Source organism: Rhinatrema bivittatum, chromosome 2 (genome assembly GCF_901001135.1).
Source record: "Rhinatrema bivittatum chromosome 2, aRhiBiv1.1, whole genome shotgun sequence".
NCBI lineage: Eukaryota > Metazoa > Chordata > Amphibia > Gymnophiona > Rhinatrematidae > Rhinatrema > Rhinatrema bivittatum.
The window spans coordinates 18610906-18681977 of NC_042616.1; the positions used below are offsets into that span (position 1 = coordinate 18610906).

General features: G+C 46.6%; 3 protein-coding genes across 3 annotated transcripts in view; all 3 read right to left on the reverse strand.

Annotated features, from left to right (window-relative positions):
- Positions 1–10342: 10342 nt before the first annotated feature.
- On the reverse strand, positions 10343–25637 carry LOC115083623 (oocyte zinc finger protein XlCOF6-like). The gene is made up of 4 exons (XM_029587544.1): positions 25414–25637; positions 24707–24833; positions 23461–23580; positions 10343–14193 (listed from the first exon to the last, which is right to left on the reverse strand). Exons 1-4 carry the CDS (start codon positions 25435–25437, stop codon positions 12236–12238), a joined length of 2229 nt encoding a protein of 742 aa, XP_029443404.1. The 5' UTR covers positions 25438–25637; the 3' UTR covers positions 10343–12235.
- Positions 25638–44712: 19075 nt separating this feature from the next.
- Positions 44713–58264, reverse strand: LOC115083622 (oocyte zinc finger protein XlCOF6-like). The gene is made up of 4 exons (XM_029587543.1): positions 57806–58264; positions 57100–57226; positions 49237–49356; positions 44713–48809 (listed from the first exon to the last, which is right to left on the reverse strand). Exons 1-4 carry the CDS (start codon positions 58055–58057, stop codon positions 46984–46986), a joined length of 2325 nt encoding a protein of 774 aa, XP_029443403.1. The 5' UTR covers positions 58058–58264; the 3' UTR covers positions 44713–46983.
- A 9720-nt stretch (positions 58265–67984) lies between these two features.
- LOC115083625 (oocyte zinc finger protein XlCOF6-like) overlaps positions 67985–71072 on the reverse strand; it is a 65785-nt gene continuing 62697 nt past the window's right edge. The window contains exon 4 of the mRNA XM_029587545.1: positions 67985–71072. This exon is cut by the window's right edge and continues 3071 nt beyond it. The gene's annotated coding sequence lies outside the window, so the exon portion shown is untranslated.

Genomic DNA, 71072 nt, shown 5'->3' on the forward strand with positions numbered 1-71072 from the left:
TAGAAACACTCTCCAGTGAAAAGAAAGTGGAACTTTAAATAACTACTGTTCACAACTTTCCTAACAACAATCCAATCTATTGGTGTGGTGTGTATTTCAATCATATAAAAATCAAAAAAGATATAAAAAAGCATATGTAATAAATATTATCTGGAACGTCTCTGCATCAATAAAGTATTTGGAAAAGATAACGGCATCTATTCCTTTTGTGTTCACCTGACGGTATCATAGATCGCCTACCTCTTTGTTTTCTTGAATAAGGATTTTATACAACCGGACACGGTTACTCTTGAATCCCTGTGGAAACTAATTGCCTCTTATGGCCCTATGTTTCAAGGGCTAACGAGGCAGTTGAATTCGTTGACTGGGAAGTTGGACAAAGTTTCCCGAGAACATGAAAAATTACAGCAAGAAAATACCAATAAGATAAGTGAAATACAAAAGGAAGTGAAGTTGACGCAGGATATCTGTAATATGCTGGTCCAAGACAAACAAGCTGTTAAGAGAAAAGTGGAAAATTTGGAGAACAGACTGAGAAGGTTAAATATAAGGCTTCTGAATTTCCACAAAGTGATAGGGGAACAACCTCGATTAACACTGAGGAAATATTTGCTGGAAGTATTAAAGATACCAACTGAAAGTTTACCCTCAGTAAACAAGGTCTATTTTTTACCATACAATAGATCTAATGTAAGAAACCCACCACAGCTTGATACGAATAATCTTACAGAGTTCTTGGAATCGTCAATTGAAATCTATGAGAGAGCGACCTTACTAATTTCTCTGGTAACTGAATCAGATGTGAGTTTGGTGATGAAGCTTTACTTTCAACACATGGGAGAAAGTTTTATGGGACAGCGCGTTCAAATATTCCCGGACTTATCGAAAGCAACTCAGGAGAGACAGGAAGCTAATTTGTTTCTTCTCAGATACCCATGCAAATGTGTGGTTACCTATAATAAAGATGTATATATTTTTAATGCCCCAGAACAACAGAGTATTCCTAGACTCTAGGAAAAGGGTAATATCAACATCCTCCCCCATAGAGGATCCAAGTAAAGATAGATCTATTGATTAAACGAGCTGGTAAATATAAGCTTGCTATGCATACGTTTGATGAAGGATTTATATTTCCTCTGTGACACCCTATTATATAATGTTCCCCCCCCCACAAGAAAAGATTGTGGTCTAAAAAATAAAAAAAAAAGATTTTTGTTATTTGTATGGATGAAAAATTTCTTGCAATATAATGTTTCTGTTTTCTGAACAGAGATTACTATGTTAATTATGTAAAACTGCATAAATAAATAAATAATAATAAAAAAGTAAATGTAACACCCAATGTGACCTGAATAGGGCCATAATCCATATTAAGGCGTGATCTATCAAAATTACGGATGTAAATCCGATACAGTGCTGTGCAGTGAAAACTATTACTGAGAGAATCTTGCCATGAAGGACACAAGGCCAGAAGAACAGGAGAAAGAAGACAACTCCTCCTTGGAAAAAACGTGTAGAAGGGAAACTTAAATTAATAAATGCAGAGATATTACTGGTGGATGCATATCTCAAAGGATCGAGGATGATGAAAGTATTGAGGAACATCCAAATCATAAAGCTAAGATATGCTCTGCATTAGCAGAGGAAAATCTTAAATTTATATTATTTAATAATAAACTGAAAATAACAGCGGAAGCACAGAAGCTGTGATGATATGAAAAATATACAGAAAGGAGAATCACCAAATTAAAATCTTTAAAGAGAACCCGGGAATTGGGGGAGAACATTACTGCAGTTAAAACGGCACCAACAAAGGAAGAAACAGAGCAGTTTTGGAGAGATTTGTGAGAAGATCCTGTAGAGCAGAGGAAGTGACGTCATCAGTGGAAACAGAGGTCTGATCGAGGAGCTCCTGTAACTACCTAGTGAATCTATCTGCATCAGAGCCTTTAGAACGTTTTCTCCTTCTTATTTTGGTGAGTCCTCTGCTATCACCTGAGTAATGGCTGCTAAGCAAAAATCAGTTGATTTTCGCCAGTTCTATCAAAAAGGCACTGCTGCCAAAGACGGAGAAGGCCGCAATGGCGCCCTTCCGGAAGACCCTGAGATTTCTCCTGATTCCGCTGATGCCTCGCTTACCCCATCAGTGGAATTACCTTCTCACAACGAGTTCCAGGAATGGGTCTGTAGCCTACGAAAAGATTTGAGAGATTCTACAAAGGAATTGATGAATATGATGGAGGAAATCTCTACTTTGGGGCACCATGTTGACATACTCTAATCCCGCATGGAGTTCCAGGCAGAATCCACTAAACACCTTCAAGAGGTCTGTTCTGATTTACAAGATGACAATACAGTCATAAATGAAAAACTGGCTGACCTCGAGATTCGGGCTCGGTGCAGAAACCTGTGATTTAGGGGCTTTCGTGAGTCCCCAGAAAACGCGGACTGCATGGCCCTAATTGAGCGATTTTGTAAACATCTTCTCTCCTGCTCCAAGGATGGTGCGAATAACACTCCCCTTATAAAATTGGATTGGGCTCATCATGCTTCTGGTATTTCTAATAACAATCGTTCCCGTGACATTATTGTTTTCATGATTTTACTATAAAAGAAAAGGTTGCTGCTGATTGGCCCTCCCAGGACCAATCCTCTTGGTCCTGGGAGGGCCAAGACATATCAATTTATGCTGATCTTTCCCAAGCCACTTTGAAAAATAGGCAGGAGCTGCGAGATGTCACTACTTTTCTACATAAAGAGAACATTAAATACAGATTGTTGCCCCATTTAGCTTATCCTTTTCTATTGACAGAGTAACCTTCAAGATTCGTTCTGTCTGTGAGGCTGTACCTATCCTGCAGAATCGGGGATTTATTGCATCACAGCAGGCGCCGAAGACGCCTAAAGGACCTGGAGTGAGGACTCCATTTCCAACATGGCAGCGTGTTGGCAAGCATAACAGCAGGCTATGGAGATGTTCCGGTGGTTCTTTACCTGCAAAGGATGTTACTTGACTCTTTTCTACTGCTGACATAATAGTTTTCTCCAAGTTTTTACAGTTTTCTCCAAGTTTTGTCTTGTTCCTTTCATAGTCTCGGGGCACTATTCTTGATGATGATAGAGTTCTGAGCTCCTTGCGATGTTTTTTTTCCCTTTTTTATATCACAGTCAATATGTGTATTATTTTTTATTAATTCTAGGTGGTGGGAGAGTTTACTTCCGCTGATGACCAAACATCTTCCACTGGAGCAAGTGGATTTGATCTGCATCGAGGTTTTTGCAGATCTCTTTAGTTTTGTGGGGGGAGAGGGTTTCTTTCTGCTGTTTTGATTTTATATTACTCCCTCTGGGGCAGATTTTCAAAGGGATACGCGCATACCCCCCGAAAACCTGCCCCAAGCTCCCCCTGTGCGCACCGAGCCTATGATGCATAGGCTGCCGGCGCGCGCAAAGCCCCAGGACGCGCGTAAGTCCTGGGGCTTTCCTGGGGGGGGGCGTGTCGGGGGCATGTCCCGGTGGTGCGTCATCAGGGGCGTGGCCGCTGCCTCTGGACCAGCCCCCAGACCGGACCATGGCGCGCTGGCAGCCGGCCTGGTGCACACAAGTTACGCCTGCTTCAGGCAGGCGTAACTTTCGCGATAAAGGTAGGGGGGGAATTAGGGCCGGGGGCGGGTTAGTTAGGGGAAAGAAGGGGAAGGTGCGGGGGGGGGGGGGCTGGAAGGAAAGTTCCCTCCGAGGCTGCTCTGATTTCGGAGCGGCCTCGGAGGGAGCGGAGGCAGGCTGTGCGGCTCGATGCATGCAGGCTGATTTTGCGCAGCCTTGTGTGCGCCGACCCCGGATTTTAAAAGATACGCGTGGAGGTAGACTTACCATGTTTCACGTCTGAGCAACAACTATCTTTAGAGGCCACCATTACTGCTAGTGAAATTGTATCTGTAATTCAATCCCTCAAATTGGGCAAATCCCCGGGTCTTGATGGCCTATCGGGTGCCTATTACAAAAAGTGTGCTCAAACAGTGGCAGAACCCTTAGCTCAATTTTTTAATAGCCTCCAAGAAGATGGAAATATTGGCCGTCAAGCCAATGTGGCGGGCATTATTGTACTTGCCAAGCCGGGGAGGGACCCTACACAATGTAGGTCCTACAGGCCTATCTCCCTTATCAACGTCGATCTTAAAATTTTAGCCAGGCTTTTAGCCTTTAGGCTCAATAAAATACTTCCATGTCTGGTGCACACTGACCACGTTGGTTTTGTACCACAGCGCATGGCTGCAGATAATATTCGTAAGGTTATGGATTTGATGTGGTGGGTGCGAGGAACAGGAGCCGGCAGTGCTTTTATCCATCGATGCTGAAAAAGCGCTTGATCTGGTTCACTGCCGTTCCTCACATTGCAGAGGCTGGCATTTGGCCCTCTTTTTCTTCGCTGGATCCAAAAACTTTATAACCACCCTCAAGCTAGGGTCAAGGTCAACAATGGATACGGGCTGGCTTTTGATATAGGTCGGGGGTACCAGGCAGGGATGCCTTTTATCCCCCTTGCTTTTTGCCCTTTATTTGGAGCCTTTTACCACTAAGATCCGAGCCTCCTTGGATATTAAAGGCGTAACTCTGGGGGATGACCATTACAAACTCTCCTTATTTGCCGACGATGTTTTGTTAATAACCCATGCTATAATTACACGATGTTGGGTTCCATATTAGGTGCTACAACCCAAGAAAGAGATCTAGGTGTCATAGTGGATAACACATTGAAATCGTCGGTTCAGTGTGCTGCGGCAGTCAAAAAAGCAAACAGAATGTTGGGAATTATTAGAAAAGGAATGATGAATAAAACGGAAAATGTCATAATGCCTCTGTATCGCTCCATGGTGAGACCGCACCTTGAATACTGTGTACAATTCTGGTCGCCGCATCTCAAAAAAGATATAATTGCGATGGAGAAGGTACAGACAAGGGCTACCAAAATGATAAGGGGAATGGAACAACTCCCCTATGAGGAAAGACTAAAGAGGTTAGGACTTTTCAGCTTGGAGAAGAGACGACTGAGGGGGGATATGATAGAGGTGTTTAAAATCATGAGAGATCTAGAACGGGTAGATGTGAATCGGTTATTTACTCTTTCGGATAGTAGAAAGACTAGGGGACACTCCATGAAGTTAGCATGGGGCACATTTAAAACTAATCGGAGAAAGTTCTTTTTTACTCAACGCACAATTAAACTCTGGAATTTGTTGCCAGAGAATGTGGTTCGTGCAGTTAGTATAGCTGTGTTTAAAAAAGGATTGGATAAGTTCTTGGAGGAGAAGTCCATTACCTGCTATTAAGTTCACTTAGAGAATAGCCACTGCATTAGCAATGGTTACATGGAATAGACTTAGTTTTTGGGTACTTGCCAGGTTCTTATAGCCTGGATTGGCCACTGTTGGAAACAGGATGCTGGACTTGATGGACCCTTGGTCTGACCCAGTATGGCATTTTCTTATGTTCTTATGGACCCTGTTTCACTCCTTGAAGGGAGTGATGAGGGAATTAACTGCATTCAGTATGGTAGCGGGACTCAAGGTGAACCTTGAAAAGTCAGAATTGCTCAATATCAATCTGAGCCCAGCAGAAGTACAGGCCATTGGGGGACAATATCCTTTTAAGTGGGCTAAATCTCACATTAGATATCTAGGTATTTTGCTCTCTGCTACATTTGACTGACTTATACTCTCTTAATTATGTGCCTCTGGTTGACAAACTCACCACTGATTTGAGCAGATGGAATAAGGGCGCTTATTCCTGGTTAGGCAGGATTGCAATTACAAAAATGACATTTTTATATTTGTTTTCATCTTTGTCGGTATATATCCCACCATCCATATTGCACAATTGGCAGAAAAAAAATCTTTGATTTTATATGGCGGAGGTGCCCCCCCCCCCCCAGAATTGCCAAACAGGTGCTATATATGCCAAAATCTTTGGGGGGCATGGGATTGCCCAATATCACCTGGTACTACACAGCGTCTCAATTAAGGGCCCTGCTGGATTTCGGACGTCGTAAAGCTCCGAAGCAATGGGTCCATATAGAACAATCTATTGTAGGCCCCATGGAGCTGGCTGCTCTTCCGTGGCAACCCCGCAATACCTGGCGACCTGTCCGACGAGCGCCGTGGTCTTTGGAGGTTACCTTGCGCATTCAGGTGCACAACCGGTGAAGACTGGTTGGAGACCACCAATATTTTTACCAAACCTCCCTGATGAATAATGTGCACCTACCCGTAGGTTATCAAACTCAACGTTTGAGGACCTGGCGGGAAAGGGGACTTACGATAGGCAACCTACTTATTTATGGGGACCCACTCTCCAGGGAAAGGTTGTTTGAGTGCTTTCACTTGGACCAGCAGGACTTCCTGGCATATGCGCAAGTCTCTCATTTTGTACGATCTATTCAACGATCCAATTCTTTAAGACCGGGTCGGTCCCTGTTGGAGACCCCTATGTTATTAATAGTGATGGGCTTAAGGGTTCCATATTTACAATTTATCAATTATTCTCTATGGGCCAGGTGGAACCTTGCAAGTATATTGCTCAATGGGAAACCGATCTGGGTAAACAATTGGGAACGAAATCTTGGGGTGAAGTAATAAATGCGGCTAGAAAATGCTCTATATCCGCCCGCTTACAAGAAAACTGCTTTGAAATGCTGTACAGGTGGTACCTTACCCCTGGTCAGGCTTCACAGGTTTTATCCTCATATTTCAGACAGGTGCTGGCGTGACTGTGGGATGCGTGGTTCTTATCTACATATCTGGTGGGAATGTCCCCAACTCACACCCTTTTGGGGGCGAGATTTTTACATGGCTAAGTGAGATACTAGGTGTTAACGTAACTCCCTCCGCTGGAACTGCATTGTTGCATGTATTTTCTGATTCGATAAGCAAGAGTCAACAACGGTTGTGTATTCAAATGTTTATAGCCACTGGGAGTCTGTTGGCTCTAAGATGGAAATCAAATCAGCTGCCTAAACTTCGGGAAAGCTATTGAAAAAATGCACTCCTACTCTACTCTAGCCTCCCTTACAGCTACTAAAAATCGCAGAATAGCTGCTTTTCAGAAAATATGGCAACCTTTTTCAGACTACATCACACGTTTGTGACCTACACTCCATGCTGTTTATTTCTCATAGGTAAAGGGTTCTCTGTGATTTGAATATTTAAGCTCTCTTAGATATGGAGATGCATCACTGTTCTATATGATACTTCCGACCATTGGCATTCATCAGTTTTCATGAATCTGCTATGTTTTCATTCTAGACACTGCTGTGTTGGGGGAGGCGCGGGGAATAGGGGGGGTTTATTGCACAGTCTACCATGTGTACCACTTTGTATTCTATTGGATGTGCTACTTTATGTAATTTAAAAAAAAAACAACTCAATTAAAAACTTAAATTAAAAAAAAAAATCCTGTAGAGCAGCGATTCTCAACCAGTGTGTCGCCAAGCAGTGGCAGGTGTGTCGCGTGCTACCGGTCTCCCTCTACTCTTCCCTCCTCTTCCTTCACCAAGCGAGAGACAGAATCTTCCACTGCTACTGTTGCCGCCCGGGCTATCAGCACGTTCAAGCCCGGATAGGAACAGCAGCAGTGTTAGTGGAGGCTGGCAACTGCGGCTGGGCCTTTTCTTCTTCCCGCCCCTGCCCCCGTGGCCCGGAACAGGAAGTGATGTGCAGTGGGGTGCGCGGGAAGAAGAAAGAGCCACGCTGCATGGAAAAGTAGCGGTGGCAGCATGGGCCCCGAGCAGTAGCGTGGGCCTGGAGCAAAATCCAAAGCAGCCGGCAATCGGCAAAGGAGACAGCAGAATTAGCCCCCCGCGGCCGAGGGGATTCTTCTTTCTTGGCCTGCGGGGGCTAGAGGAGGAGGCTGTTGCAGCTACCATTTGTGCTCTGGGGGGGGGGGGGGGAGAGGAGGAAGTGAGAGAGACAGCCAGCCAGCTGTGAGAGAATGTATGTGTGATTGAGAGTGTGCATGTGTAACTGTGACTGAGAGCCTGTGTGTAAGTGAGAGCATTTGATTGAGATCATCTATGTAAAGTGTGTGATTGAGAGCATGTGTGTAACTGAGAGCATGTGTGTAAGTGTGTGAGAGAGCATGTGTGTGATTGAGAGAAACTGGTCAGAGAGGTGATGTGTGTGTATATAGGAGAGACAATGGAGATGACTGGAGTGTGTGTGTGTGTGTGTGAGAGAGAGAGATAGAAAGTGATTGTGGGAATGAGAAGCCTGTGCATGTGGAGAGAGCTAGCATTGGAGTGAGAAACCTGGGTGTGTGGGAGACACAGCATGGGAGTGAGAAGCCTGTATATTTAAGATAGAACATGGGAGTGGGAAGCCTGTGTGTGTATGTGTGCATGAGAGAGAGAGACTGTTTGGGAAGATGACTGGAATGTGTGTGTGAGAGAGAAGAAGTGATTATGGGAATGAGAAGCCTGTGCATGTGGAGAGAGCTAGCATGGGAGTGAGAAACCTAGGTGTGTGTGAGACACAGCATGGGAGTGAGAAGCCTTTATGTATAAGATAAAACATGGGAGTGAGAAGCCTGTGTGTGTGCATGAGAGAGAGAGACTGTTTGGGAAGGTGACTGGTGTGTATGTAAGAGAAAGACTGGTTGGGAGATGATTGGTGTGTGAGAGACAGAAACTGGTCATGGGGGTGTAACTGGTATGTGTGTGTGTGTGTGTGTGAGAGACCGAGAGACTGGTCATGGGCCCTAAGGAAGAGGACCATGAGTACAGAGCTTCAGCCACTACTGTTTCTGGTGTGTGCTACGGCCTGCAAGGTAGGGGAGTAGGAGAGCTGCTGGAGGGGGTAAGTAAAGCTGGCTTTTTAAGTTTATTTTTCTTGATTGACTGCCATTTTAATTATTTAATATTATGTGATGTGTCTGCTTTTTTGAAATATTTTATTGGTGTTTGGAGAATGTTTAATAGTTTTTATGAGTTTTTAATTGTTGAATGTTATTCTGTTCATAGCTGTTGTGAAACATTTATTCTGCTTATTATTATAGTTTTACAATTATTTCTGTGTGGGGATCTATAGCTGCTTGCTAGTTCTGTTTTCCTAATAGGAGGTGTATTGGTGTTTAGGGCCTGATTTAATATTTGTAGTGTTGCCTTTTCATAGATAGGGTTGCTCCTGTTTGAGTGTATTCCATAATACAGGTGTAACTGTGTGCGGATTAGTTTATATGTATTACTGCAGATCCTGGTAGTATGTTAGGTCGGTTCTGTGTATGTGACCAAGGTGAGGTATTTTACTGTTATCAGTCTTATTTGTTGTATTTTCTCAAGAGGACATACATTAGTGATAAACTGCTGTCTTTTCATAAGTATGGCTATTGAGCCTGGTAGTAGGAGTTTGTGTTGCTGTTACTGAGATGACACTAGAACCAGAATATATATTTTGTAAGGTGAGTTGACGGGGAATGTCATAATTCAGCTTTACATCCATAATTGTGGGTCAGGGGGGTTCCTGTGGATGCAAACTGTGAGAACCATCTGTCAGGTGTGTCCCGACAGAAAAAAAGGTTGAGAACCACTATTGTAGAGCATAAAAGAAAAACAGAATGGTTGCCCAGCATCAAGGGGAATAAGGAAGAGGCAAACATCATCACTGTGGAAAGGCCTGAAGTTACGATTGAGCTGGCAACCAGGATAAAATGAGCCCCAAATTGGAAGTGCCCAACTTCTGGCTCAAATGTTTCACATCTTTCCATCAAGATTTAGCCAAATGCAAAAACCAATTGATCAGAAAGTTGGAATTAACTGCACAATGGCAAACAACAGGAAGAACATTTCTCCTGCCAAAGACAGAAATAAATAATGCCCCCCAAAACTATCCACCAATAACCTGCTTTCCTAAACATATACGCTGTTCACTGTGATCGATGCACTGATTCCAATAACATCTTGGCAACAGAACAGAAAAGTAACAAGAGAGGAGCCTATGGAAGCAGAGACCAGCTGATGCTGAATAAAGCCATTGTGACCAGCTGTATGCATAACTGAAACCTCAGAATAGCATCTGCTGCTAGTGGTGCACAACCCACTGGTTCTGGATTCATCTGTCTGGATGCTAAGGAAGGGTTTATTCAACAAAAGAAAACTATGTGACAGACCACACTGCACTTGAATTATAAGGATGGACAACCTGTCATCTCCAATATTAAGATCCAGCGGGGAATATTCCAGGGAGATTCCCTGTTACTGCTTTTGTGTTGTCTGGCATTAAACCCACTGAGTGCTCTCATTAACTCCTTGGGTTATGGAATTTGCTTTAATCCTAGAGCAACCAATCCCCTCAGAAGGTTTCCTATTTACTATTTGTCAATGATTTAAACTCTACAGTTCTTGTGATGAGCATTTAGCACAACTTGAAGGCTTCTTACAATGCTTATCCCCTTATTTACAGATAAACAGACGCGGTACTCAGTCAGGTTAGAAGCATTTATTAGTCTGCAAAATAAGACAGAGTATCGGGAAGGAGGGACAAATGATCTGACAGTCACTGCTGGAGCTCCTTCAGTTTTCTGCTTGTTTATATAGAAAATTTCTCTCGTCACTTATCAGTTTCCTCTTATCTCAGCATCATGACAGTTGGTTCTGTTTCTTTTCAACTTGGCCCACATTTGCCCCAATATTAGTGGCTTTTCTGCTCCCAAAGGCTCTCTCTCCTCTGTCTGAGTTTCAGTCTTACCATGGGGCCAATGGTTTCAATGAGTCTCTTTGGTCTGGTTGTTAGCTCTCCCCGCTGGCAATGTTTCTTTTTCTGATATGGATCATGAGCACCACAGCTTCAGCTCTGTACGCGCACATTATGTCTGCTAAAGCTCTCTCTTGTTCTGCAGATATACAGACTCCGTGTGCTGAAGAGTTTCTCAGGAAAATCAAGCAAACTGAAAACATCTCCCTGATTGAAGATTGCAATATAAAGGGACAGGAGCAGGAGAGTGCATATAAATATAGACGAAAGTGGAAAAATCCGCATAAAGTATTGAGAGAAAAGATCAGTAAGAATACTATAGGAGGGTGAAGCTGATTTCGACGAGTGCCTGAACAGCACGAAATAAGATACAACCTATTAAGCAGCTTTCAATCCCTGCATTATTATACAATTCTGGAACAGAAGACTGGCCTCATGAATATCTTAAAGAATTAGATGAAAAAACCAGAAAACTCCTCCATGCCCATCAGATAATTTATAAGAACCAGTGCGTGCTGAGATTGCACATCCCTAGAGCTGAAGGTGGTTCTTACTATTTATAAGAACCAGTGCGTGCTGAGATTGCACATCCCTAGAGCTGAAGGCGGTTCTTACTATTTATAAGAACCAGTGCGTGCTGAGATTGCACATCCCTAGAACTGAAGGTGGTTCTTACTATTTATAAGAACCAGTGCGTGCTGAGACTGCACATCCCTAGAGCTGAAGGCGGTTCTTACTATTTATAAGAACCAGTGCGTGCTGAGACTGCACATCCCTAGAGCTGAAGGCGGTTCTTACTATTTATAAGAACCAGTGCGTGCTGAGATTGCACATCCCTAGAGCTGAAGGCGGTTCTTACTATTTATAAGAACCAGTGCGTGCTGAGATTGCACATCCCTAGAGCTGAAGGCGGTTCTTACTATTTATAAGAACCAGTGCGTGCTGAGATTGCACATCCCTAGAGCTGAAGGCGGTTCTTACTATTTATAAGAACCAGTGCGTGCTGAGACTGCACATCCCTAGAGCTGAAGGTGGTTCTTACTATTTATAAGAACCAGTGCATGCTGAGATTGCACATCCCTAGAGCCGAAGGTGGTTCTTACTGAAATTAATTACTCCTGTAGAGCTATAGAATAGGTCCTTCAGTACTTTTTGCTGCATTTTTCCACCTTCCTGCTCCAGTTCCTTTATATTGCAATCTTCAGTCAGTGAGATGTCAGTTTTGCTAAGTGAGCATCACAAGAATTGTAGAGTTTCATATCATAGACAAATAGTAAGTGAGATACCTCTGGAAGCTGACTGATTGCTCTAGGATCAAAGCAAATTCCATAACCCAGGTAATTAATGAGAGCACTGAGCAGTTTAATGCAGACAAAAAAAAGCAGTTACAGGGAATCACCCTGGAATAATCCTCGCTAGACCTTAATACTGGAGATGACATGTTGTCCATCCTCATATTTCTGGATTCTCTCCAGTGTGGATCCCTTCATGCCTTTTCAGAATTGATTTCCAACAGAAGCTTTTATCACAGTGCATGTAAATGGATTCTCTCCTGTGTGGGCTCTTTCATGGCTTTTCAGATGTGATTTACTCCTGAAGCGTTTATCACACTCATATGTAAATGGATTCTCTCCAGTGTGTATTCTTTCATGCCTTTTCAGAATTGATTTCCAACTGAAGCTTTTATCACACTCCCTGCAGGTAAACGGTTTCTCTCCTGTGTGGATCCTTTCATGGCTTTTCAAATGTGCTTTCATGGTGAAGCTTTTATCACACTCTGTGCACGTAAATAATTTTTCTTCTGTGTGGATCCTTTCATGGATTTTCAGCTGTGATTTACACCTAAAGCTTTTAACACATTCAAGGCAAATAAATGGTTTCTCTCCTGTGTGGATCCTTTCATGACTATTCAGCTCTGATTTACTCCTGAACCTTTTATCACATTCAGTGCATGTAAATGGTTTTTCTCCTGTGTGGATCTTTTCATGCCTTTTCAGTCTTGATTTAAACCTGAATCTTTTTTCACACTCATTACATGTAAATGGTTTCTCTCCTACATGGATCTTTTCATGGCTTTTCAGTTCTGATTTACACCTGAAGCATTTATCACAGTCCATGCATGTAAATGGTCTCTCCCCTGTGTGGATCCTTTCATGCATGGTCAGTTTTGATTTTCTACTAAAACTTTTGTCACACTCCGTGCATGTAAATGGTTTCTCTCCTGTGTGGATTCTTACATGCATTTTCATTTCAGGTTTTGAACGGAAGCTTTTATCACACTGAGTGCACAAAAATGGTTTCTCACCTGTATGGATCCTTTCATGTATTTTCAAATAAGATTTGCTAATGAAGCTTTTATCGCACTCAGAGCATGTAAATGGTTTCTCGCCTGTGTGGACTCTTTCATGGCTTTTCACCTCTCCTTTACTCCTGAAGCTTTTATCACACTCACTGCATGTAAATGGTTTCTCTCCTGTGTGGATCCTTTCATGGCTTTTCAACTCTGATTTATACCTGAAGCTTTTTTCACAATCATTGCATGTAAATGGTTTCTCTTCAATGTGGTTTCTTTCATGGATTTTCAGCTCTGATTTACACTTGCAGCTTGGATCATGCTCATTGCATGTAAATGGATTCTTTCCGGTGTGCATCCTTTTATGAATTTTCAGTTTACATTTCCTGCTGAAACTGTTAACACACACAGTGCATTTAAATGGTTTCTCTACCATATGGATCTTTTCATGCATTTTCAGTTTTGATTTTCTACTGAAGCTTTGATCACACTTGGGGCATGTAAATGATCTCTGTCCTGTATGGGTAGTTTCATGTGTTTTCAGTTCATGTTTTGAACGGAAGCTTTCATCATACTCAGTGCATGTAAATGGTTCCTCTCCTGCATGGATCCTTCCATGTATTTTCAAGTATGATTCGCTAATGAAGCATTTATCACACTCAGTGCATGTAAATTGTTTCTCTCCTGTGTGCATCCTTTGATGCTTTTTCATTTTTGATTTCCAACTGAAGATTTTATCATAGTCCATACCTGTAAATTGCTTTTCTCCTGCATGGATCTTCTGGTGCATTTTCAGTTGTGATGAATAAATGAAGCTTTTATTACATTCTCTACTTGGAAATAATTTCTCTCTTGTATGAATCTTCTGGTGAACTTTTATTACTTTACTTGCACATTGACTGCCTGAATAGAGTCTCATCCCAGCCTGTTCTCTCAGGTGTTGTGTACTTTGCTCACAGGGAGCCACATTCTCAGTGGAGTCTCCTGCCAGGGGTCTCAGCCTTTCCTCTGGCTTGCACTGATTCCAGCAGTTTTCCTCCCAGTCACAACAGGGGCAGGTATCCGCTCCATCTTTCTCCAACACAATCTTAGTCACTGCCAGATGTTTAGTGGGTTCCTCAGGATGCGTCTCCTCGTGTCTGCTCTTGGTCTCATCAAGCTCTGGATAAGAAAATAAAGGATCGACATTATTTGATCTGAGGAAAACTTGATCAGATAACAGTCAGGGTTTTCTCAACATTAACATTGCTCAGAGGGATCAGGGGTGTAACCTCTTTTCTGTAGCATTCTGGGATGAATCAGAGCACATCAGTGGTTCTCAGAGGAGGATAAAGCTGAGGACTGAACATCTCAACACAGTCAGGTGTATAAAGTCTCTCAGCATGTTGTTTTATATAACTCACACATAACAAAAACCACTTTGCAAACCCAAACTATTTTTAAATAGCCATGTGATGTCCAGCACTCAGTTCAAATTATTAATCAGGTCTTCATGCACAGCCAACTGTTAACCTTGAAAATCAATCGGTGCTTCACTATGATCATTGACCTGACCTGAATGTGCTTTCAATAATGGACAACAGTGAGCACTTCTTAATTTTAAATTACTTTCTTTTGGAATGTCATAGCTGGGACATCTTACCATCTCCTTCAATGAAACATTGCCCAAGTGCTATTCAGTAATCCACTATCATAACCTGACGCGCACCCCTGAAGCAGAGCATTTTCCAAACACAGATCCGCATCAGTTTCTGATAGCGGAAAGGTGAATATCACTTGGGGAATGCTTCACTGAAGGGGACAGCAAGAATCGTAGCTATGAAAAGAACCCAACGAGAGCAGGAGAGGAGAAGGATTTGACTGATGGTCCCCTGAACCCCCTAAAAGAGAGAGACTACAAAACAGCAGAGAGCAGCAGGTGAAAGGGAAAGGCTTAAAGGGACTCTGTAAGCCCAAATCACACAGGGAAAAGACAAAGAGGATCTGAGGACCCCGACCCTTCATACTGCACAGAACAGGAGAGATCAATTCGCTGTGGTTTGTAAAACAATGAGGGAGACTTATTCCAGGAGATTCTGTCACCTATCCTGCTATCGGAGTAAAAGTTATCAAGGCGAGGATGAGGACTGTGAATGTGGTCCGTCCCAAGCCTGGATCTGAACTCAGCTCCCAAGAGCCTTGGCACTCACTGGAATAACCCGACCTTGAGACCTGAGACTACAGTACAGGAGGTGGAGAAACAGCACAGGAGTGAGGGACAGGAAAATGTGAATAAATCTCTGATCTTAGCTGCTGGTACTCATAAGCAGGAAGTTACAGGGCACCTGGGAGTGGAGTCAGACCCTCAAGGTTTTGGGGCTATCGACCTGCTGGAGGCTCCGGTCACCAAGATCAGAAGGCTCTGGTGCTGACGGCTGCCTGGGTTACACTTTGTCCCGTTTGTGTCTTTTCAGGAGAGTGAGAAACGGGACGGGGGAAAGGTTTGGGAGCTGGAATATTTATTCCTTTTGGTAAGTGCTCTGTTTTTGTTATGGAGAAATTACTACTTACCTGATAATTTGGTTTTCCTTGGTAGACAGATGGACTCAGGACCAGTGGGTTATGCTCCCCTGCCAGCAGATGGGGACGAAGCAAGTTAACGTCACAGTATATATAACCCTGCAGTGATCCTAGCCTGTCAGTATTCTCTACAAAAGCAACTGTGGACAGACTGGCAGAAAACTTGATTAAACACAGAACCATAACTGTTCTCAACCAACAATAAACACTGATCTCACATAAGATCCTAGGTACCCCAAGCTAGGGACTGGATGAACACTGACCAGTACTCCCTTGGGACCCAGAGCCCCACAGGAGGACTACGGACACACTCATGTGGCAGCCGAGGGCAGGAAGCTGAGTCCATCTCTCTACACTAAGGAAAACAAAATTATCAAGTAAGTAGTCATTTCTCCTTTCCTCGCGTGTAGACAGATGGATTCAGAACCACTGGGATGTACCAAAGCTACTCCCGAACAGGGTGGGAGGCTGCCCGCGGTCCAGTCAACACTGGAGGTGCAAAGGCTGCTTCCTCCCGGGTCTGCACATCCAGAAGATAAAACCTGGAAAAGGTGTGTAAGGAGGACCACGTCGCAGCTCGGCAAATGTCATCAGGAGACAACAGTCTAACCTCCGCCCATGACACTGCCCGAGTCCTAGTGGAATGAGCCTTAATCTGAGTAGGCAATGGCTTTCCAACATCTACATATGCGGCCGTGACTATCTCTTTAATCCAGCGAGCTACAGTAGCCTGCAAAGCTGGTTCGCCCTGCTTCCTTCCACCATGAAGGACAAGCAGGCGATCCGTCTTTCGGAAAGGTTCAGAAACCTCCAGATACCGCACAATACCAGGGGCCTGGTATTCGTGGTGGCACCGGATTGTGGTCCAGGTGACCGAGGTATGCAGATCTACAAAGACTCCTGGTGGAGAACCCGCTTTGTCTTCCACTGCACAATGATCTGTTGCAGCAGGGGCCGCTTCTTCATGAGGACCCGTTTGGCCCTTGCGAGGGCTCGCCTGTTGAAGTGTGGGTATTCTGCCGCGATGCACCTTGCTCGGCGCTCGAAAGTCTCCATTTCCTTGGCCTATGCGCAGGTCGGGAGAGAGTGTTGGAGTCACGGTGTGAGGATTGCAGGGTTCTTCCTTGTTCAGTTAAGATCCCGCTCATTCTGGAATTTTTGCAGGATGGGTGGAATAAAGGATTGGCCCATAATTCCTTAAAGGTACAGGTTGCGGCTCTTGCCTGTTCCAGAGGCCCGGTGAATGGTGATTCCTTATCATTTCATCCTGATGTGGCCCGTTTTTTGAAGGGAGTGAAGCATATTCGGCCTCCCTGGAGGTCTCCGGTTTCATTGTGGAGTCTTAATTTGGTGCTGGCCTGACGTGTCCTACATTTCCACCACTGTATAGCCTTTCCTTGCGGTTATAGATCTTGAAGACAGTGCTCCTGGTGGCTATATGTTCTGCGTGTTGCATTTCCGAGCTGCAGGCCTTGTCTTGCCGGGAGCCATTCCTTCACATGACTCCAGGAGCATTACAGCTGCGTACAGTTCCATCCTTCTTGCCTAAGGTGGTCTAGGAATTTCATTTGAATCAGTCCATTTCCTTGCCGTCCCTGGAGCAAGATGGCAAACACAGCTGCTGAATATCCCCGCTTCATCAGGCGAGCCCTCTCAAGGGCCAGACCGTAAGACAAAACAGAGTTGGGTCCTCATGAAGGATCGGACCTTGTTGGAGAAGGTCCCTGTGCAGGGGGAGGCATAGGGAGGTTTCCACCAGAAGCCTCCACATGTCTGCATACCACGGGCGTCTGGGCCAATCCAGGGCCACTAGAAGGACTGATCCTCTGTGGCGTTCAATCTTGTGAATGACCATGCCCAGCAGAGGCCACAGAAGGAAGGCGTATAATAAGTTCTCCTCTGGCCAGATCTGGACAAGGGCGTCAATCCCTTGGGAGCACTGATCTCTTCTGCGACTAAAGAATCGAGGGACCTTCGCATTGTGAGATGTGGCCAGTAGGTCGATGGATGGGAGGCCCCAGCGATCTACTAGATGCTGTGAGGCTCTGGCCAACAACACCCATTCCCCTGGATCCAGACTCTCCCTGCTGAGAAAGTCTGCTCTGACATTGTCTTTTCCCATGATGTGGGAGGCTGAGATCCCTTGTAGATTTAACTTCACCCATTCCTATAAGGGGGTCTATCTCCAGAGATACTTGGTAGCTTTTGGTTCCTCTCTGGCAGTTGATGTAGGCTATCATTGTTGCGTTGTCAGACATCACGTGGGCTGCTTGTCCCTGGAGCCTGTGGCTGAATTGCAGACACGCTAATCTGACAGCTCAGGCTTCCAGGTGGTTTATGTTCCAGTGCGCCTCTTCCTTGGTCCTTCGCCCCAGGTTGTCAATTCCTGACAGTGAGCTCCCCATCCCAAGAGGCTCTCGTCCGTCATGAGGACTAGCCAGTTTGGTGGGGACAGGTTTACAGTCTTGTTTAGATGCATTTCCTGTAGCCACCACTAGAGCCGAGAACACACTTCCATTGGTAGGTGGAGGCGATTGAGTAGTCTTGAGACAGTGGGTTCCAACGTGACAGCAGGGAGCGCTAGAGCTGCCGCATGTGTGCCCTCGCTCATTGTACTACCTCCAGGGTTGATGCCATCAGGCTGAGGACCTGGAGATAGCTCCACACCCTGGGGCGCATTGTGTTCATCAAGCAACACACTTGGCACATAAGTTTCCTTATCCTCAAGGGAGGGAGGAAGACCTTGTCCTGCTTGGTGTCGAACTGGACTCCCAGGTACTCTAAGGACTGGGAGGGCTTGAGTTGCTCTTGTCCATGTTCACGACCCAACGGAGTTCCTGAAGCTGGGACCTGACCCTGCTGGTCACCTGGAGGCTCTCTTCCAATGACTTCGCCCGGATCAGCCACTCATCTAAGTAAGGATGCACCAGGATCCCTTGTTTCCTCAGTGCCGCCGCCACGACCACCATAATTTTGAAGAACGTTCTGAGGGCAGTTGCGATTGACGCTCTTGAGTTCCAGGATGGGGTGCAAAATGAACCCCTCTTTCTTAGGTACGATGAAATAGATGGAATAACGTCCCATATTTTCCTGGGGTCTAGGTACCGGGGTTATAGCCCTCAAACTGAGGAGCCTTATCAACGTGGATTCCACTGCCAGTTTCTTGTGCTGGGAGTGTGCAAGGTGAAATCATGAACCTGTCCTGAGGGATGCTGCAAACTTCCAGAGCGTATCCTTCTCGTATGATGTCCAGTACCCATTTGTCAGACGTGATCTTGACCCACCTCTGATAGAAGAGAGATAGTTGGCCCCCTATCTCCTCATCCCATGGATGGGTGGCCAAACTTCATTGGGAAGTTCGAGTCGAGCCTGACCCCGAACCAGTTCCTCTTTTTGATTGTCGACTCCGATAGGACTGAGACCTTCCCGAGGGCCGAGGTGTCTGAAATGACGAGTTTCTGTAGAGCCAGAAGCGCTGGGAGCTCCTGGCTCGACCCCTCATAGGTGAGGGGCGCTGTGACCTCTTTTTCTTATCTTCCAGTAGCCGAGGCACTGGAGATTCACCCCACTTATTGGCTAGCTTTTCCAATTCGTTTCTGAACAGAAGGGATCCTTTAAAAGGCATCTTTGTGAGGTTTATCTTAGAGGTTGCATCCGCTGACCAATTTTGCAGCCATAGCTGTCTTCTGGCCGCCACCACTGAGGCTACTCCTCTGGCTGAGGTACGTACCAGATCAGAGCTTGCATCCGCTAGGAAGGCCGCGGCAGGCTCCATCGCCTCTCTGGGATGTGCCCCTGAGCTATCTGCCTCTCTCTCTCTCTCGAGAAGCAGACACGAACGAGCCACCAGGGCACAACAGGAAGCGATCTGTAGTGTCATTGCTGTCATGTCAAAGGCTTGCTTAAGGATGGACTCCAACTGCCTACCTTGTGCATCCTTCAAGGCTGCTCCTCCTTCTACTGGGTTAGTTGTTCGCTTCGAGACAGCGCAGAGCAGGGCGTCCACTTTCGGGAAACGCAAGTGTTCTTTGGCCACCGGGTTCTGAGGGTAAAAAGCCTCCAAGGCCCAACCTCCTTTAAAACTGGCTTCCGGGGTGTCCCACTCCAGGTCAATCACCTCCTGGATGGCTTCCAGAATCAGGAAATAGCAAGAGGCTTTCCGTAGAGACACCAGGATGGGACTCCTCTTTGGTTCCGACACAGGGTCTGGGAGGCCAGGGCTGGCAATTCATCTCTGTGGAAAGATCATAGCATGGGCCGGTACGGCTCCAGGCCTGGAAGGATTTCCCTGTCCTCCACTGAGACTGCATCCCCATCGTCATCCGTGGGGTCTGGATCCCTGTCAGGGATACCCTTGGTAAGCCTGCGGATAGGGCTGGGAGGAAGAGGCCTTCCCAGACCGGGCAGGGGCAGCAGCCGACTGCACCTGAACAAAGGTTTGAAGGCCCTGAAAGAATTCCATCCAGGAAAAGGTTGCTGGGTCCATGCCTAGCCCAGGAGGAACTGGGGTAAGCACCCCTGACCTGCCCTCTCCCAAGGAGGACGCAGCCCCGGGACTGCTCAGATCCGGGCGCTAACAGATAAGGTCCTGGCTGACCCATCCTGCGACTGGGAGAAGTTCTGAGAGTCCAGCCCTCCCTGGGCTTCCTCACAGAGCTGACACAGGAAGGATCCAGGTCAGGCTGCGCAGCCCTAATATGGCAGGCGGCAGAGAGGGGCGCTTGGGCTTCTTTGTTGCCGGAGCCGTAGTTCACTGTAGCTTGTGTGTTCAGCCAGTTAGCGCCTGAGCTCGAGCGCGTAGAAATCCGCCCTGATGCGCTTAAGTATAAGCATCCGGTTGTGCGCGAATGTACGCACGCAGGTACGAGCACAACAGGGCCGGCCCGCTTCGCATGTACCAACGGTCAATGAGGGGGAAATGGCACCGTATCAAATCGCGAGCAAGATGGCGCTGCCACGTTCTGCCACGTGGAGTGCCCACCGATTCTGAAGCGGGGCCTGGCCGATCGGGGGGCAACTCAACCCGCTCGGAAACCCCCTTCCCTTGCCCCAATGGGATCGGGAACGTCATCGGTACAGCGCACTGAGCAAGAGACCAAAGGAAAGACTTACTGGAGCCCTTCCACGTCTCTGAATCGGAGGAGTTCTTCTCTACTTACCCGGGCTCAGCGCTTACTGGCTGAGCACAGAGATTTATTTATTTATTTATTTAGCATTTGTTTATATACCGAGGTACAGCTGATATAGCCTTCACTCCGGTTTACATTATAACAAACCAGTTACATTTAACTTCATAACAGTGTGACAGAGAATGAATCAGAACATTAACTTAAAGTCAATAAATACATTGAACCATTCATAGAACAAAAGTTATGAGTGTAAGCAACACTTGAAGTAGACGGTTGAAACCGTTAGAGAGAAGAGAGGTTTCTGCAAGACAGGACGAAAGACAGAAGGAGGGGATTACTGGCATAAAAAAGGAATGTGAAGGTGGATGTGAAAAAGATTATGTTCAGTTGTCATTGGGTGAGCAGCCATTGTACGATTGTGAGAGTAGCCAATCTTTAAGATCTTTTTTAAAAGATTTAAATGGAGATGGTCTCCAGCTGAGGGGTGAGAGGGCTTAGGCGTTCTCCGCCACGCTCGGCTTCCTGCACCCACTGCCTTTCAGCTGCTTCAGCAGCAAAGTCCATGCTGGGAACCGCTACCGGACCAAGGCAACCTCTGAGGGATCTCGGAAATCACCTCAGGAATTCTCACCTGGGAGAGGGACCTTTAGGTATCACCACAGGAGAGCGGGGCTCGATCTTTCTCCAATGTAAAGTTTCCTCTTCTAAAGAGTACTGTGTTCCCAATAGGGAAGGCACAATCCACATCTGCTGGGAGACGGAGAGATACTGGATGGCTGAGGTCACTGCAGGGGGTATCTAGGGTGAGGTCAGCTTTGAAACCTGACTGTCTCCATCTGCTAGCAGGGGAGCACAAAACTCATTGGTCCCGAGTCTATTTGGCTACACGCTAAGAAATGGCCTTAAATACCAACAATGGCTGATATCATCACTGGGCGCCTGGGACAGGATTCCCACCATGGCTCATTTAAGAGTAGGTGTGCAGGTCTTGAGAGGGCAGGAAGGAGGATGACGGCGGGGCCTGGGCATCATGCCAGCGCGTGAGCCATGGCCTTGGCAGCAGGGAGTGGTCTCCTGCTCCATGTGGGGTGCATTGGGGTAAGTGAGGAAAGCCCATCGAGCCGTGTTTCATCACATGATTCTCCTGGAGCAGTTTTCAGATAGTTTGCACCCCCCTCTGTGTGGCAGTGAATATGCCGGCATTCGAAGCTTACCCTTGAAACCACCCTAGAAGCTGCCGACAACTTCTACCAAGCACAGTCAATGCCGGAGAACACCAGGGTGCGAGAGAGACGGTCACAGTCAGGGAGCAAAGCGTCCACCACAAACTCAAGACAAGGCCCGGCCATGGGAATTAGGCGCACCGCATGTTTCAAATAGGGAGAAAGGGGGGGCACTTCAACCAAGAACGTTCCGGGACTTGGGAAGAAGATAGAGATGGCAACTTCATGACACTCCCCGTTTGTACCCTGGTGGATACCTTCACCCTCAACTTGCTACTTTTGTGGACCTAACTGAGTTGCATGGGGTCCCCGTGCAGGCCCGGGTAGATTCTGGAAGTGAAAAATCCCTCATTCAGAGGGGGCTGGTAAAGTGAGATCAGACTGCCTCTGAACTTCCGGTGACTCCAGCTTGCATACAGGGAGACCAAAGGCAGTGCCTACACTGAAGAGATCCGCAGGCAAGCAATCCTTGAAGTGGCTCTCATACCCTGTCATCCAGGGACCCCATGTCCCAGACTTTGAGACTTTTTGGGTCCAGTTTAACCTTATACCAACCAACTCGGTATCTGAGGAAGAGTCCTTTCCAGAGATCTCTCCTTGGAGAAGCCCAGAATTATACATGGGGGATGAGACAACACCCAAAACCCGATGGCAACACTGCCGAGGGAAGGCACCCAGAGGTCCTTACTAAAAGGAGTGAGGGCCGGTGAGCACCCAATGTACCCTTAACTGCTTCCCCAGGATGTGTGGGGGAGGGAAAACAGAAAAAGTTAAGCGAGCCCCAGTGGATGAAGGCTCCAGTAAGTTTGGCCGGGGGCAAGTACAGGTGTTAGAGGGGAATCACTCCCTGATTTAGGGATTTGCATCCCGGCGCTATCCTCTGTTAGAAGAAGAAATGGAGAGCCAGAGTTCAGGGCAGGAAAAAAAATAGGAACGGAGATGGGAGGGGGCCCCTGGTAGGAGGAGGGCAAGTGAAGGGGTTATAGGAGAACCCCTCAGAATACCTTAAAGGACGAGCTTCAGCGATCTAACCCGATCCTCCTTAAGGGACACCCAGGAGGGGAAGCCAAGGCACAGAGCATTTCCCTGGGGAGAAGAATAAAGGATCAGGCCCAGGGAGGAGCAGAGAGGCCCTGGGAAGAGGAACAGGCAGCTCCTAGGTGAAGGCTGTCTATTTGTGATTGCTGCACCTTTTGATCTAAAGCTAAGCTAAGCAGATCTTTTCCTGCCTGTTTTCCCTTGTACTGTAAATAATACAATTATCCTGTACAGAAAAGGTCAGGCGTCCAGACTGCTCTGACCTCGGCCCCCTTAGTAAGTCAAGGACGCTGGTACAGCATCACAGGATGTGACTGTGAGAAAATAACACAGACACAAGCAATGCCTGCCACAGAAACCCTGTGAGAGAGTAAAGAGATCTGCAGAGGAGCTTGTGAGGGGTCTCCTCACTTCCCAGCTGCTCCTTCCACTCCTCAGCTCAGCAGTTTTACCCCGCTCCCTCTTATTCCTGCACTCACCTGAGCAGCTGCTTTTCCCAGCTCCTCCTTCCTCTGACCCCGGCTCCTCCCTGATGTACGGCTCTTCCCCTCGTTCAATGCGGGAGATAATCTCAGGGGTGATGGTCGGGGAGCCTGTTCCTGGGGTAAGAGCACTGCATTAGGTTTCTCACAGTCACTCAGTGATAATTTCAGGAGAAGGATTGTACGGAAGGGAAAGATGCATTGATAGAGACATTCAAATACCTGGAGGGCTGCACCGGTGCACCAGAATGGGGCAGTTTCTATAGAAAAAGGCTCCCAGCACAGAGGAGGAAGGAGGGAGGCTCAGAGGAAACAGCAGGAAATATTTCTTTACTGAGAGGGCAGTGAAGGCCTGGGAGAGGAACATTAACCAGGGAATAGAGCAGATTCTCCGTATCCTCCTCAGAAACTGTACAATTACACAGCAGGGCTCCCACAGGAACTAAGCAGCTCCTGAATGCAGATCTCGGCCTTTCAGCCTCACAGCAATTCTACAGGGGTCAGGGTCTCCAGAGACTCCGTGCACCCCCTGAAGAAAGGACCTCTGGGGTCTGAAAAGCTCACGCACCAAATTCATCTGTCAGGAGTAGGTCTGTCTGTCCTTCACCATCCGCATCACAAACTCATCTCTTCATTTCCTCCTCCTCACTAGAACTACTAAGAAATACTCCCCTCTGTCATTTATCCCCATCCCCTCCTCTCCCTCACTATAATTACTAATACTTTCCCTTTCTATCCTGTTACACTCCTCTCCCTCACTTATCCTCATCCCCCTCTTCACTACAATTACTAAGAAATTGTTGACCACTCTTTCTTTTTATGACCTGAGTCTTTTCCCCTGATCCTTTGTACTTCCAATTCTGTCAGAAACAGGGTTGGGCCTGGTGCTGTGAGCCTTCAATCCCGACTACCAGGGAATTTTTCCCCCCCCATTTTAAATCTCCCCAAAAACATGAAGTCTGCTTATTGCAGCAATAGTCCTGGGCTGTGGGGGAGCATCACCAAAGCACGTTCTGTAATTCTGCAATCACGGGCCCTGTATTCAGCCACTAGGTGTCACCCCTGAGTAATGACCCTGACTCCCTGTCCTCCCTGGGGGCAATAAATGCTGCCCCTGCATAATTACCCACCCCAGCTTCAGCAGAGTCAGGAAGCAGAAGACCCGGCATTCACTCAAGAATGTATTAATATTCTGTTCTCTCCTCCCAAAAATATGAATTTCTTAAAAAATGTCCCTCCTTACCCAGTGAGCTGAGGGTCTGATAATTCTCCTTCATCACATCCTTGTAAAGCTCCTTCTGCCATTCTTCTAAATACTCCCACTCCTCCTGGGAGAGACAGACAGCGATGTCCTGAAAGGTTAATGAGACCTGAAACACAAATCAAAGACACTCAGCACCTTCTGCATCAGGAGACCTCCCAGTGCTGGGACTCAGCGGGGCAGGGGGAGAGGTTTCTGGGTGTAAATAAATCACAGTCACAAAGCTCACAGACCCTGAGCAGGACAATAGTAACTGGAAACCAGTTACCCACAGAACCTGGCACACCATGTTTTACTTTGTGTCACTCCTGATCTGTCTCCTTAAACTCAGGACACTCCCTATGTGCCTTTTCTGTGCCTCAGGTCTGCTTGGGCTCTCCTTAAAGTCAGTGCTGACTCTGCACTGCCCCAGGATAGAAACCGCAACAATGTTTGCATAGAGAGGGCAGGATTGAAGTGTTAGTCAAAACTATCTGGGTAATTGAGGGAAACAGCCTCAGGATAGCTGCATAAAGCAGTACCTCCAAATGAACATTTTAAAGCTTTTAAGTGTTTTTAACTTACTGCATCAGGAGTTTTAAAAATTAATCTTGTCACTAAAATGTGCACTAAAACCCAGCGCCCAGATTTCTGCATCATCCTGTTAGTGTTTATATAGAAAGGACAGGAAGGTGGGGGCAATGTCCTACCTGAGCAGCAGCTCCTGCAGGCATTTTCCTCTCTTCTGTTGCTGCTTTCAGGATTAGGAATGAATTGGGGGCTCTTTCTCGGGCTGGGGAAGTGCTGAGTGTTTCCCTCCTGCTGTTACAGGGGAAGGGGAAAGCTGAGAAGCAGAGCTCGGGGAGAGAGCACGTGCTCCTTCCTCCGGGATGTGACTTCCATGGAACTGGGCAGAGCAGCAGCTCCGCCTCCTGCCGGGCGCAGACTGATGACATCATTCAGAGGGAGGCTCACACTGAGGGCGTTCCATGATGACATCATCAGGGGGGAGTTTCACACTGAGGGCGCAGGCTGATGACATCATTCAGAGGGAGGCTCACACAGATGAAATCTCTCAATGGAGCTTCAGACGGAGGGCGCAGACTGATGACATCACTCAGGGAAGCTTTAGACGGAGGGCGAAGGCTGATGACATCACTCAGGGGAGCTTCACACGGAGGGCGCAAGCCGATGACATTGGAGTTGGCAGCACTGCTGAAGAAATGCAGAAGGGTTTCTAAGTCACAGTTTCTCAGATGAGAATCTCATATTCTTAAGGAGAATAAAAGTTTAAGAATATAAGAATGGCTAAGCTGGGCCCCACCACGAGATGTTCACCTCCTAGCTTCCCCCCCTTCTGCCCTATTACCTTGGGGAGTGCTGGAGAAAAGCAGTTCCTGTTCATACCCCACATCAGTCAGACAAGTGGGTTTAGCAATCCTACCAGAAGATGAAGGCAGAGAATAAAAACACTTTTCATGCAGGGCTACATAACCGAGAGTGCCACCTGCAGTCCCTCAGTATTTCTCTGTCTCCAGCAGATGGTGGAGATGCAAACCTGCAGTGTGAATGTAGTTAATTAAAAAAAAAAAAAAAAAGAGTAGCTAGTTAGGAAAAGAGAAGAAAGAAGCAGCAAAGACTGCTGCTCTCAGAGGTGTTAGGTTCCTTCCTGGGCCATCCTTCTGGTTGAGCTTCGCAAGATGGGGGGGGGGTAGCAATCCCTAGCCCGGCTCTACCCTTAACTTCCAGGGGAAAGGGAAATCCAGGGGTCCTGGTTCCCTCACTCACACTGAGACCTTCTCATATGCCTTGTCAACTGGACTAGCCAGGAGCACCCAGAAGCAGGAAAGTATATCTTCTCTTTGTTTTTTCTATCTCGGTTACTCGGTGGCAAGTGCAGGCTCAGTCTGCGGTCGGCTAAGCATCGGTGGGTGAGAAGGGAAGCATGCGCTGCTTGATTTCAGGACCCAAGGCTGGAACAGCGCCAGCAGCAGCGTCGGAGTTTTTTTTCCTCCCGTTCGGGACTATTTTTGGCCACAGGCTGCGACACACTTCATGGAGTCTCCCACGGTGTGCGGGATAGTTTGTTGGTCCTGTGGACTGAGGCGATCGTGTCTCAGTGTAGCTCTGCTATGCGCCGGCTGTGCCTCTGCAGGTGAAGGGGGCCTCGACAGAGGGCTCAGCAGGTGGACTCAGCACACGGTCTGCAGGCCCCATCCAGGAGACCCCAGGGGGCTTGAAGGAGACAGCGGCCATTTTGCCTCCATGTAGCAGGAGGCCTGGAATGAATAGGCAGTTCAGAGACTCCCCTTCTCCCGCTTTCTCCAGTGCAACAAGGTCTGGAGAAGATAGTGAAGTGGCAGGGGAGCCAGGAGAGGACCTGGCGGATAAGGAAGACAGTGAGCCTGATGGGTTTTGCACAGAACTTTTGTTAGTGCTGCATGAGGCCTATCTCACTAAGAAGGAAGCAGCGGATAAGCGGTCAGCCACTATAGAAGTCCCAAAGCTCGGCTAAGAAGCCCTGAGCTGAGGCACCTCCCAGGTCGGGAGGGGCATTCTTCGCCTGCTGGGTCTGGGACCGTCGGGAGTGGAGGAGAATTCATCAGAAGATTTGGAGGGAGAAGCTCCTCAGGAGAATTTGCGAAATGACCAGGGTACCGTTCCGAGCTCGGATCCTGCTACTGGCCCGATGGGCAGTGACCCAGAAGCAGTTGACCTTAGGGTGGTGAGATTGTTCCATAAGGAGGAGTTGCGGCCTCTCATCCCTCAGGTTCAGGAAGAATTGGGGATCAAGGTCACGCAAGAAGATTCAAACAAAGAGGGTGTGAACCCAGTATTGGATGGGCTGCGTGGACCGCCAAAGGCTTTCCCATTACTGAAGAAAGTGAAGAAGCTAATTGGGAGTGGATTTTCCTGAGGCAGGTCTAAAAGTGGCCAGGGCTATGGCAGGTTGTATCCCTTGCCGGAGGACACTTTCGAGGTTTGGAAGCTTCTGAAGGTGGATGCGGTGGTGTCAGCTGTGACCAAGAAGACAACTGTTCCCATGGCAGAGTCAGCGGCTCTAAAAGAAGTCCAGGACCAGAAGCTAGAGATCTTGCTAAAGAGGCTGTTTGAGGTCTTAGAGCTGCGGTCTCTGTTCTAGCCTAATGCAGAGAGCTTATTTGAGCTGGGTGCAGAAGGCACAGGAGAAGACATTGGGGACCTCTGCTGATTCCAGCCTGGAGGCTCGGTTGGAGTCGGGAGTGGCCTTTGTATCAGATGCCCTGTATGATATGGTTTGGATGTCAGCCAGGTGTCCGCGGTAGCCGCTCGAAGACTCCTGTGGTTGCATAATTGGTCAGTAGATGTGTGGTCAAAAGCACAGCTTTGCAATCTCCCCTTCAGAGGAAAGTTGTTGTTTGAGGAGAAGCTGATTAAGCATTTGGTGGAATCTAAAGGGAACAAATTGCCCAACAATAAGAAAGCGAGCATGAAGACCTTTCCACCAAGTGCTTGCTTTTGGGAGTTGAGGAGATTTTACTCCAGCAAGAGTTCTTCCGGACCCACTCAGAAGGAGGGTTCAGGAAGTCAGCAGTTCTTTCGAGGGACACGTAGACCGGTCAGAGACAATGCCAGATAGGGTGCCAGAGGTGCTAAATCCAGCCAATGAGACCGGTTGGTCCATTCCTCCCTGGAAGGTGTTGGAAGGTTGTCCCCTTTTTACGAGGCATGGATCAGAATCACTTCCAATCAGTGGGTTCTGGAAGTGATAAGGGACGGCTATGCCTTAGAATTTTCACACCCTATCAAGGAAGCCTTTGTGGTGTCCCACTGCACGTCACCTGTCAAGCGGGCAGCAGTGCGGGACACGTGCTAAGGCTGCAGCACGGGATGAACAGGGTCGAGGAAGATATTCGGTTTCCCTGTACGTACCCGGATCAGTCCAGACTCCTGGGTTTTGCCTTCCCACCAGCAGATGAAGACAGAGAAGTTTTGACTGACTCTGCCCTATACCCTGAGGTGCCAACTACAGTCCTTCAGTATTTCTCTGTCTCCAGCAGATGGTGGAGGTGCTCAACCCTACAGTCTGTAGTTAGTTTAAAAAATGAAAATAATAATAATAAGCAAGGAAAAAGCAGGGATAGCTTAGGGTTCCTTTAAAAAAAAAAGAGAGAAGAGGATATGATTCAATCCTTGGGAGAGAACAAGGTGCATCATCTTCCAGAGTATAAGCCTAAGCCGAGAAGTTTTCCTTCGTCTTGTTCTCGGGGAAATCGGAGATTTTGATCCTCCCGCTTGGCGGGCTCTTCATCTCGACAGAATGTAGGCAGACAACAGTCCTGGTCCCAGTCCTTTCGTGGGCATCGGTTTGGCAGATCTGGGACCTCCCAAGCCACAGGAGGAATTAAGTCAGCGCAACGAGGCAAGGCCGGTCCATTCCTTCGTGTGGGAGGCAGGTTGTCTCTGTTTTACGAGGAGTGGGCCAAACTGACATCGGACCAGTGGGTCCTCAACGTGATAATACATGGTTACGCTTTAGATTTTGCTTGGTGCCCTCGAGACTGCTTTCTCATTTCCCTGTGTTCGTACAAGGGGAAACGTCAGGTGGTAGGGGACACTTTGTGCCATCTATTCGATCTCAAAGCCATTGTTCCAGTTATGCCAGCGGAGCAGCAAAGGGGCCGCTATTCCATCTACTTCATGGTGCCCAAGAAGGAAGGCATGTTCCGCCCATCCTAGATTTGAAGAGGGTCAACAGATGTCTTCGAGTACCCCTCTTTCGCATGGAGACTCTGTGGTCCATCATTGCGAAAGTACGCAAGGGAGAGTATCTAGCATCGCTGGATCTCACAGAAGCGTATTTGCACATCGGAATCCGGACTGCTCACCAGAAATTCCTCAGGTTTTCCATAGTGGGTCACCATTTTCAGTTCTGCGCTTTTCCTTTCGGGCTAGCCACGACACCAAGGACCTTTACCAAAGTCATGGTGGTGGTGGCAGCGGAGCTTCAGAAGGAAAGCTTGTTGGTCCATCGCTATGTGGATGATTGCCCGAATGAGCCAAAGTTGGAGTCTCTTTGTCGCGCGGCAGTGGACCGGATTCTTCAACTGCTGAAGTCGCTGGGTTGGGAGGTCAATTTGGCCAAGAGCCAATTGATTCCCTCCCAGTCCTTGGAGTTCCTAGGAGCCCTGTTCGACACTCATCTCAGCAGGGTTTTTCTCACCGAGGAGCGCATTGTCAAGCTGCAAGGACAGGTTCGGGAACTGCTAGCTCAGAGTCTTCCCAGAGTTTTCCACTACTTGCGGGTCCCTTGGCTCAATGGCCTCTACCTTGGAGCTGGTTCCCTGGGCCTTTGCTCATATGAGACCTCTTCAGTCAGCATTGCTTTCCCGTTGGAGCCCAGTGTCCGAGCAATTTCATCTTCCCCTACTCTTACAGACTCTGCATGTTCCAGTCTAGATTGGTGGCTCCTCTCGGACAATTTACGCCGGGGTGTCAGCTTGGAGGTTCCCGCTTGGATGGTGGCCATCACAGAAGCCAGATTCTCCGGCTGGGGAGCGGTGTGCCAGGGGAAGCCAGTGTAGGGCCAATGGTCTGTGGAGGAATCCCAATGGTCGATCAATCGCCTGGAGACCAGGGCAGTGCGGTTTGCGCTTCAAGCCTTTCTCCCACTTCTGCAGGGCAAGTCCATCAGGGTTCTATCGGACAATGCGACAGCAGTGGCCTATATCAATCGCCAAGGAGGCACCAAAAGTCGGCCAGTGGCGATCAAGGCTCAACAGTTGATAAGCTGGGTGGCGCAGCATCTAAGCAGAATCGCCGCCTCTCACATCGCAGGAGTGGACAACATCCAAGCCGATTTTCTCAGTCGTCACCGTCTCGATCCCGAGGAGTGGGAGCTCTCCGAGGAAGCATTCCATCTCATTTGCAGCAAGTGGTCCAGACCAAGTGTCGATTTGATGGAGACCTTACGGAATGCCAAGTCTCCTCATTTCTTCAGTTGGCGCCGGGAGCCAATGGCGGAAGGAGTCATTGCACGTCCTCCTGTATGTGTTCCCGCCTTGGCCTCTGATCAGCAAGGTGCTGAGGTGCATCGAAGCTCACCCATCCGAAGTAATCCTGTTAGCTCCAGAATGACCGAGGCGTCCATGGTATGTGGATCTCAACAACCTGCCATGCCACCTTCAGCTCTTGGGATATACAATCTCAGCACTCACTCATTCTTAAAGATTACACAATGCACATGAGGAAGTTTTATTGTTCTTATATCCAACTCTTTCAGGTCTTTACCAGTCTAGTCTACCACTCCAAAACTATAGGGGAGTTGCAGGAATTGGAAGCTGACTGATAGTTTGTATCTTATTTCATGGTGTTAAAGAACTCTTCAAAATCAATTACAATCTCCTATAGGATTCTTGAATTGTCTTCTATCTCAGTAACTTATGCTGAATTTATCCTCCTTCATCCTCTCCTTGACAGCTGTAGCCACCTTCCTGCTCTGGTTCTTTTAATCTACAGTCCTTAGTCAGAGAGAGCTTTCCACAGACAGTGAGTGCGATGTCTGCGGATCCTTAACATCTCTGAAATTAAGGCAAAATCCATAGTCCAAAGAGTTAAGAAGAGGACTCAATGGATTCAGTGCATGTCAAACAAGAGTGGTGAAAGGGAACCTCCCTGAAATATTCCATGCTGGATCTTGGTTTTAGAAATAAATTATTGTCCATCCTCATAATTCAGATGGAGTGTGGTCTGTCACATTTTCATGGTAAACCTGATGCACTCAGTCTATCTAGGATTTACTCTGTACACTTCAAGGCAATTTATTATCCTTGCTGTGCCTTTCTCTGTACAGGTGAATGCAGTGCTCAAGGTTCCACTGTTTTGCATGGAAATTCTAATGTCTGTTATTGCAGCAATGTGTGCCGGCGAATTTTTGGCTTCGATAGATCTGACAGAGGAGTATCTGCATATTCCCTTTCGGAGGGACCATCAATGGTTTCTGCGGTTTAAGGTCCTTGGTCGGCATTTTCAGTTTCAGGCTCTTCCCTTCGGGTTGGCCATTTGATAAAATGAGAAAAATAGAAAAAAACTGAAAGGAGCAGCTACAAAGGTAAAAAGTGTGCAACAGGCATCGACATTGTTAAAAAATACCATCCTAGAAGCACAGACCAGATGTATGCCATGCATTAAAAAAGGTGAAAGGAAGGCAAAACGATTACCAGCATGGTTAAAAGGTGATGTGAAAGGGGCTATTTTAGCCAAAAGATCTTTATGCAAAAATTGGAAGAAGGATCCATCAGAAGAAAATAAGATAAAGCATAAGTATTAGCAAGTTAAATGTAAGACATTAATAAGACAGGCTAAGAAAGAATTTGAAAAGAAGTTGAACACAGAGGCAAAAACTCACAATAAAAACTTTTTTAAATATATCCAAAGCAGATAGCCTGCAAGGGAGTTGGTTGGACCATTGGATGATCAAGGGGTTAAAAGGAAGACAAGGCCATTGTGGAAAGATTAAACAATTTCTTTGCTTCAGTGTTTACTGAAGAGGATGTTGGAGAGATACCCATTCTGGAGAAGGTTTTCGTGGGTGATGATTCAGATCAACTGAATCAAATCATGATGAACCTGGAAAATGTGGGAGGCCAGACTGACAAACTGAGGAGTAGCAAATCACCTGGACTGGATGGTAAACACCCCAGGGTTCTGAAAGACCTAAAACATGAAATTTCAGACCTATTTCAATTAATTTGTAACCTATCATTAAAATCATCCGATGTACCTGAAGATTGAAGATGGCCAATATAACCCCCTATATTTAAAAAGGGAGCCAGGGGTGATCCAGGAAACTACAGAGTGGTGAGCCTGACTTCATTGCCTGGAAAAATCGTGGAAACTGTTATAAAGAATAAAGAATAGAATCACAAAACATTTAGATAGACATGGCTTGATGGGACACAGCCAACATGGATTTACCCAAGGGAAGTCTTGCCTCACAAATCTATATTTTTTTGAAAGGGTGAATAAACATGTGGAAAAAGGTGAATCAGTAGATGTGGTGTATTTGGATTTTCAGAAGGTGTTTCACAAAGTCCCGCATCAAAGGCTTCTAAGAAAACTAAAAAGTCATGGGATAGGAGGAGATGTCCTTTTGTGGATTTCAAGTTGGTTAAAAGTCAGGAAATAGAGAGTAGGATTAAATGGTCAGATTTCACACTGGAAAAAGGTAAACAGTGGAGTGCCTCAGGGATCTGTACGTGGACCAGTGCTTTTTAACATATTTATAAATGATCTGGAAATAGGTACGATGAGGGAGGTGATCATATTTGCAGATGACACCAAGTTATGCAGAGTAGTTAAATCTCAAGTGGATTGTGATGAATTGCAGGAGGATCTTGCTCGACTGGAAGATTTGGCTTCCAAACGGCAGATGAAATTTAACGTGGCCAAGTGCAAGGTGTTGTACATAGGGAAAAATAACCCTTGCTGTAGTTACACAATGTTAGGTTCTATCTTATGAGTTACCACCCAGAAAAGAGATGTAGGCATCATAGTGGATAATACATTGAATTTGTTGGCTCAGTGTGCTGTGGAGATCAAAAAAGCAAAAAGAATGTTAGGAATTATTAGGAAGAGAATGGCAAATAAAATGGAGGATTTCATAATGCCTCTGTGTTGCTCCATGGTGAGACTGAACCTTGAATACTGTGTGCAATTCTGGTTACCGCATCTCAAAAAGGATATAGCTGCACTGGAGAAAGGGCAGAGAAGGGCGACCAAAATGATAAGGGACATGGAACAGCTGCCCTATGAGGAAAGCCTAAAGAAGTTAGGGCTGTTCAGCTTGGAGAAGAGATGACTGAGGGAGGGGTATGATAGAAGTCTACAAAATCATGAAAGGACTTGAACAAGTTCATGAAAATCGGTTATTTACTCTCTCAGATAATAGAAGGATCAGGGGGCACTCCATGAAGTTAGCAAGTAGCTCATTTAAAACAAATCAAAGAAAATTCTTTTTTACTCAGTGCACAGTTAAGCTCTGGAATTCATTGCCAAAGGATGTGGTTACAGCATTAGTGTAACTGGGTTTAAAAAATGTTTGGATTAGGAGTCATGTGATGTGGTCAATTTGGCTGGACATAAGCCGACCGAGCTCCAGCAATCTCACATCCTGATTTCGGTCAAAATTACCTGATTGCCCACACATCTAGACAACCTGTTTATCGTACCAAAGGGAACCATGGTGACTAAATTACAAAGAAAGGAGAAGGAAAAGGCTAAACTGCCTGAACCCAAGATGGTGCCAATGTCCCCAGAAAATCCAGATCTCCCGGGTGAAGATTCTCTGGAAGACAAAATCTCCCAAGCGTTCATTATTGCGCTAGACGCCCGATTGCACCAGATATCGGAGCAGATCGCTGAAGTACGTTCCTCTCTTATAGAAATTGAAAATCGAGTGGAGCATGTGGAGGGCCGTACTACCTTAGTGGAAGATGATGTCGGGGCACTGGAATGATGAATGATAGAACTGGAAAAAACCGCGAAAGCTCAAGGCGACAAACTCGATGAATTAGAAAATTGAGCTAGAAGGAACAACCTACGCTTTGTCGGTTTTCCCGAAGCCATTGCTGAAACAGATCTTCCCCACACCTTGGAAACCTGGTTGGTGATGCAGATCTCAGATCTACAGGTCTCATCTAAAGGCCTGTTAGAACGTGCTCACCGTCTGGGACAGAGACCGCAGGAAGGTATGCCCCAAAGATCGCGGGCAGTCATTGCAAGACTCCTGAACTATGCCCACAAATCGTTCATATTACAAAACTATCGCAGAGAACGGGAGATCAAATATGACAAGAAAATATTAATTTTTCAAGACTTCTCTGCCCCGATCTCCAGGCTACGCAAAGCATTTACCCCTATCTGTTCGGATTTAGTCACTAAAAAGATTCAGTTTTCATTGTTGTACCAGCGAAATTAAAAATCTGGTACCAAGGATCGCAGAAAACTTTTGAAGAAGTTTCACCAGCACAAGAGTATGTGGCCTCGCTCCCACAGGGGGTAGAAGTGCATGATGGATGAAAATACCATCGGGCTTAATTTTGAGGGCTGAGCCTGAAACCAGTTGCTGGTATTCTTTCTCCATTTTTATACTTGAGGTTCAATTAAATTACCATGTCAACCTGACTTCGGAGATGGGCTACGAGCGTGATGTAGATGAGATACGCCTGATACTCGCGGAGTGATATTCTATATGGTACATGGGAATATAGTTTTTTGTGTTTTGTTTTTTTTTTTATGTTAGTGCTCTTTTTCCACATCCTTCTCTTTATTCATGTTGAATGGTTCAAGCTTTATTAGATGTTCTTAACAGTTGTTTTTACTTAGTGAGACGACTGAACACGTCACTCGTAGATGACTCCTGGTCCCAAGAACGGGATATTTAACCTAATTGGGGGGAGATATATGAGGGTATCAAAGGTATTATCCTCTGGTAGGAGAGGAGGGGGGGAGGATGGGGGGTAGGGTTGAGCTCTGGAGGTTGCGATGTCAGGTCTACATGTGTATATATGTTAATTCACTGCTCCATATTGAATTATACATGGTGGACACTAGGGCTGCCTGAAAAGGTAGAGTTGCGACAAAGCATACCCTGGAGTCAGGGGGGGTCAATCTTGCAGTGGAAAGGTGGTGTCAACTTTTGATGTTAGATTTATGGCAGGGAATGTAATCACTTGGAATGTCTCAGGCCTGGGGAATCTCATAAAGAGAGAGAAAATACTGTCCAGATTGTGTAAACTCAATGTGAAATTAATTTTCTTACAGGAGACACATCTTACTCAACCAGAAGCGGCTAAACTTAAAAAAAGGGGATTGGGCAAGTATTCTCGGCAGCAGGGACATCCAAGAGCTGCGGGGTAGCTATACTTCTGCATAAGACCCTAGATTTTAAATTATAAAAGCAGATAGCAGATCCTGGAGGAAGGTATTTAATTCTATCAGGCAATCTTATGGGGAGAGAGTTGACATTAGTTTCAGTATATGCACCAAACAAATATGAACATTCCTTTTTTGTTGAACTGGTAACGAAGCTATCTCAATTTGCAGATCACTCAATAATTATGGGAGGCGACTTGAATTGCACTGTGGACCCAACGTTAGACAGGAAACCGTTTAGGAGGGGTCACCCAATGAGTGACAATAAACGCCCACCGCTTTTATGCAAACAGCTAAAATTATTAGATTTGTGGAGGACCTTACATCCAGGGATACGGGAATACACCCATTTGGCCCGCACACATGCCTCGTGGTCGAGGATTGATTATCTTCTGCTATCAGAGAACTTGCTCTCCTGTTTCTCAAATGCCTCTATAGAGGATTTAGTTGTATCTGACCATTGTCCAGTTACAGCCCAGCTGGAAATAACCCACTCTCCCAGGGGCGCGCAATGGCGAATACCTATTCATCTTCACTCTGACCCTGCATTTCTGGACTATTTAAAGAGCAAGTGGGCAGAGTATGTAAGTCATAATGGGCAACATGTCAGTCAATCAATTCTGTTTTGGGAAACTGCGAAAGCAGTTTTGAGGGGTTCTATTATAAGCCATGTGAGCCATAAGAGGAAAAGAATGAATAGGGAGCTGATAGAGCTTCAGAAATCGTTAAGGGCTTTGAAGGAACAGCTCACAGGCTTCCATCCTGACCCATTATTAGAGCAATTTAAAGCTACTCAAATGGCTATTAACAACCTGCTACCTGAACGGGCGACACAGTCTCTACAACAGTACAAATATCGTATCTTTCACCAAGCTAACAAATCTGGCCGGATGCTGGCTCGCTTTCTCAGAAGCCAGGATCCTCATAAATCTATATCTACCATAAAAACCCCACAGGGAGAAATTAAAACAGGGTCGTCTGATATTGCACATACATTTTCGCAATATTATAAGGAACTTTACTCTTCGGAGGAGGTGACCCCGGGAAGCATAACAAATTTTTAGACCAGGTCCTGTGCCCCGTTCTAAGTGATGAACAGCTGATCAGGGATATAATGGCAGAGGAGGTGACAGAGGCTATAAACGCCCTACCTGCCCAAAAAGCACCAGGATCCGATGGCTTTGACTCTTTGTTTTATAAAATACTTGGTTAGGATGTCCCGGAGACCTTAAGTACGGTTTATGAAGCCATGTGTAAGGCGGAAATTATGCCAGATCTATGAAAACAGCAACTATAGTAGTTCTCCCTAAACCGGGGTGAGACCCTCTTCTCACGGCGTCCTATAGACCGATATCTATTTTGAACCTTGATATCAAACTTTCCGCTAAGATTCTTGCAAACCGGCTGAAAAGCATTATGCCCCACATCATAGTGGGTGACCAAGTAAGGTTCATAAAGGGGCATAGACCCACTGTAAATCTACATAAAGTGCTTTGCACATTAGAAACTTGTCAGCAGTGCCTGTGACGCGGAAAAGGCATTTGACAGGGTTGTGTTGTGTGGAATTTCTTGGAGTAGGTACTCAACAGATTTGGGTTTCAGGGCAAAATTTTTGAATACATTTATACCAACCCAACTGCAAGAATCTTAGTGAATGCACCCTCTCTGAAGCCTTTCCGTTGTGTAGGGGGACTAGACAGGGATGCCCTCTCTCCCCGCTTCTTTTCATACAATCCATAGAACCCCTGGCTATTGCTTTGAGGTCTCACCCCGGGATAGAAGGCATTCCTGAGGGTATTCATCATTATAAAACTCTTCTATTTGCAGATGATTTATTATTATTGTTGTCTAAAGCGCGTACAGCACTATCCCTAGCATTACAAGTCTTTTCTGAATATCAGGTGGTATCCGGATTTAAGCTAAACCTGGACAAGACTGAGGCTCTGGATGTCACGGGGAAGTTGAAAAAAAGTTGGCCTTCCTTTCCTGTTAAATGGGTGGGCGAAATGATTAAGTACCTTGGCGTATTAATTCATAAAGACATTCACAAATGGTACTCCATAAATGTCTACCCTTTGTTAGATAAGATAATGGCTAAATTACAGGCCTGGAAGAACTTTCCTCTTTCGTTACACGGTCGAGGAGCTGTAATCAAAATGGTTATAGCCCCAAAAATCCTGTACTTAATAAGTATGCTCCCCATGATCCTACTCAGCAACGATTTAAAGCGTTTACAACGTGGCATTATGACCTTTCTATGGAAAGGGAAAAAGGCGAGGCTAGCGTAGGCCACGCTGATGGCCCCAAAGGAAAGAGGAGGGTTAAACCTACCAGAATGTAAAAAATGTACATGGGCGGCAAATCTTCGCTTTTTAGGGGATTGGATAAATGGCACCTCTGACTATACTGAATACACTTTAATTACAGATAGCGGTAGCCCGGTAGATCCTAAGCTAGTTTTCCATTTATCTAAGCAAGAACTCTCATATCTGGGTATTAAAGGTCAACTAGTTCTCACCATGCGGCGTACATGGGTAGAGATTTGGAATGTCTTGTAGCTATCTACGCAGGTGTCAACTCACTACCCGTTAAAAGGAAACCCAAAAGTAAAATCGTATGACCTTGTTTCTCGGGGCTTTTCCCCTCCTTTGGCCCCATGGAATCTGGGGACTCTCCTGACGCCCGAGTTGGGATGCCTTAGGTCTTTCGGGGACATGCGAGAGCATAATAGGAATGCAGGCTTCAAATTTTCTGGGGTATGCACAACTGCGAGCCTTTGTTTCTCAACTGCTGGAAGAAACCAAGTCTCCTTTGGTAAACCCTTCTTACTTACTTACAGGCTGATTCAGTAAAGTCCGCGGGAGAGCGGACGAACACCCGCTCTCCCGGTGCGCGCGATTCAGTATTCAAATTAGGTGGTGCGGTAGAAACAGGCCAAAGGATGCGCTAGGGACACTAGCGCATCCCTAGCGCCTCCTTTTGACCCGGAGCGACGACAGCCGATGCTCAATTTTGCCGGCGTTGGTTCTCGAGCCCACTGACAGCCTTGGGCTTGGAAACCGGACGCCGGCAAAATTGAGCGTCCTGTTTTCAGCCCACCAGCCACTGGCCCATTTTAAATTTTTTTTTTTTTACTTTTTTTACTCTTCGGGAACTCCGATTTAATATCGCCATGATATTAAGTTGGAGGGTGCACAGAAAAGCAGTTTTTACTGCTTTTCTGTGCATTTTCCCGGTGCCGGCAGAAACTAGCGCCTACCTTTTGTTACAGTTTTGGCTGCAGTGCAACCGCCTCACCACCAGGGGTCCCTCTAGTGCTGGCTTTCCTGACAGGCCCAGTCCATCTCCTCTGTCCACTCTATGTTCTGGGTGTGCCCTTATAACCCTCCCTGACAGTTGCCTCGGTGCTTCGGCATCGAGCTCTCCTGGGCTCCCTGCTCTAGCCTCGCGCGGCCTTCGGGCCTTTCCTTGCCTTGCGCGGCCTTCGGACCTTCTTCCTTGCTTTTCTTACCTGGCCTACGGGCCTTCTGTGTGTGTGTGTGTGTGGCCTACGGGCCTTCTGACCTGCCTTGCCCCGCTTACGGTGTGTGGCCTACGGGCCTTCTGTGTATGTGTGGCCTACGGGCCTTCTGACCTGCCTTGCTCTGCTTACGGTGTGTGGCCTACGGGCCTTCTGTGTATGTGTGGCCTACGGGCCTTCTGACCTGCCTTGCTCTGCTTACGGTGTGTGGCCTACGGGCCTTCTGTGTATGTGTGGCCTACGGGCCTTCTGACCTGCCTTGCTCGGCTTACGGTGTGTGGCCTACGGGCCTTCTGTGTATGTGTGGCCTACGGGCCTTCTGACCTGCCTTGCTCTGCTTACGGTGTGTGGCCTACGGGCCTTCTGACCTGCCTTGCCCCACTTACGGTGTGTAGCCTACGGGCCGTCTGTGTATGTGTGGCCTACGGGCCTTCTGACCTGCCTTGTCCTGCTTACTGTGCCCTGACCCAGCCTGAACCTAGACACTGCTATCTGCCGCCTGCCCTGACCCAGCCTGGACCCAGACACTGCTATCTGCCGCCTGCCCTCACCCAGCCTGGACCCAGACCCTGTACTAGCCATTCTTGTCTCTCTCAACCTGGAGCCACCCTTCAGGGTGGTGTTCACGACTCCTGACCGGAGCCCAGTCGTAACACCTTTGGGTCGGCGCTAATTTCTGAAAGTAAAATGTGCGGCTTGGCTGCACATTTTACTTTCTGTATCCCGCGCGCATTTGCATGTTGAGGGTGCTGTTAGGTGCCGCGGGTTGGACGCGTGCTTTCCGCCCCTTACTGAATAAGGGGTAAGGGAAAACGCGCATCCAAGAGCGTTGGAGCGCACTGTACTGTATCAGCCTGTTACTTCTCAAACTATTTCAAGGGAAACAGGGCTCCTTGTCTTTACTGTATAAATTCTGCCAAAATGTTACAAGGTATAACATTTTTGACCGCTTGGCACAAAAATGGCAAGTTGATCCTGGGGAGGACCTCGACTCACAAATGCTCAAAGAATGTTATCTGTCTATCCCTAAAATTACTAACAATGTGTGTTTGAGGGAAATGCAGGACAGAATTTTTCATAGAGTGGTGTGTTCCCCACACAAGGCACATCAGATGAGGATTGTTACTTCAAATTTATGTGGGAAATGTAACCAACATCCTGCTACACTGATTCATGCATTCCGGGAATGCACAGTGATACAAGACTTTTAGGGAAAAGTTCATTCCTTAGTGTTGGTCATGTTCTCCAAACAAGTCACTTGGTCTTGTTCATTTTGCCTACTAAATAACGATGTAGGAGACAGTTCTGTAAACAATAATAACATTTTATTTTTTGCAAAGATGTGCCTTATAGCTAAGAAATACATTCTGTTACGTTAAATGGACTGTTCGCCACCAACCAAAATGATAAAGGGGATGGAACAGCTCCCCTATGAGGAAAGGCTGAAGATGTTAGGGCTGTTCAGCTTGGAGAAGAGACGGCTGAGGGGGGATATGATAGAGGTGTTTAAATCATGAGAGGTCTAGAACGGGTAGATGTGAATCGGTTATTTACTCTTTCGGATAATAGAAAGACTAGGGGGCACTCCATGAAGTTAGCATGGGCACATTTAAAACTAATCGGAGAAAGTTCTTTTTTACTCAACGCACAATTAAATTCTGGAATTTGTTGCCAGAGGATGTGGTTAGTGCAGTTAGTGTAGCTGGGTTCAAAAAAGGATTGGATAAGTTCTTGGAGGAGAAGTCCATTAACTGCTATTAATCAAGTTTACTTAGGGAATAGCCACTGCTATTAATTGCATCAGTAGCATGGGATCTTCGTGTTTGGGTACTTGCCAGGTTCTCGTGGCCTGGTTTGGCCTCTGTTGGAAACAGGATCCTGGGCTTGATGGACCCTTGGTCTGACCCAGCATGGCAATTTCTTATGTTCTTATGTATGGATGGCACAAATGACTGAACTCTATCAGTTGGAGTATGGTTCGCTGTTCTCCTCCTTTACAATTAAGAAGAAGAAAGTCTTTTGGGACGTATGGTACAAATTTTACTGCTCACTTCTACATACCTCTCAGTTGTTTCCCTTTCGGGAGCAGTCCCTTGAAAGGAATTGGTTCCGCCGGACGGCGTGGTCATTGACTATACTGTTTAAATAATAGACACACACCTAAGGAGTTTGATTAAGTCTGACGTGGCAGGGGGCTGAGGGAGGATGAAAATGTCAAAATAATGTAAGGATGCCAGTATATGTTGTGTAGTACCTTTTGTTCTTCAAGACTTGTACAAATGTCTGTTTTCCTTAATAAAAATTGTTTGGGGAAAAAAAAAAGGTTTGGATAAGTTCCTAGAGGATAAATCCATAAACTGAAATTAATTAATAAGCAATAGTAGCTTGTGATCTATCTAATGTTTGGGTGCTTGCCAGGTACTTGTGATTTGGGATTGGCCACTCTGGAAACAGGATGCTGGGCTTGATGGACCCTTGGACTTACCCAGTATGGCATATCTTATGTTCTTAAAGTTGTAGCTGCTGCAGGGCATCGGGAAGGTGTTTTAGAACATCGTTATCTGGACTGGCTGAAAGGGGGCAAAGTCCGAGGATATTTATTTATTAGCATTTATATACCATTTTTTTAAAATAGATTTTTGTCAAAACGGTTTACAAGGATAAAATAAAACATTAAAATAATCAAAATAAAATTAATTTTAAAATATATATAAAATGATCAATGGCTAGTCAATGGCCATTGACTTTATCGTCAGACAGGGTGGAAGGTGGGCCCCTTGTTCGAAGCACTCAGTTGGGTAGTAAACCTGGCAAAGAGTCACTTGGTTCCTGCTCAGTCCCTGGAGCATTTAGGTGCCCGATTCTCAGAAACTTCAGAGGCAGGTTCGGCACTTGCTGGCCTTGCCAGTTCCCAAGGTGGGAGATTATTTGCAGGTGCTGGGCTCAATGGCTTCAATCCTGGAACTAGTCCCGTGGGCTGTTGCTCATATGAGGCCTTTTGCAGGGGGCTCTCCCAGCTCGGTGGAACCCGTTCTCGGAAGAGTTTTTTCTTCCCCTCCCCCTCTCGACAGTGTGGCACGGGACAGTCTGTCTTGTTGGCTACTGGATTCCAATTTGCTGCGTGGATTGGGTAGTAGTTACTACAGATGCCAGTCTCTCTGGTTGGGGAGCTGTTTGTCAGCACCAATCGGCTCAAGGTTTCTGGTCTATCAATCGGTTGGAGACCAGGGCGGTGCGTTTGGCACCGAGAGCCTTTCTGCCATTGGTCTGTGGTCGGTTCATGAGGGTGCTTTCAGCCAATGCGACTACGGTAGCCTATCTCAATCGACAGGGCAGGACCAAGAGTCGAGCAGAGGACTATTTGGAGCACATAGCAGCATCGCACCTAGCAGGGGTGGAGAACGTTCAAGCGGATTTTCTGAGTCGCAGAATGTTGGATCCTGGAGAATGGGAGCTGTCAGAAGCAGCAATGCAGTTCGTCCGGGAGAGATGGGGGGGATCCTCACGTGGACCTAATGGCGAGTCACCAGAATGCCAAGGCTTTTCAGTTTTTCAGCTGGAGAAGAGAACACGGGGCCGAGGGCGTAGATGCTCTGGGGGTGCCCTGGCCTCGGTGAGTGCTGCTTTACGTGTTTCCTCCATGGCCACTAATGGCAATGGGGTTGCGGCGAATAGAGAAACATCAAAGCGAGCTGGTCTTGGTGGCTCCGGAGGGGCCACCTGAGCCGTGGCTTGCAGATCTGGTCAATCTAGCTGTGGTCAGGCCAATACGCTTCGATCACCAAGGTCCCATATTTTCAGACCAGGCGGCTCAATTTTGTCTAGCTGCATGGCTTTTGAGACGTAAGGGCTATTCCAAAGCTGTGGTGACTATGCTTTTGCAGGCTAGAAGAAAGTCTACCTCGCTTCCTTATGTCAAGTTCTGGAAGGTGTTTGAGGTCAGGGGTACTGCACGTGGTGTGCGACCTCTGGAAGCTGCGGTGGTGGATACCTTGTCCTTTTTTGCAGGAAGGTTTGGTCAAGGGTCTAGCGCTAAGCTCCCTTAAAGTTCAGGTGGTGGCTTTAGGTTCTCTTAGAGGCAAACCTGAAGGTGCTACCTTGTCATCCCATCCGGATGTGATTCGTTTTCCGCAGGGGTGTAAAGAATTTGCACCCTCCTGAGAGGAGAGTTTGTCCACCTTGGAGTCTTAATCTGGTTCTCAAGGGTTTGTGTAAGGCTCCTTTGGAACTGCTCAGAAGGGCGACTCTTAAAGATTTGACGCTTAAAAGTAGTTTTTCTGGTAGTGATCTGCTTGGCTAGGCGAGTTTCCAAGCTGCACGCCTTGTCGTGCCGTGTTCTGTATCTTAAGATTTCGGACTCGAGCGTGTCCCTGCGTACAGAACTTTATTTTTTTACTGAAGGTAGTTTTGATGTTTCATATGAATCAGACAGTAGAGCTCCCAATTTTTTCAGAGGTGGATGCTTTTTCTCCACATACGAGGATACTTAAGTTGTTGGGTGTTCGCAGGTCGTTATTAAGATATCTGAAGGATACTAATGATTTTTGAAGATAGGATCATCTTTTTGCCCTATGGAGTGATCCAAAAAGAGGTCTTCAGGCATCTAAGGTGGCTTAAGAAGGCTATTGGGTTGGCCTACATTTCCAGGGGTCATCCACTTCCTGAGGGGTGCTCATTTGACGCGCTCTCAGGCTGCTTTGTGGGCAGAGGCTCAGTTAGCTTCTCCACAGGAGATATGCAGGGAGGCGACTTGGAAGTTGTGCTCTACTTTTGCAAGGCACTATCGTCTGGATGTGGGGGATATAGGTTCTCAAGCCTTTGGGAGAGTGTTTTGCAAGCGGGACTCTCCAGGTCCCATCTAGTGTAGGGAGCTTTGGTACATCCCAGGAGTCTGGACTCATCTGGGTACGTATAGGGAAAGGAAAATTGGTTCTAATCTGCTAATTTTCGTTCCTGTAGTACCACAGATCAGACCAGAACCTGCCCGATCTTTGAAGGAGGAGGAGTCATCTGCTCAGACTGTTTTCTAGTTTTATAAATGCAGACCATTTAAAAAAAAAGAAAAATGATTATTTTGGAAGTTCTTTGAAGAGTTCTTTCTTAAGCTTTGGTACAGTTCAATACTGAGGAGCTGCAGGTGTAACTATCACCATATTGATTCTAATAACATCTTGGCAACAGAACAGAAAAGTAACAAGAGAGGGACCTATGGAAGCAAAGACCAGCTGATGCTGAATAAAGCCATAATTGAAACCTCAGAATAGCATGGACTGACTATAAGGTGGCCTTTGATAGCATCCCACACTCTTGGATAATAAATTGCCTTGAAATATACAAAGTGAATCTGGAACTGACTGAGTACATCAAGTTCACCATGACAATGTGGCAGACTACACTCCACCTGAATGACGAGGATGGCCAACCTGTCATCTCCAATATCAAGATCCAGCGAGGAATATTCCAGGCAGATTCCCTGTCACTGCTTTTGTATTGTCTGGCATTAAACCCACTGAGTGCCCTCATTAACTCCTTGGGTTATGGAATTTGCTTTAATCCTAAAGCAACCAAACCCCACCAAAGGTATCACATTTACTATTTGTCAATGATTTAAACTCTACAGTTCTTGTGATGAGCATTTAGCACAACAACGTGAAGGCTTCTTACAGTGCTTATCCCCTTTTTTACAGATAATCAGACTCGGACCTCATTCAGGTTAGAAGCATTTATTAGTATGCAAAATAAGACAGAGTATCGGGAAGGAGGGACAAATGACCTGACAGTCACTGTTGGAGCTCCTTCAGTTTTCTGCTTGCACAAAAGCTGCTTATATAGAAAATTTCTCTCGTTGTTTATCAGTTTCCTCTTATCTCAGCATCATGACAGTTGGTTCTGTTTCTTTTAATCTTGGCCCACATTTGCCCCAATATTAGTATTTTTTCTGCTCCCAAAGGCTTTCTCTCCTCTGTCTGAGTTTCAGTATTACTATGGGACCAATGGTTTCAATGAGTCTCTTTGGTCTGGTTGTTAGATCTCCCCGCTGGCAATGTTTCTTTTTCTGATATGGATCATGAGCACCACAGCTGCAGATCTGTGCGCACACATTATGTCTGGTAGAGCTCTCTCTCGCTCTGCAGATATACAGACTCCATGTGCTGAAGAGTTTCTCAGGAAAATTATGCAAAACTGAAAACATCTCCCTGACTGATGATTGCAATATAGGGGAGCTGGAGGAGCGCACATACAAATATCTATAAATAGAGGAAGGTGGAAAAATCCGGCATTAAGTATTGAGAGAAAAATCAGTAAAGAATAGTATAGTAAAGTGAGGCTGATACTGACGAGTGCCTGAACAGCACGAAATAAGATACAAGCTATTAAGCAGCTTTCAATCCCTGCATTATCATACAGCTCTGGAACAGAAGACTGGCCTCATGAATATTTTGAAGAATTGGATAAAAAAACAAGAAAGTTCCTCCATGCCCATCAGATAATTTTTAAGAAACAGTGTGTGCTGAGATTGCACATACCTAGAGCTGAAGGTGGTTTATACTATTTATAGGAACCAGTGCGTGCTGAGATTGCACATCCCTAGAGCTGAAGGTGGTTTATACTATTTATAAGAACCAGTGCGTGCTGAGATTGCACATCCCTAGAGCTGAAGGTGGTTTATACTATTTATAGGAACCAGTGCGTGCTGAGATTGCACATCCCTAGAGCTGAAGGTGGTTTATACTATTTATAGGAACCAGTGCGTGCTGAGATTGCACATCCCTAGAGCTGAAGGTGGTTTATACTATTTATAAGAACCAGTGCGTGCTGAGATTGCACATCCCTAGAGCTGAAGGCGGTTCTTACTATTTATAAGAACCAGTGCGTGCTGAGATTGCACATCCCAAGAGCTGAAGGTGGTTCTTACTATAAGAACCAGTGCGTGCTGAGATTGCACATCCCTAGAATTGAAGGCGGTTCTTACTATTTATAAGAACCAGTGCGTGCTGGGATTGCACATCCCTAAAGCTGAAGGTGGTTCTTACTATTTATAAGAACCAGTGCGTGCTGAGATTGCACATCCCTAGAGCTGAAGGTGGTTCTTACTATTTATAAGAACCAGTGCGTGCTGAGATTGCACATCCCTAGAACTGAAGGCGGTTCTTACTATTTATAAGAACCAGTGCGTGCTGAGATTGCACATCCCTAGAGCTGAAGGCGGTTCTTACTATTTATAAGAACCAGTGCGTGCTGAGATTGCACATCCCTAGAGCTGAAGGTGGTTTATACTATTTATAGGAACCAGTGCGTGCTGAGATTGCACATCCCTAGAGCTGAAGGTGGTTCTTACTATTTATAAGAACCAGTGCGTGCTGAGATTGCACATCCCTAGAGCTGAAGGTAGTTCTTACTATTTATAAGACCCATGCATACTGAGATTGTATATCCCTAGAACTGAAGATGGTTCTTACTGAAATTAATTACTCCTATAGAGCTACAGAATAGGCCTTCAGTACTTTAGGCTGAATTTTTCCTCCTTCTTACTTCAGTTCCTTTATATTGTAACCGTCTGTCAGGATGACGTCAGTTTTGCTAATTAAGCATCACGAGAACTGTAGAGTTTCATATCAAGAACAAATAGTACATGAGATACCTCGAAGGGAATTGGTTGCTCTAGGATTAAAGCAAGTTTCATAACCCAGGGAGTTAATGAGAGCACTCAGTGGGCAAACAAAAAAAACAGTTACAGGGAGTCACCTTGGAATTGTTCTTGTGTCCCTGGCCATAAGCATAGAGTAAGCTTTAACAGAATATTCCTTGCTGGACCTTAATATTGGAGATGACATGTTATCCATCCTCATATTTCTGGTTTCCCTCCAGTGTGGATTCTTTCATGTCTTTTCAGTTGGGATTTCCTACTGAAGCTTTTATTACACTCACTGCATGAAAACGGTTTCTCTCCTCTGTGTATCCTTTCATGGCTTTTCAACTCTGATTTATTCCAGAAGCTTTTAGCACACTGAATGCAAATAAATGGTCTCTCTACTGTGTGAATCCTTTCATGGCTTTTCAGCTCTGATTTCCTCCTGAAGCTTTTATCGCACTCAGCGCATGAAAATGGTTTCACTGCTGTGTGACTCACTTCATGCCTTTTCAGTTCAGATTTCCAAATAAAGTTTTTGTCACACTCACTGCATGTAAATGTATTCTCTCCTGTGTGGATCATTGCATGCCTTCTCAATTTTAATTTACACCTGAAGCTTTTTTCACACTCATTGCATTTAAATGGTTTCTCTCCTGCATGGATCTTTTCATGCCTTTTCAAGTCTGATTTATCCCTGAAGCATTTTTCACAGCCATTGCATGTAAATGGTTTCTCTCCTGTGTGGATCCTTTCATGGCTTTTCAGCTCTGCTTTATACCTGAAGCTTTTATCACACTCAGTGCATGTAAATGGTCTCTCTCCTGTGTGGAACATTTCATGCATTTTCAGTTTTGATTTTCTACTGAAGCTTTTATCACACTTCATGCATCTAAATGGTTTCTCTCCTGTATGGATAAGTTTGTGTATTTTCAGTTCACCTTTTGAACGGAAACATTTATTGCATTCAATGCATGAAAATGGTTTCTCGCCTGTGTGGATCCTTTCATGCATTTTCAAGTAGGATTTACTAATAAAACATTTATCACACTCACTGCATGTAAATGGTTTCTCTCCTGTGTGGATCCTTTTATGTATTCTCAAGTATGATTTGCTAATATAGCATTTATCACACTCAGTGCAAGGAAATTGTTTCTCTCCTGTGTGCATGATTTCGTGCATTTTCATTTTAGGTTTCGACTGGAAGCTTTTATCACACTCAGTGCATGAAAATGGTTTTTCTCCTGTGTGGGTCCTTTCATGTATTTTCACATATGATTTGTTAACAAAATGTTTATCACACTTACTGCATGTAAATGGTCTCTCTCCTGTGTGGCTCCTTTCATGTATTCTCAAGTATGATTTTCTACTGAAGCATTTATCACACTCAGAGCATGGAAACTGTTTCTCTCCTGAGTGTATGATTTCATGCATTTTCATTTCAGGTTTCGAACGGAAGCTTTTTTCACACTCAGTACATTTAAATGGTTTCTCTCCTGTGTGGTTCCTTTGATGTATTCTCAAGTATGATTTGCTAATAAAGCATTTATCACACTCAGAGCATGTAAATCGTTTCTCACCTGAGTGGAACCTTTCATGCATTTTCATTTCAGGCTTTAAACAGAAGCTGTTATCACGCTCAGTGCATGTAAACGCTTTCTCTCCTGTGTGCATCCCTTGATGTTTTTTCATTTTTGATTTCCAACTGAAGCTTTTATCATAGTCCATACCTGTAAATTGCTTTTCTCCTGCATGGATCTTCTGGTGCATTTTCAGTTGTGATGAATAAATGAAGCTTTTATTACATTCTCTACTTGGAAATGATTTCTCTCTTGTATTAATCTTCTGCTGAACTTTTATTACTTTATTTGCACATTGACTGCCTGAATAGAATTTCAGCCCAGCATGTTCTCTCAGGGGTTGTGCACTTTGCTCACAGGGAGTCACATTCTCAGTGGAGTCTCCTGCCGGGTGTCTCAGCCTTTCCTCTGGCTTGCACTGATTCCAGCAGTTTTCCTCCCAGTCACAACATGGGCAGGTATCTGGGGAGAAGAATAAAGGATCAGGCCCAGGGAGGAGCAGAGAGGCCCTGGGAAGAGGAACAGGCAGCTCCTACGTGGAGACTATTTGTGATTGCTGCACCTTTTGATTTAAAGCTAAGCTAAGCAGATCTTTCCCTGCCTGTTTTCCCTTGTACTGTAAATAATACAATTATCCTGTACAGAAAAGGTCAGGAGTCCAGACTGCTCTGACCTCGGCCCCCTTAGTAAGTCAAGGACGCTGGTACAGCATCACAGGATGTGACTGTGAGAAAATAACACAGACACAAGCAATGCCTGCCACAGAAACCCTGTGAGAGAGTAAAGAGATCTGCAGAGGAGCTTGTGAGGGGTCTCTGCACTTCCCAGCTGCTCCTTCCACTCCTCAGCTCAGCAGTTTTACCCCGCTCCCTCTTATTCCTGCACTCACCTGAGCAGCTGCTTTTCCCAGCTCCTCCTTCCTCTGACCCCGGCTCCTCCCTGATGTACGGCTCTTCCCCTCGTTCAATGCGGGAGATAATCTCAGGGGTGATGGTCGGGGAGCCTGTTCCTGGGGTAAGAGCACTGCATTAGGTTTCTCACAGTCATTCAGTGATAATTTCTGGAGAAGGATTGTACGGAAGGGAAAGATGCATTGATAGAGACATTCAAATACCTGGAGGGCTGCACCAATGCACCAGAATGGGGCAGTTTCAATAGAAAAAGGCTCCCGGCACAGAGGAGGAAGGAGGGAGCCTCAGGGGATACAGGAGGAAATATTTCTTTACTGAGAGGGCAGTGAAGGCCTGGGACAGGAACATAAACCAGGGAATAGAGCAGATTCTCCGTATCCTCCTCAGAAACTGTACAATTACACAGCAGGGCTCACACAGGAACTAAGTAGGTCCTGAATGCAGATCTCGGCCTTTCAGCCCCACAGCAATCCTACAGGGGTCAGGGTCTCCCGAGACTCCGTGCACCCCCTGAAGAAAGGACCTCTGGGGTCTGAAAAGCTCACGCACCAAATTCATCTGTCAGGAGTGGGTCTGTCTGTCCTTCACCATCCGCATCACAAACTCATCTCTTCATTTCCTCCTCCTCACTAGAATTACTAAGAAATACTCCCCTCCCTCATTTATCCCATCCCCTCCTCTCCCTCACTGCAATCACTAAGAAATACTCCCCTCCCTCATTTATCCCCATCCCCTCCTCTCCCTCACTGCAATTACTAAGAAATACTCCCCTCCCTCATTTATCCCCATCCCCTCCTCTCCCTCACTGCAATTACTAAGAAATACTCCCCTCCCTCATTTATCCCCATCCCCTCCTCTCCCTCACTGCAATCACTAAGAAATACTCCCCTCCCTCATTTATCCCCCATCCCCTCTTCTTCCTACCTACAATTACTAAGAAATACTCTCCTCCCTCATTTATCCCCATCCCCTCCTCTTCCTCACTGCAATCACTAAGAAATACTCCCCTCCCTCATTTATCCCCATCCCCTCCTCTTCCTCACTGCAATTACTAAGAATTGGAGAAATTACTTACCTGATAATTTCCTTTTCCTTAGTGTAGACAGATGGACTCAGGACCAATGGGTATAGTGTACTCCTGATAGCAGCTGGAGACGGATCAGATTTCAATCTGACGTCAGCCCCTAGTACATATATCCCTGCAGGAAACTCTGCTCTTTAGTATTCTCCTCGAAAAGCAATTGTGGATACATGTGTGTCTGGATAATTTGATTAACTTTGTTTAACTTGAATAACTTGATAAAAATGATTAACTTGAACTGGTTGATGTGGTTACAGCTGGAGACCGCCAGTGGCCTCAACCGAGAAACACCAACACCCGGTAACTATGGGTGTCTTAGCTGAAGGGGAACGTGGCTTACCCGTGCTTGTCTTGCTCTCAGGAACTGTCCCCGAGGTTTTCGTGTATTGAGGCAGCCGTGGGCGGCGTATTGAGTCCATCTGTCTACACTAAGGAAAACAAAATTATCAGGTAAGTAATTTCTCCATTTCCTAGCGTGTATCAGATGGACTCAGGACCAATGGGATGTACAAAAGCTACTCCCGAACCGGGTGGGAGGCTGCTCGTGGCCCACTTAGTACTGCCCTTGTGAATGCTGTGTCCTACCGAGCTTGAACATCCAGACGGTAGAACCTGGAGAAGGTGTGAATGGAGGACCATGTCGCCGCCCTGCAAATCTCGGCGGGTGACAGCATCTTGGTTTCCACCCAGGACACTGCCTGGGCTCTAGTGGAATAGGCCTTGACTCATAGAGGTGGAGGTTTTCCTGCCTCTACGTAGGCTGCCTTGATGACTTCTTTGATCCAGCAGGCTATGGTTGCCCTCGAGGCCATTTCCCCTTGTTTCTTGCTGCTGTGCAGGACGAATAGGTGGTCCGTCTTTCGTATGGATTCCGACCTTTCCAGGTATCGGACTAGGAGTCTGCCAACGTTAAGGTGGCGAAGACGGTGAGATTTTTCTGAGCTCTTATGCTCGTCTGGAGATGGCAGCGAGATGGTTTGGTTTAGATGGAAGTGAGAAACTGCCTTTGGAAGGAAGGAGGGGACAGTGTGTAGCTGTATGGATCACGGTGTGAATCTCAGAAAAGTTCCCGACAGGATAGTGCTTGAAGTTCGGAGATGCGACAGGCCGTACATATTGCCTTCAAGGTTAGGAGTCGTAGGGACAGACACGGATAGGTCTGAAGGAGGCTCCCGCTAGGAAGTCTAGGACTAGATTGAGGTTCCATAGGGCTACCGGCCACCTTAAGGGTGGTCGGATCTGCTTGACCCTCTCAGGAAGCGGGAGACATCCGGATGAGATGCTAAGCTAATGCCTTCTCCTTTGGTTCCGAAGCAGGCCAACGCGGCCATCTGAACCTTGATGGAGTTGAGTGATAACCCCTTCTATAAGCCATCCTGCAGGAATTCCAGGATTGTGGGAATTTTGGCTGTCCGCGGAAGGACGTCGTGGCCTTCGCACCAGGCTTCGAATATTCTCCATATTCGTATGTAGGTTAGTGATGTGGAGAACTTGCGTGCTCGGAGCAAGTTGTCAATCACCGCCCTCGAGTATCCGCTCTTCTTCAGGAGTGTCCTCTCAATAGCCAGACCATAAGAGAGAATCAAGTTGGGTCTTCGTGGAGGATCGGGCCTTACTGGAGTAGATCCCTGTGTGGAGGTAGAGGGAGAGGGTTCCCCATCAAGAGTCTTCACATGTCTGCGTACCACGGCCTTCTTGGCCAGTCCGGGGCCACTAAAAGTACTAGCCCCCTGTGGTGTTCTATCTTGCGGATGATCCCGCCCAGTAGTGGCCATGGGGGGAAGGCGATAGCAGGTCTTCCTGTGGCCAGGTCTGGATGAGGTCATCGATCCCTTGGGATTGTGGTTCTTGTCTGCGACTGAAGAAGCTGGGAACTCGGGCGTTGGACCGGGTTGCCAGGAGATCCATGGCTGGGTTCCCCAGTGGTTTTCTATCAACTGGAAGGCTGTGTCGACAGCATCAATTCCCCTGGGTCTAGACTTTCTCTGCTGAGGTAGTCCGCAGTGACGTCATTTCCCACGATATGGGCGGCTGAGAACCCTTGTAGGTTTGCTTCCGCCCACACCATTAGGGGATCTATTTCTGGGGACACCTGTTGGCTTCTCGTTCCTCCCTGGCGGTTGATATAGGCAACTGTTGTGGCGTTGTCCGAAATGACTCTGAAAGATTTCGTCCCAGAGTCTGTGACTGAACCATAGGCAGGCTAGTCTGACCGCCCGGGCTTCCAGTCTGTTGATGTTCCATCCAGACTCTTCCTTGTCCCATTGCCCCTGGGCCATCAGTTCCTGGCAGTGGGCTCCCCACCCTCGTAGGCTCGCATCCGTGGTGAGCAAAATCCAGGTCGGTGGGGATAGCCTTACTACCTTGCTTAGATGGTCTTCTTGAAGCCACCATTGGAGCTGGTTCCGCACTTCTTCTGAGAGTTGGAGGCGAACGGAATAGTCCTGGGACATCGCATTCCAGCGTGACAGTAGGGAGCGCGGTAGTGGTTGCATGTGAGGTCTTGCCCATGGGACCACTTCCAGGGTTGATGTCATGAGGCCGATGACTTGGAGATAGTCCTATACTTTGGGGTGGAGACTTCCTAGCAGGTTTTGCAATTGGTTCATCAGTTTCCTTCTCCTTGAATGAGGAAAGACGACCTTGTCCTGTTTGATGTTGAACTGGACTCCCAGGTATTCTGGAGATTGGGAGGGTTACAGACAGCTCCTGTTTGTGTTGACGACCCACCCGAGGTTCTCCAGTAGAATTTTGACTCTGGTGGTCACCTGATGACTTTCCTCTGGAGATTTTGCCCTGATCAGCCAATCGTCCAGATATGGATATACGAGGATTCCTTCTTTCCTCAGCGTCGCCGCCACTACAACCATGATTTTGGTGAATGTCCGGGGCAGCTGTGGCTAGCCCGAAGTGTAGCGCCCGGAACTGGTAGTGGTGGTCCAGGATCATGAAGCATAGGAAGCGCTGATGCTCGTGATAGACAGGGATGTGCAGGTAGGCTTCTGACAGGTCCAGGGATGTAAGGAATTTTCCTGGCTGTATTGCCCTTATGACCTAGCACAGGGTTTCCATGTGGAAGTGTGGTACCCTCAGGTAGCAGTTGACCGACTTGAAGTCCAGTATGGGCCGGAATGTTCCCTCTTTCTTGGGGACGATAAAATAGATGGAATAGTGCCCAGTATTTTGTTGTTGCATGGGCACCAGTGTTATGGCCTTTAGGGTGAGCAATTTGGCCAATGTGGTTTCACTGCCGCCCTCTTGGAGGGTGCGTGGCAAGGAGATTTCACGAACTTGTCTGGAGGATTGTTGTGGAAGTCCAGATAGTATCCCTCTCGAATAATGGTTAGGACCCACTTGTCCATTGTTATCTCAACCCATCTTTGGTAGAATAGGGCAAGTCTGCCCCCTATGGCTTCTTCCTGTGGATGGGTCTGCTGATTCTCATTGTGGGGTGCGGCTGGGGCCTGGACCTGAGCCGGCTCCCCTCTTGTTGTGTTTGTGCCGAAAGGACTGGCCCCTGCCTGCGGGGCGAGGTGTTTGATATTTACTCTTGTAAGGTGTAAAACGCTGTGATCCTCTGCCCTTAGGTAATCGGGGAGAGGGGCGTTGCCTTCTTTTGTGCTTGTCCTCCGATAGCTGAGGTACTGGAGATAAGAAGATAAGAAATTGCCATGCTGGGTCAGACCAAGGGTCCATCAGGCCCAGCATCCTGTTTCCAACAAAGGCCAAAACCAGGCCACAAGAACCTGGCAATTACCCAAACACTAAGAAGATCCCATGCTACTGATGCAATTAATAGCAGTGGCTATTCCCTAAGTAAACTTGATTAATAGCCATTAATGGACTTCTCCTCCAAGAACTTATCCAAACCTTTTTTTGAACCCAGCTACACTAACTGCACTAACCACATCCTCTGGCAACAAATTCCAGAGCTTTATTGTGCGTTGAGTGAAAAAGAATTTTCTCAGATTAGTCTTAAATGTGCTACTTGCTAACTTCATGGAATGCCCCCTAGTCCTTCTATTATTCAAAAGTGTAAATAACTGAGTCACATCTACTCGTTCAAGACCTCTCATGATCTTAAACACCTCTATCATGTCCCCCTCAGTCGTCTCTTCTCCAAGCTGAACAGCCCTAACCTCTTTAGTCTTTCCTCATAGGGGATTTGTTCCATTCCCCTTATCATTTTGGTTGCCCTTCTCTGTACCTTCTCCATCGCAACTATATCTTTTTTGAGATGCGTCGACCTGAACTGTACACAGTATTCAAGGTGTGGTCTCACCATGGAGTGATACAGAGGCATTATGACATTTTCCGTTTTATTAACCATTCCCTTCCTAATGATTCCTAACATTCTATTTGCTTTTTTGACTGCCGCAGCACACTGAACTGACGATTTCAATGTGTTATCCACTATGATACCTGGATCTCTTTCTTGGGTGGTAGCTCCTAATATGGAACCTAACATTGTGTAACTACAGCAAAGGGTTTTTTTCCCTATATGCATCACCTTGCACTTATCCACATTAAATTTCATCTGCCATTTGGATGCCCAATCTTCCAGTCTTGCAAAGTCCTCCTGTAATGTATCACAATCTGCTTGTGATTTAACTACTCTGAATAATTTTGTATCATCCGCAAATTTGATAACCTCACTCGTCGTATTCCTTTCCAGATCATTTATATATATATTGAAAAGCACCGGTCCAAGTACAGATCCCTGAGAAAATTAACCATTTAATCCTACTCTGTTTCCTGTCTTTTAACCAGTTTGTAATCCACGAAAGGACATCGCCTCCTATCCCATGACTTTTTAGTTTTCGTAGAAGCCTCTCATGAGGGACTTTGTCAAACGCCTTCTGAAAATCCAAATACACTACATCTACCGGTTCACCTTTATCCACATGTTTATTAACCCCTTCAAAAAAATGGAGCAGATTTGTTAGGCAAGACTTCCCTTGGGTAAATCCATGTTGACTGTGTCCCATTAAATCATATCTTTCTATATGCTCTACGATTTTGATCTTGAGAATAGTTTCCACTATTTTTCCCGGCACTGAAGTCAGGCTCACTGGTCTATAGTTACCCTGATCACCCCTGGAGCCCTTTTTACATATTGGTGTTACATTGGCCACCCTCCAGTCTTCAGGTACAATGGATGATTTTAATGATAGGTCAATCTGGCCTACTACATCTTCCAGGTTCACAGTGATTTAATTCAGTTCGTCTGACTCATCCCCCCTGAAAACCATCTCCGGAACTGGTATCTCCCCAACATCCTCATTAGTAAACACGGAGGCAAAGAATTAATTTAGTCTTTCTGCAATGGACTTATCTTCCCTAAGAGACCCTTTAATCCCTCTGTCATCTAATGGTCCAACTGACTCTCTCACAGGTTTCTTGCTTTGGATATATTTTAAAAAGTTTTTATTATGAGTTTTTGTCTCTATGGCCAACTTCATTTCAAATTCTCTCTTCGCCCCATTTGTCGGTTAACTTCTCCAGCTCGCTTCCGAACAGGAGGGCTTCTTTAAAGGGCATTCTCATGAGTTTCGTCTTGGACATCACGTCGGCTGACCTGCTTCGGAGCCAGAGTTGCCATCTGGCTGCCACTATGGACGAGATGCCCCTGGCTGAGGTGTAAACCAGGTTGGCTGTCGCATCTGTGAGGAAGGATATTGCTGGTTCTAGTGCTCCGACGGGTGTGGTAGCGTTCCTGGTCATCGAGAAGCAGGCGCGTGGCACCACGGCACAGCAGGCCGCAATCTGCAGCGACATGGCTGATAAGTCGAATGACTGTTTAAGGATGGACTCCTGACATCTGTCCTGGGCATCCTTGAGTGCCGCTCCTCCCTCAACTGGGATGGTAGTGCGCTTTCTGACCACGCAGACCATGGCGTCCACTTTGGGGAACACCAGGAAATCTTTGGCTGAAGGTTCCAGTGGATATAGAGCTTCCAGGGCCCGCCCCCCCCTTTGAAACTGGCCTCCGGAGCCTCCCATTCCAAGTCGACCAGCTTTTGTACGGCTTGCAGCAAAAGGAAATGGTGGGAGGCCTGACGGAGTCCCTCTAGGAAGGGGTTCCTCTTCGGTTCCCCTGTGGCACTCGTGACTGGGATAGCGAGCTCTTTCAAGCTGTGAGCCACGAGGTCTGATATTTCGTCTTTGGAGAAAAACCGCCTCATGGTTCGGTAAGGTTCCTCATTTATCCCCCACCCCCCTCTTCCTCACTACAATTACTAAGAAATACTTTCCCTAGCTATCCTGTTACACTCCTCTCCCTCACTTATCGTCATCTCCCTCTTCACCACAATTACTAAGAAATTGTTGACCACTCTTTCTTTTTTATGACCTGAGTCTTTTCTCCTGATCCTTTGTACTTTCAGTTCTGTTAGAACCAGGGTTGGACCTGGTGCCGTGAGCCTTCAGTCCCGGCTACTAGGGAATGTTTTCCCCCATTTTAAATTTTCCCAAAAACACCAAATCTGTTCATTGCAGCAACAGTCCTGGGCTGTGGGTGAGCATCACCAAGGCAACTTCTAGAACTCTGCAGTCATGGGCCCTGTATACAGCCACTAGGGGTCACCCCTGAGCAATGACACTGACTCCCTGGGGGCAATGAATGCTGCCCCTGCATAATTACCCACCCCAGCTTCAGCAGACGCAGGGAGCAGAAGACCCGGCATTCACTCAAGAATGTAATAATATTCTGTTCTCTCCTCCCAAAAATATGAATTTCTTAAAAAATGTCCCTCCTTACCCAGTGAGCTGAGGGTCTGATAATTCTCCTTCATCACATCCTTGTAAAGCTCCTTCTGCCATTCTTCTAAATACTCCCACTCCTCCTGGGAGAGACAGACAGCGATGTCCTGAAAGGTTAATGAGACCTGAAACACAAACCAGAGACAGTCAGCACCTTCTGCATCAGGAGACCTCCCAGTGCTGGGACTCAGCGGGGCAGGAGGAGAGGTTTCTGGGTATAAATAATTCACAGTCACAAATCTCACAGTCCCTGAGCAGGACTATAGTAACTGGATACCAATTACCCACACAACCTGGCACACCATGTTGTACGTTGTGTCACTCTTGATCTGTCTCCTTAAATTCAAGGCAGTCCCTATGTGCCTTTTCTGTGCCCTTGGACTCTCCTTAAAGTCAGTGCTGACTCTGCACTGTACCAGGATAGAAACCGCAACAATGTTTGTATAAGAGAGGGCAGGACTGAAGTGTTTAATAGTCAAAACTATTTGGGTAAGTGCGGGGACAACAGCCTCAGGATAGCTGCATAAAGCAGTACCTCCAAATGAACATTTTAAAGTTTTTAGGTGGTTTTTAACTTACTGCATCAAAAGTTTAAAAAATTAATCTTGTCACTAAAATGTTCATTAAAACCCAGCGCCCAGATTTCTGCATCATGCTGTTAGTGTTTATATAAAAAGGACAGGAAGCTGGGGGCAATCTCCTACCTGAGCAGCAGCTCCTGCAGGCATTTTCCTCTCTTCTGTTGCTGCTTTCAGGATTAGAAATGAATTGGGGGCTCTTTCTCGGGCTGGGGAAGTGCTGAGTGTTTCCCTCCTGCTGTTACAGGGGAAGAGGAAAGCTGAGAAGCAGAGCTGCAGAGTGGGAAGTGGGCACAAGTTCCTTCCTCCGGGATGTGACTTCCATGGAACTGGGCAGAGCAGCAGCTCCGCCTCCTGCCGGGCGCAGACTGATGACATCACTCAGAGGGAGGCTCACACTGAGGGCGTTCCATGATGACATCTTCAGGGGGGAGTTTCACACTGAGGGCGCAGGCTGATGACATTGGAGTTGGCAGCACAGCTGAAGAAAGGCAGAGGGGTTTCCAAGTCGCAGTTTCTCAGATCAGGATCTGATATTCCCAAGGAGAATAAAAGTTTAAGAGCATAAGAATGGCTTAGCTGGGTCCCACCAGGGGATTTTCACCTCCTAGCTTCCCCCCTTCTGCCCTATTACCTTGGGGAGTGCTGGAGAAAAGCAGTTCCTGTTCATACCCCACATCAGTCAGACAAGTGGGTTTAGCAATCCTACCAGAAGATGAAGGCAGAGAATAAACACACTTTTCATGCAGGGCTACATAACCGAGAGTGCCACCTGCAGTCCCTCAGTATTTCTCTGTCTCCAGCAGGTGGTGGAGATGCAAACCTGCAGTGTGAATGTAGTTAATTAAAAAAAAAAAAAAAAAAAAAAAAGTAGCTAGTTTTTATTCCTCCTGCTTGGGACTATTTTTGGCCACAGGTTGTGACACACTTCATGGAGTCTCCCACAGAGTGCGGGATAGTTTGTCTGTCCTGTGGTGTGAGGCGATCGTGTCTCAGTGTACCTCTGCTATGCACCGGCTGTTCCTCTACAGGTGAAGGGGCCTTGACAGAGGGCTCAGCAAGTGGACGCAGCACTCGGTCTGCAGGCCCCGTCCAGGAGACCCTAGGGAGCTTGAAAGAGACAGTGGCCATTTTGCCTCCATGTAGCAGGAGGCCTGGAGTGCAACAAGGTCTGGAGAAAATTGAGAAGTGGCAGGGGAGCCAGGAGAAGACCTGGCGGATAAGGAAGATAGTGAGCCTGATGGGTATTCCACAGAATTTGTGTTAGTGCTCCATGAGGCCTATCTCACTAAGAAGGAAGCAGAGGGTAAGCGGTCAGACACTACAGAAGTCCCAAAGCTCGGCTAAGAAGGCTTGAGCTGAGGCACCTCCCAGGTTGGGGGACATTCTTCACCTGCTGGGTCTGGGAATGACGGGAGTGGAGGAGAATTCATCAGAAGATTCGGAGGGAGAAGCTCCTCATGAGAATTTGTGAAATTACCATGGTACTGTTCCAAATGCAGATCCTGCTACTGGCCCGATGGGCAGTGACCTAGATGCAGAGGACGTTCTTCTTGCAAAAAGGGATGACCTTCGGTGGTGAGATTGTTCCATAAGGAGGAGTTGCGGCCTCTCATCCCTCAGGTTCAGGAAGAATTGGGGATCAAGGTCACGCAAGAGGATTCAAACAAAGAGGATGTGAACCCAGTATTGGACGGGCTGCATGGACTGCGAAAGGCTTTCCCATTACTGAAGAAAGTGAAGAAGCTGATTGGGAGTGGATTTTCCTGAGGCAGGTCTAAAAGTGGCCAGGGCTATGGCCAGGTTGTATCCCTTGCTGGAGGACACTTTCTTATTTATTTATTTATTTATTTTTATTTAAATCGATTTTATATACCGAAGTTTAGCTAGATGCCTTCACTCCGGTTTACATATGAAACAACGCATTACAATATATGAAACCATAGAAACGCAATATTGTAAACTGGGAGTACCTGTGGTTAACTAAGATGGAATCGAAAAGGCTGACATCATAGTATAAATATATAGTATGTCCTCATGATGATATAGTATAAATAGATATCAGACAAGGGCAACATTCTGTGATTAACTGTAACAGTGTAACCTGAGCACAAGTTTTTCAAGGAATGTCGTATAAACAATTATCAAACAGGGTAACATAATAAGGATAACAGCAACAAAGAACCTGGACAAAGGTTTTTCAAGGAAAGGATAACTTCAGTATGTTAGAAATTGGGGCAGTGATCAGGATAGAGGGCGTGAGTAGGATCAGGTTGGCATATCTATTTAAGGTTATCATTCCCCAGTTTTCTGTAAACCGACATGATATGACTCGGTCATGAATGCCGGTATAAAAAAGGCATCAGCTAAATAAATAAATAAATAAATATCTTCTAGGGGTGAGTTGGATGTAACGATATGTGATTAAAAAGAACTTAAGGTTTTATGTTGTAGAAATGACAGATTGGTTGGTTTAGAAGCTTCTGAAGGTGCATGCAGTGGTGTCAGCTGTGACCAAGAAGACAACCATTCCCGTGGCAGAGTTGGCGGCTCTAAAAGATGTCCAGGACCAGAAGCTAGAGATCTTGCTAAAGAGGCTGTTTGAGGTCTTAGACCTGCGGTCTCTGTGCTAGCCTAATGCAGAGAGCTTATTTGAGCTGGGTGCAGAAGGTATAGGAGAAGACATTGGGGACCTCTGCTGATTCCAGCCTGGAGGCTCGGTTGGAGTCGGGGGTGGCCTTTGTATCAGATGCCCTGTATGATATGGTTTGGACGTCAGCCAGAAATATGGTGTCCAAGGTAGCCGCTCGAAGACTCCTGTGGTTGTGTAATTGGTCAGCGGATGTGTGGTCAAAAGCACAGATTTGCGATCACCTCTTCAATGGAAAGTTGTTGTTTGAGGAGGATCTGGAAAAGCTGATTAAGCATTTGGTGGAATTTAAAGGGAACAAATTGCCCGACCATAAGAAAGTGAGCATAAAGACCTTTCCACCATGTGCTTGCTTTTGGGAGATGAGGAGATTTCACTCCAGCAAGAGGTCTTACGAACCCAGTCAGAAGAAGGGTTCAGGAAGGCAGCAGTTCTTTCGAGGGACACGTAGACTGGTCAGAGACAATGCCAGATAGGGTGCCAGAGGTGCTAAGTCCAGCCAATGAGACCGGTTAGTCCATTCCTCCCTGGAAGGTGTTGGAAGGTTGTCCCCTTTTTACGAGGCATGGATCAGAATCACTTCCAATCAGTGGGTTCTGGAAGTGATAAGGGACGGCGATGCCTTAGAATTTTAATACCCTATCAAGGAAGCCTTTGTGGTGTCCCATTGCATTTCACCTGTCAAGTGGGCAGTGGTGCGGGACACAGTGCTGCTGCAGCACTTGGAAGCCATTGTCCCAGTTCCTCGGGGTGAACAGGATTGAGGAAGATATTCGGTTTCCCTGTACATACCCGGAGCAGTCCAGACTCCTGGGTTTTGCCTCCCCACCAGCAGATGGAGACAGAGATTTTGACTGACTCTGCCCTATACCCTGAGGTACCACCTATAGTCCGTCAATATTTCTCTGTCTCCAGCAGATGGTGGAGGTACTCAACCCTACAGTCTGTAGTTAGTTTAAAAAAATAAAAATAATAATAATAAGCAAGGAACAAGCAGGGATAGCTTAGGGTCCTTTAAAAAAAAAAAAGAGAAGAGGATATGATTCAGTCCTTGGGAGAGAACAAGGTGCATCATCTTTCGGAGGATAAGCCTAACCCGAGAAGTTTTCCTTCGTCTCGTTCTCGGGGAAATCGGAGATTTCGATACTCCCCTCGGCGGGCTCTTCATTTCGACAAAATGTAGGCAGTCAAGAGTCCTGGTCCCAGTCCTTTCGAGGGCGTTGGTTTGGCAGATCTGGGTGAGGCCAGTCCATTCCTTCGTTCTGGTAGTGAGAGGCAGCTTGTATCTGTTTTACGAGGAGTGGGCCAAAATTACATCGAACCAGTGGGTCCTCAACGTGATAAGACACAGTTACGCTTTACATTTTCAACAGTGCCCTCGAGACCGCTTTCTCGTTTCCCTTTGTTCGCACAAGGAGAAATGTCAGGTGGTAGGGGACACTTTGCACCATCTACTTGATCTGGGAGCCATTGTACCGGTTCCGCCGGCAGAGCAGCGAAGGGGCCGCTATTCCATCTACTTCATGGTGCCCAAGAAGGAAGGCATGTTCTGGCCCATCCTAGATTTGAAGAGGGTAACAGATGTCTTCAAAACCATGCTTTCGCATGGAGACTCTGCAGTTCATCATTGCTTCAGTATGCAAGGGGGAGTATCTAGAGTCACTGCATCTCACAGAAGCGTATTTGCACATCGGAATCCAGGCCGCTCACCAGAAATTCCTCAGGTTTTCCATACTGGGTCACCATTTTTAGTTCTGCACTCTTCCTTTCGGGCTAGCCACAGTGCCAAGGACCTTTACCAAAGTCATGATGATGGTGATAGCGGAGCTTCGGAAGGAAGGCTTGTTGGTCCATCCCTATCAGGATGATTGGCTCATTCGGGCAAAGTCAGAGTCTCTTTGTCACTCGGCAGTGGACCGGATTCTTCAGCTGCTGAAGTCACTGGGTTGGGAGGTCAATTTGGCCAAGAGCCAATTGATTCCCTCCCAGTCTTTTGTGTTCCAAGGAGCCATGTTTGACACTCGTTTCAGCAGGGTTTTTCTCATCAAGGAGCGCATTGTCAAGCTGCAAGGAAAGGTTTGGGACTTGCTAGCTCAGGATCTTCCCAGAGTTTTCCATTACATGCGGGTCTCTTCGCTCGATGGCCTCTACCTTGGAGCTGGTTCCATAGGCCTTTGCTCATATGAGACCTCTTCAGTCAGCATTGCTGTCCTGTTGGAGCCCGGTGTCCGAGAAATTTCATCTTCCCTACCTCTTACAGACACTGCACATTCCAGTCTAGATTGGTTTCTTCTCTCAGACAATTTACGCCGGGGTGTCAGCTTTGAGGTTCCCGCTTGGATGGTGGTCACCACAGACGCCAGTCTCTGGCTGGGAGCGGTGTGCCAGGGGAAGCCGGTGCAGGGCCAATGGTCTGTGGAGGAATCCCAATGGTCGATCAATCGCCTGGAGACCACGGCAGTGCGTTTCCGCGCTACAAGCCTTTCTCCTGGTTCTGCAGGGCAAGTCCGTCAGGGTTCTATCGGACAATGCGACAGCAGTGGCCTATATCAATCGCCAAGGAGGCACCAAATGTCGGCTGGTGGCGTTCGAGGCCCAACAGTTGATAAGCTGGGTGGCGCAACACCTAAGCTGCATCGCCACCTCTCACATCGCAGGAGTGGACAGCGTCCAAGCCGATTTTCTCAGTCGTCACCGTCTCAATCCCGGGGAATGGGAGCTCTCAGAGGAAGCATTCCATCTCATTTGCAGCAAGTGGTCCAGACCGAGTGTCGATTTGATGGCGACCTTACGGAATGCCAAGGCTCCTTGTTTCTTCAGTCGGCACAGGGAGCCATTGGCGGAATGAGTGGATGCTCTGGTCTTCCCTTGCCAAGGCATGACCTCCTGTATGTGTTCCCGCCTTTGCCTCTGATTGGCAAGGTGCTGAGGCGCATCGAAGCTCACCCATCCGAAGTGATCCTGGTAGCTCCAGAATGGCAGAGGCGTCCATGGTATTTAAATCTCGTCAACCTGACGGTGGAAGGGCCCCTAAGGTTTCGGAGCCCAGCATCCTGTTTCCAACAGTGGCCAATCCAGGCCATAAGAACCTGGCAAGTACCCAAAAACTAAGTCTATTCCATGTTACAGTTGCTAGTAATAGCAGTGGCTATTTTCTACGTCAACCTAATTAATAGCAGGTAATGGCCTTCTCCTCCAAGAACTTATCCAATCCTTTTTTAAACACAGCTATACTAACTGCACTAACCACATCCTCTGGCAACAAATTCCAGAGTTTAATTGTGCATTGAGTAAAAAAGAACTTTCTCCGATTAGTTTTAAATGTGCCACATGCTAACTTCATGGAGTGCCCCCTAGTCTTTCTATTATCCGAAAGAGTAAATAACTGATTCACATCTACCCGTTCTAGACCTCTCATGATTTTAAACACCTCTATCATATCCCCCCTCAGCCGCCTCTTCTCCAAGCTGAAAAGTCCTAACCTCTTTAGTCTTTCCTCATAGGGGAGCTTTTCCATTCCCTTTATCATTTTGGTTGCCCTTCTCTGTACCTTCTCCATCGCAATTATATCTTTTTTGAGATGCGGCGACCAGAATTGTACACAGTATTCAAGGTGCGGTCTCACCATGGAGCGATACAGAGGCATTATGACATTTTCTGTTTTATTCACCTTTCCCTTTCTAATAATTCCCAACATTCTGTTTGCTTTTTTGACTGCTGCAGCACACTGAACCGACGATTTCAATGTCTTATCCATTATGACGCCTAGATCTCTTTCTTGGGTTGTAGCAACTAATATGGAACCGAACATTGGGGTAGATCTTAAAAATGTACGCCGGATTTTATAAGATATGCGCGTATCTTATAAAATCCGAGGTCGGCGCACGCAAGGCTGTGCAAAATCGGCTGCCTGCGCGCGCTGAGCCCCGCAGCCTGCCTCCGTTCCCTCCGAGGCCGCTCCGAAATCGGAGCGGGCTCAGAAGGAACTTTCCTTCCGCGTTCCCCCACCTTCCCCTCCCTTCCCCTATCTAACCCACCCCCCAGCCCAACCTAAATCCCCCCTATCTTTGTTGTACAAGTTACGCCTGCTTGAGGCAGGCGTAACTTGTGCGCGTCGCCTCGCCATCCCCCGGTACAGGCCGCAGTGCCGGGGGACTCGGGACCCCCCTCCCGGCCCGCCCCCGAACCGTCGCCACTCCCCGGACCTGCCTCGGACTGCCCCCTAACCCCAGATACACCTCCAGACTGCCGACACGCCCCGGACACGCCCCCTCCCGCCCCTTTTACGAAGCCCCGAGACTTACGCGCGTCCTGGGGCTTTGCGCGCGCCGGCGGCCTATGCAAAATAGGTGCACCGGCCCGCGAGTGCCATTTTGATGCCCAATTTTCCAGTCTCACAAGGTCTTCCTGCAATTTATCACATTCTGCTTGTGATTTAACTACTCTGAACAATTTTGTATCCTCTGCAAATTTGATTATCTCACTCGTCGTATTTTTTTCCAGATCATTTATAAATATATTGAAAAGTAAGGGTCTCAATACAGATCCCAGAGGCACTCCACTGCCCACTCCCTTCCACTGAGAAAATTGCCCATTTAATCCTACTCTCTGTTTCCTGTCTTTTAGCCAGTTTGCAATCCACGAAAGGACATCGCTACCTATCCCATGACTTTTTACTTTTCCTGGAAGCCTCTCATGAGGCCACTGATCTCAGTTGATTCAGCCCTTGAGAGACCTACATAATCATATGGCGCAGACGAAAAATCTTCCCCGCTCTATGTGCGAAGCTGTTATAGTTGTTCTACCAAAAAAAGCCATGACCTAACCAGACCAGCTGCCTACTGACCAATTTCTTTTCTCAACACAGACGTTAAAATCGATTCTAAGATCTTGGTTAATTGGTTGTCGGGTTTACTCCCCCAGTTGGTTTCTCCCAAACAAGTGGGCTTTGTACAGGGGCATACGGCTGCCCAGAATGTTTGACGTATGTTGGCCAGTATAGTTAATAGTAGGCAGATGTTGACCAAACCTATTTTAATCAGCTTTGACATTGAAAAGGCTTTTGACCAATTATCTTGGTCATTCCTTTTTACTGTTCTGGCCAAATACAGCTTTCTGGATGCCTTTTTAGATATATTGCATATTTTATATCATACACCGAGAGCTGAGGGTGCTGAATACTTATTTTCCTTTGGAACGCGGTACTCGTCAAGGATGTCCCCTTTCCCCATTCTTGTTTATTTTATGTACAGAGCCTCTAGCTTATCGGCTGTGTCAGGACCCTCTCATTAAAGGTATTCAGTGTGGTGGGCGGGAGGTAAAAGTGGCCCTGATTGCTGATGATCTTTTACTGGCAGTGGAAGATCCCCTAACATTCTTATCGCGACTAATACGTTTGTAACATGATTTTGCTGAAATTTCTGGGCTGAAAATAAATAGAGATAAATCCTTAGGGACGGATTTTAAAAGGGTTACGCACGTAGGGGCGGATTTTAAGAGCCCTGCTCGCCTAAATCCGCCTAAATCCGGGCGGATTTAGGCGAGCAGGGCCCTGCGCGCCGGTGCGCCTATTTTACATAGGCCTACCGGCGCGCGCAGAGCCCCAGGACTCGCGTAAGTCCCGGGGTTTTCTGAGGGGGGCGTGTCGGGGGGCGGGCCCGGTCGGCGCGGCGTTTTGGGGGCGTGTCGGCAGCGTTTTGGGGGTGGTCCCGGGGGCATGGTTACGGCCCGGGGCGGTCTGGGGGCGTGGCCGCGCCCTCCATACCCGCCCCCAGGTCACGTCCCGGCGCACAAGCGGCCCGCTGGCGCGCGGGGATTTACGTCTCCCTCCGGGAGGCTTAAATCCCCCGACAAAGGTAAGGGGGGGGTTTAGACAGGGCCGGGCGGGTGGGTTAGGTAGGGGAAGGGAGGGAAAGGTGAGGGGAGGGCAAAAGAAAGTTCCCTCCGAGGCCGCTCCGATTTCGGAGCGGCCTCGGAGGGAACGGGGGTAGGCTGCGCGGCTCGGCGCGCGCCGGCTATACGGAATAGATAGCCTTGTGCGCGCCGATCCTATCGATTCCGTATAGCCGGCGCGCGCCGATCCAGGATTTTAGCAGCTACGCCCGTATCTACTAAAATCCCGCGTACTTTTGCTGGCGCCTGATGCGCCAGCAAAAGTACGCCAAATCGCGCGGTTTGAAAATCTACCCCGTAATATACACAAGTAACCCTTTTAAAATCTACCTGCGCGTGCTGAGCCTATTTTGCATAGGCTCGGCAACACACGCAAGCCCCGGGATGCACGTATGTCCCAGGGCTTAAAAAATGGGCGGGGAGGGAGCGGGACTGAGGCCTGCAGCACAGAGGCAGGCGTGGTTAAAGAAATAAAGGAAGAGGGGGATTTAGGTAGGGCTGGGGGGTGGGTTACATAGGGGAAGGGATGGGAAGGTGGGGGGTGGTGGTGGTAACGGAGAAAGCCATCAGGGCTCGGCGCGCTCAAGGTGCACAAGTGTGCACCCCCTTGCGCGCCGACCCCGGATTTTATAACATGCGCGCGACAGATTACAAAATCTGTCCCTTAGTGTTGGACTTGTCTTGTGATTGACATCACACCAGGTTGGGCAGAAGATGAGTTAACTTATTTATTAGGACTCTGGATTCCCAGAGATCTTTCTAGACTTTACCAGCTCAGCATTACCCCTTTAATGGATACTACCAAACGTTTGTTAGAGAGCTGGTGGTTCCTACCATTGTCAACTGACCAAGATGGTTATTCTACCAAAGTGGCTATATTTATTGCAAACACTGCCGATATGGCTTACAAAGAAAGATGTCCTACTGTGGAATAACGGAATTTCTCAATTTATTTGGAATAAAAAACGGGAGTGTATGAAGTTAGCCCAACTACAACTTGGAATTCGGGATGGAAGTTTCAAAGTGCCCAATCTGCGGGTTTACAACGTGGCGTGTCTTCAGGTGGTTCGGGATTGGCTTGGTGGGACTAGCACTGTCACAGATGAGGGGTTAGTGAAACCTTTAGGGATGTCATATATTTTGCATGGAGTTGTGCCCCCTGGACTCCGGTTGGACCTGTTGTTTTTTGCTGTTCTTCAAGCTTGGACTTGGGCGTGGGTTAAGTATCGGCTTTCCCTAAAGTTTCTATTTTTTTGCCACTCTGGGAGAATGGAAACTTTATGCCTGGGTGAGACCAGGTTATTCGTCACAAATGGTCTTAAACATATTGGTCAATTTTTGATGCATTCTCCACAGGGGGTGGTTACTTTTCTAACACTGAAAGAGAAATATGATTTGGAAAATAAAGATTTTTACGCTTTTTTGAGGTGCGTGGGAACCCAAGGATTTTTTTGGAGGGAAATTCGAGGGGACGATTTTTAGAATGCAATGTTATAAAATCAGGGGTCCGCGCGCGCAAGGGGGTGCAAATCGGAGCAGCCTCGGAGGGAACTTTTCTTCCCACCCCACCTTCCCCTCTCTTCCCCTACCTGTCCTGCCCCCCAGCCCGAAAAAAAGCCCCCCGTACCTTTATCTCACAAGTTACGTCTGCCAGAGGCGTAACTTGTGCGCGCCGGCCAACTGCGGGTGCGCGATCCCGGCCCAGCGGCCGTGCGGTGGCCTCTGGCCACGCCCCCACCCCACCTTCGCCCCTTTTTGCAAGCCCCAGGACTTACACGCGTCCCGGGGCTTTATGCGTGTCACCGGGCCTTTTGAAAATAGGCCCGGCGCATGTAGGGCTTTTTAAATCTGCCCCAAAGTGTATATTATTACAGTGGATAACACCTGATAGGCCTGCCCTAGCACAACGGCGTCTTCCAATGCATAACGTACAGCTTATGGAAAAAATGTCTGTTATTTAGAAAAACTGTAGGAGACAAATTATTTCTCCAGGTTTGGAAGCTTTATTCGGACTCTGTATCATGCCGAATTCGCAGTTCTGGTGTTAATACACTACTGGTGAAGTAATGGTTAGCCAAAGTCAGGATTATCGGGGGGAAGGAGAAGGGACTTTTTCTTCTGGAAGGCACAGTCATTTCTCATAGTGTTATACAATCAGCTTTCTTGCATTGCGTTTTATTAATAACGTATTGGTTTTGCTAAGTTGTAAGTGACTTCTGTAATCAATAAACAGATTTTCAACAAAAATCCCCCCAAAAAACGGTGTATGATTTTAAATTGAATTTCTCGCAGGTTGACAGGGACCGTACATTTATAAAGCACATCAAATGCCCTACTGATGTCAGACGCCTTAATCTCAAGCCGCAGGTCTGCACTCCATTGCTCAGTCAATTTTTCTGGGTGAGGAGAGGGCAAGGACACATTCAAACTCAGTGGGTTTAACACCACACAAAAAAGCAGTTACAGGGAGTCACCTTGGAATATTCCTCGCTAGACCTTAATATTGGAGATGACATGTTGTCCATCCTCATATTTCTGGTTTCTCTCCAGGGTGGATTCGTTCATGCCTTTTTAGAATTGATTTCCAACAGAAGCTTTTATCACAGTGCATATAAATAGTTTCTCTCCTGTATGCATTCTTTCATGACTTTTCAGGTCTGATTTCCAAATGAAGCTTTTATCACACTGAATGCAGGAAAATGGTTTCTCTCCTACGTGGATCCTTTCATGACTTTTCAGGTCCGATAACCAACTTAAGCTTTTATCACACTCAGCGATTGTAAATAATTTTCCTCCTCTGTGGATCACTTCATGCATTTTCAATTCTGAATTCCTACTGAAGCTTTTATTAACTTCACTGCACGAAAATGTTTTCTCTCTCATGTGGATCCTTTCATACTTTTTCAGGTCTGATTTCCTACTGAAGCTTCTATCACACGCAGTGCATGTAAATCGTTTCTCTCCTGTGTGGATTCTTTCATACCTTTTCAGAAATGATTTCCAAAGGAAGCTTTTATCACAGTGCATAAACAATGTAATAATTCCGATATTGATAACCATAATAAACCATTCACTAGCAGAAGGAATGGTCCCCAATAAGGCAAAACAAGCTGTAATTAAATCAATACTAAAACATAAAACTGGCAGAATAGACGATTGGGACAATTACCAACCGATATCCGACTTGCCAGTCATCGCTAAGGTCCTAGAGAAAGCAGTGTTAATACAATTACAAAATCACCAATTCGCATTCAGAAAAAAACACTCAGCAAAAACTCTACTCATTTCCTTAGCTGACCCTATCCTCTAAGGGTTTGATAACAATGAATCATTTATCCTGGTACTAACTGATCTTATAGCAGCATTCGACACAGTTGACCACTCCCTGCTATGCCACCGAGAGAATTTGGAATAGATGAAAATGTCAACAAATGGTTCTCCTCCTTCCTAAAAGCAAGGACATTTCAAGTAAAACTTGACAAACAAATATCCGCCACCTTCCCAATTGATACAGCTGTCCCCCAAGGTTCAGCTCTCTCAGCCACTCCATTCAACATTTATTTGCTGCCTATATGCACACTACTGGCTAATCTAGGAATCAAGTTCTTCCTCTATGCAGACGACATACAATTCTACATCCCATTCGACAAAACCTTTGAAAAAACTGCGTAGTCCCTGTCAACATACATGAAGGAAACACAACAAAATCTTTCTCAACTGGAACTCTAAATCCAAAAAACCCCAAAATTGATTATCGTTGTATCTCTCCAAACTGCCAACACTAGACCTAGGAATTACTACTACTCCCTCTAATCAAGCACGAGACTTAGGAGAACAAATTGATGAGAACTTCACCATGAAAAAGTACAAAAGAAAATTAATAAAAACAGGATACACCAAACCTAGAATATTACACCGACTGAAACCTCTACTAACAATCCAGGACTTCCGCACTGTCTTATAAACATTAATATTCTCAAACCAAGACTACTGCAACTCCCTATTACTAGGCTTACCTTCAGGCCTACTAAAACCACTACAGTTACTCCAAAATGCCTCTGCTAGACTCTTACTAGGAACAAGGAAATCTGATCACATCACCCCGTCGGTGATGGCACTGCACTGGCTCCCTGACCAAACAACCTATTATAAAGCATTAACCCTATCGTCAACAATACTGACCCATGCTTATTAGGAGTCAGACTTCAACACCACAGAGAGCCCTGAGATCGCAAAACAAAGGACTTCTTAAACTTTATATTTCTACTGAAATTTCAAAATTTTCAGCAAGCATACAAACTTGAGACCTTAAGCAGTAATAATAATAAAGAAAAAAAGGAAAAGAAATCCCCAGGAAATACAATTAAGGAAAATAGGGGAGATCCCAAGATGAAAAAGGAGTGGTATATTTATTAACATACAAAAAAAAAGAGAAAATAAAAATGGAAGAAAGAGGCAGCACTTGTTGAAACAAAAATACGAATGCAATGATCAAAAGTCAAGCAGGATTAGCCGAGGGATGGGACATCTAAGTAAGAACGTAAATGAACAGGATCAAAGTATACACGTTTAATTCCAAGGTGACCTCGAGGCGCATTAGTAAAAAGTTTTTCTGGCGTTCCTGAGTGGAACGTGTGATGTCAGGAAACATCCAGACTCGTTGACCAAAGTAAAGGGACTGTCGATATCGGAAAAAGGAACGTAAAATCAGATCTCTATCCTGAGAAAAATCGAAGGAAAGAAAAAAAGTCCCAGGTGTGGAAATCACTGTATCCGGGGAAGATCCCAAAAACTGGCTCAAATCCAAATCCGACACTTGAACATGGTCAATCAAATTCGAGCTTTAGCAAA

Excerpts from the sequence above, each read along its gene's own strand:
- LOC115083623 (XM_029587544.1), bottom strand. The coding sequence starts at position 25,437 with ATGCCTGCAGGAGCTGCTGCTCAG. Across the intron at positions 23,581-24,706 it reads TCAGACCCTCAGCTCACTGG|GAACAGGCTCCCCGACCATC; the intron begins GTAAGGAGGGAC and ends CTCTTACCCCAG. Across the intron at positions 14,194-23,460 it reads TGGGAAAAGCAGCTGCTCAG|AGCTTGATGAGACCAAGAGC; the intron begins GTGAGTGCAGGA and ends TTTCTTATCCAG.
- LOC115083622 (XM_029587543.1), bottom strand. The coding sequence starts at position 58,057 with ATGTCATCAGTCTGCGCCCGGCAGGAGGCGGAGCTGCTGCTCTGCCCA. Across the intron at positions 49,357-57,099 it reads TCAGACCCTCAGCTCACTGG|GAACAGGCTCCCCGACCATC; the intron begins GTAAGGAGGGAC and ends CTCTTACCCCAG. Across the intron at positions 48,810-49,236 it reads TGGGAAAAGCAGCTGCTCAG|ATACCTGCCCATGTTGTGAC; the intron begins GTGAGTGCAGGA and ends TCTTCTCCCCAG.